The sequence below is a fragment of the Gossypium hirsutum genome, chromosome A07, assembly GCF_007990345.1.
Source record: "Gossypium hirsutum isolate 1008001.06 chromosome A07, Gossypium_hirsutum_v2.1, whole genome shotgun sequence".
NCBI classification, from domain to species: domain Eukaryota; kingdom Viridiplantae; phylum Streptophyta; class Magnoliopsida; order Malvales; family Malvaceae; genus Gossypium; species Gossypium hirsutum.
In genome coordinates, this window is record NC_053430.1 from 41,587,870 (window position 1) to 41,659,958 (window position 72,089).

Consider the following 72,089-nt stretch of genomic DNA (forward strand, 5'->3'; position numbering starts at 1 on the left):
TTACTACTATCATAACATAGTCAAAATGAATCATTCATCACATAATATCCATCAAAACAATTAATTAAACACATAATCTTGACAAATACCATAACATCATAAAATACCGAAATCCCTAATAGTAATGCTTAAAAGAAAAATAAAAGTTTGACCGAGCTTCCGCGGTACTGACCCGATCAAGACATAGGACCACCTGAAATCCAATCAATAATAAAATGAGTTGTGAAATCAATGCGTAAAAGGAAGTTTATTCAATTAATGCTCGCTTATAAAGTAATTCCAAATTCAGAGATCCGATTCAATATAAAAGTAATTTCAGTTCAGATTCAGAGCAGATGAGTTACATATGTATATATGTAATTTCAGTTCATATATATGGTACAGATCAGATTCAGATGTAACATACCTATTTTCGTCTACTACACATCGTATTCGACCATCCCAACGAACTATTATGGACATTCAATGCCCAACTACCCTGCACACCTTTAAAGTGTTCATTAACACTTTCCCAGAGAAACAGCTTAGCTACTAGATTAATATGCGACAAGCGTCAGAATCAGAGTAATACTCATTGTAGCATAGCCACGATTTCAGAACAAACTTCTTCCCTCTTCACAATATCCCAACACATGCCAATGCAGGACACAAATACCCATAATATGTATTCAATCATTCTAATACATTATACAATTAAATGAGATAGTTCAATATCAGAGTAAGTATTATAGTTCACATATTATTATGTTGCTCGCAAGTCAATTTCAGAGTATCAGACAGTTCCCATATTATCAAATTCAATCATTCGTACTTTGAAGAGGCTAGTATCAGAGTTAAGTATCACTTTCAGCCTCGAAAACAGGTTTCGGGCCCTAATAAAATGTCACTCGGCTAGGTCGCATGTCCATGTGCCTTGCCCGTGTAGTTTCGAAGCATAAACAGTGAGTTACACGGCCTAGACACACGCTCATGTTCCTGCCCATGTGACTCACACAGTCGGGGCACACGCCCATGTCCCTAGTCGTGTGGCTTTGCGCCACAGATAGTGAGTTACACAGCTTGGGCACACAGTCGTGTCCCTGGCCGTGTGGTCTTGTACCACAAATAGTGAGTTACACAGCTTGGGCACACGCCCCTGTCCCTGGCCGTGAGAACTCTGCACTAATATGTCTACACATGGTAGTGTGCCTTGCCCGTGTGGCCCCAAATTGGTGAACAGTGAGTTACACACCCAATCACACAGCCTGGCCATACGCCCGTGTACTCGACCGTGTGGCATTGACAACCACCATTTCTGGCAACCCAAACTTGCAAAACTAAAGTTTTCGGTACACACCTGGAGAAATTTCAAAGTAATAACAACGCAAAAGATCCTCGAAGCCTAACACAATCATATAGTAATACAATTTAGCCATTTAATTAGTAGAATTTCCAAACCATGTACTTAATGCTTATGTCGAAAGTTTCAATACGAAACCTTGGATGGAAATAAACTCACCGAAACTTCAGCAACAAATTCAGAAGTTGTTGAGTCGCTATTCCTTAATGCTAATATTCTTGTCTAATAGAAAACAAATAATCATTTATCAAAGATTCTTGAACTCACAGAATACTCAATTCCTCGCAAGTCACAGAAACGAAAATAATCCGCGAAAAGGTTCACATTGGCAGTTACTTACTTGATAACTTTCTGACCAATAACTAACAAAAAAATTTCTGTTGATCTCGTATCTCCCACAATTCCGATTAGCAACAAAATTTAAATCACAACGAAAGAGAATCAAAACGAAAATGGACGCGAAGAAGAAAAGAAAGAAATAAAAAATAAAAAATAAAAGTAAAAGAAACTAGCGTTAATTAAATTCCTAACTTCCAAGCAAATTTCTGGTATTTGGCAAAAAATTTCCTATTTGTCCCATTCAGGACTCGAACATGGAACGTAACCGAATACAGACAGATACTTAACTAGTGAACCAGCAGGCTCATTCTTGACACAGTTTCATACTGAATTGAATTTAACCAGGTAACGTATGACTAAGGGTTGATTTTAAGATAAAAAAAACTTTTAATGACTCGAATCGAACTCTAGACCTTAAACACAAAAGCAGAGCACAGAACCATAGATACAAAAATTAATTACTGCAGATTCTCACAATAAAATTCCTAAAATTTCAGGGCGTTACTGATAAACCGTAATTTATACATATTTTTACCCCATGTTTAACGCATTTTATGGATGATTTGCTATTAGAATTGGTGAATTTGATGCTCCTAATACTTTAATTTCAGGTTTTATACTTAGGAGAGCATAGGAGAGCAAAAGGAACGAGAAACGGGCCAAAACCGGAGAAAATGGGCCAAAGTACGAAATCAACATTGCCTAGACCTCCTCACACGGGCAGACCACACGGCCGTGTCAATTTGGCAGGCTTGAGCACAGCCTGAAGTAATTGCACACGGGCGTGTTACACCGGCGTGTCCCTACCGAGCCCAAGTTGAGTCCAATTCGAAAAAGGCTAATTTTGAGGGCTCTTCCAAAGCCTATAAATACACCCTAGATGAGGAAGAAAAGGGGGACACAGAATAGGGAGTAAGGAATTACTCCAAGGAAGTCGATTGATCTATCTCAGAAGCTAAATTCACCATCAAGACTGAAGATCTCTCCTTAATTTCCCTTCAGGAGTTTTGGGTTTTCTTTATCTTTTGTATTCGTTATTCTTATGAGATGTTTTCCTTTTTAGTTAAGAACTAAATCCCTTAAATACCTAAGAGGAATGAAACCTACGACGAATCTTGTTATTATTTTCTGAATTGTATGATAAATATCTAACTTGTTCTTAATTATGTGTTCTTAATTCTTGTTTTGATATCCCAGGATACTGATTCAAGATAAACTCTTATTCAGAGGAGGAATAGACCCTGTCTAAGAGTACATTTGTCATAATTAAGCAGAGTTGTTTGCGGGCCTAGACATAGGGTGACAAGATTTTACCGGGTTAGAGTGAAACCTAATATAGATCAAGTTAATGCAACCCTAGGGTGTTAATTAGAGAAAAGTCTCAATTATTCAATCTAGGTATTAGACGTTATTAGTCTTGAATAGGGATAATAACATAACTTAGGGATATCTACGGAACAAGTTAAATGAATAAATCGTTCGATTCGGAGCCAGAATAACAAGTATAGTTTAGGTGGATTTTTCCTTAGGTATTGTCTTAATTCAATTGATTTTCCCAAAAGCAATTCCCCAATTCCATTCTCTGTGAATTCTTAGTTTAGATAATTAGTTAGTTAAAATAAAAACCTCTTTATTCTTAGGCTAGATAATAAAAAGACAGTCATTACTAGTACTTTTAGTTCCCTTGGGTTGGACAATCCGGTCTTGCTAAAACTATACTACTGTTCGATAGGTACACTTGCCTACATCCCGATAATAGTTAGTTTCAAGAACGATTAATTATAAATATTTAAAACCTATCACGAAATCAAGCGATCAGTTACAATCGAGCTTCCGATAATTTGAAAAGTAAAGAAAAACAAATATGTAAGCAGTGAATGCTTAGTAAGATCATATAAACTTTAATCATATCAATTCATTTCCAATATAAAATTTATACATATTAAGAATAATCCAATATCGATACTGCAAGATTCGTGAAGCTATATTCAACAACTCACAAAGTGAATAAATCCACAGCGTCACTTATACATATCATTCCTAGTATGGTAGGATTTTAAATAACTTTAAACTTTACCACTCTTTCATGAGCTAAAGCATATTTTCATTTGAATACTTACTATTTCAATACAACTTATAATTAAGCATATTACCATTCAACCAACAGCTTGGCATTTGCCTAAGCATCAAACAACAACACTTGTTAGCATACTTGAACATATTTCATATAAATTCAACATCGATAACCTTATTATCTCAACATGTTACACTTGAGTTTATTACTCGTCTTAACTTACATAATTTCCATGTATCAACATATCAAAGATATTCGTATATGTTCATGTCATGATACATATCATTCTCTTACCGTTTCTTTATATATATATCATCCATTTTAATATATCAATATATCATGTGCCATCATTTCCTTGTATTTTATGTATATACCTATATCAGTTCGTATCAAAATCATATCGTCTCGTAACACAACATTGTCTGTTGAACCATTTAGAATATTGTTGGATAACTTTCAAATTCATTAAATAAATCATTTTACCAAGACTTTCCCAAATCAAAGAACGAATTACGGATAATAATACATCGTTAACAGAAGCTCATAAGAGCTAGGCCTTCCAGATACGTCAAAAGAAGCTCGAAACCTGAACAGAAGCTCATAAAAGCTGAACAAAAACTCATAAGAGTTGAACAGAAGCTCGTAAGAGCTAAACAAAAACTCATAAGAGTTGAACAAAAGCTTGTAAGAGCTAAACAAAAGCTTGTAAGAGCTAAACAAAAGCTTGTAAGAGCTGAACAAAAGCTCGAAAGTGTTAAACAGAAAGTAAAACACGAGAGTTCGCAACAAATGCTAAACCCTAATTTACTTGGGCAATTTACCGATATCTTCCTTCAATAGCGTCATAGGCCAAATAACAAATGTACTCAAATCTCGCATTCCATTTAACTTGAATATTCAATTCAATATTAAAATTCCAACAATTTATTTTCAACAATAAAATAACTACATAATACCATTCATCAAATTAATACAAATATTAATTTTTAACTATACGAACTTACCTGGCTAAATTGCAGAAATACCAAATTTCAATGGCATTTTGGTAATTTTTTATTTTCCTCGATTTTCACCCGATCTTGATCTAAATTAATAATTTTATTCAATTTATTAATTTAGAAAATAAAACAATTCATTTCATGCAATTTCTTTATTTTTGACATTTTTACAAAATTGTCCCTAAAGTTTAACTTTTATTCAGTTTAGTCTCTGAACCCAAAACATGAAAACTAACCATTTTTAATACAAATCCAAGCCAGCAGAATATTCATGGCATTTAATACAGCTCATTTTTGCAATAATTTCAGAACAAATTCTTGTTTTTTTACTAATTTAACAAATTAATCTTTAATCGAAAAATTCATCAAAATCACCTAACAAAATAATTTTAAATAACAACTAATATCTCAAATTCATCATTTAGCATAAAAAATCATATAGATTCATCAATAGAAACATCCAAAATCTTTAACAAAATCAAAAACTGAAGTAAGATTTAATTGGACCTAATTGTAACAATCTCAAAAATATAAAATTACAAAAAACGGGTAAGAATTGAACTCACATGAGGCAAAAATATTAAAAACCAGCTTAAGCTCTCTCCGTTGTCTGTTTTAAACCGAAAATTGGAGAAGAAAAGCCTAGAATGCTTTTAAATATCAATTTGTCTTATTTAATTTCAATATAATTACAATTTTGCCATTGTTTCTTTTTATTTTTTTATTTTTTATTCATATGTAGCCTCATCCATTAATTTAGGCATATTTATCACTTAAGTCCCTCTTTATTTATTAATCAATCCATTTGGTCACTTTATTATAATTAGTAAATTTTGTACATTTTTCAATTTAGTCATTTTTAATTAATTAACTGTCGAAACGTTAAATTTTTTTAACGAAACTTTAATACTACCTTAATGACACTTCGTAAATATTTATAAAAATATTTACGGCTTGGTTTATAGAAACGGGGTCCTAATACTTCATTTTCTAAAACCACTTGAACTAGGGTTTTATCACTCGAACCTAATAGTTTATTATAAGACATAGATTACTAATTCAAATTTTTTTTAAAAATCATATTTGACTTGTAAATATTAAATAATAAAATTTATGAGCTTACTTGCTGGATTTGGTGGCCTCAAACAACTGTTTTCGACACCACTGAAAATCGGGTTGTTACACGTGGAAGAGCTTTAGCCCGTCTTTTTCAAGGGTTTTTGGGTTATTTGCATGTTAGGGCTTAGGGTTTATGGGTAGGGTTTTAATGTTTAGGGTTAGGGTTAGGGTTAGGGTTAGGGTTAGGGTTTTTGAAAAAATAAATTAGGGTTTATGGTTTTTAAAAATTAAATTTGGGTTTAGGGTTTTTAATAGGTAAGTGATGTGTTCAGAAAAAATTATTTTGACGAGATGGATATTATTTTCATTTTTGTATAGTCAACAAAAGTACTGAAAAAGCTCTCAACTAGACACTCTTTTTGTACATTAGTTTCTTAAAAAGTAATTTTGAGAAGATAGTTCTAAAAAAATAGGTTGAAAAACATTTCAAGTAGGATGCACTGTCAACAAAAGTACTGAAAAAAGCTTCTAGCTGGACACTCTTTTTGTATAGTAAATTATGAAAAAATAATTTTGAGAAGATGGTTCTGAAAAAGTAGGTCAAAAAATGCTTCAAGTAAGATACACTGTCAGCAAAAGTATTGAAAAAAGCTCCCAGCTGGACACTCTTTTTGAACAGTAGTTTTTGAAAAAATAATTTTGAGAAGATGGTTCTGAAAAAATAGGTTGAAAAACATTTCAAGTAGGATGCACTATCAGCAAAAGTACTGAAAAAAGCTCCCAGCTAGACACTCTTTTTGTACAGTACATTCTGCTTGACCTTAGGCTATAAAAGAGCCAAATTTCATTATCGTGTTGCATAAGTTACATCAAGAGAAATTGAAGAAGTTTAGAAGGATAGAAATTAAAGAAGTTCAAAAGAATAAAAATTGAAGAATTTGAGAAGGTATAAGTTGATTTATCACATTAATATTTATACGAATCATTATATTTTTGCATAATATTTTTTGTTTTGAATTTCTTTAGATAGATAATTTGGTTGAAAATAAGTGAACGTATTAATGTTTGTTATTTACTATGACGATGAGGTCCATGACATCGAGAGCGGCGTTATTTTTTTATCAAAGAACACAGCGCGACTGGTTTTTAACCAGAACATAGATTTAATAGAACTTCGTAAAAGAATTAGGTGTAAAATCTTTGGAACAATGCCAATGAGAGTTTTGTCTTTTAAGTATCAATTTTGTGCTTCGGTTGATCTCGTGACATATAAGTCATTTGATATCAAATGTGCTTATGGCTTGGAGGTAATGGTGCAGATTCATCTCGTTAGTGGATCACCCTATCTTAAGTTGTATGTGAAATTTTTATTGCCAAATGAAGCACTTGCGACTTTAACATCTACTACTATTCGAGAGGAATACACAACCCTTTCCAGACACTCCATTAGTGGGAGTTAGAACACGAAAGAGTCCGTTTTTTTGGTAGTATAGAATACACGACCCCTGCACGACACTCCATTAGTGGATGAGACATACACCTCGGTGGGTCGATGTTCAATGTTGAAAATACGTATTAGAGAATGGCATCAACTTCTAGTAGTTGGTAATCCGTATCTGATTGGGGATGTTATGAAACGTCCGAGAGAAGAGATGATGTACTCCCTACGACGTCCATCGGTGAAAGGACCTCGTACGTTATAGATGTTGGTGGGTCGGATAATGAGTTTAATGTGGATCCACCTCGAGAGCCTGGTCCCCATGATACAAAAGTTGCATTATTTTTTGAACCTGAATATGTTCTAGTCGAACCTAAAGACAGTGAAAGAGGTTCAGATGAAGAAGAAGAAGATCTACGATTCACGGTGTACTCGTCTCCAGTCCACATGCATAATGTCAATATATCAGCAGATGATGCATTGGAGTTTCCAGATCTACCATACAGGAGGCACGACCACACAAGTTCATTGTTGGATTTAGGAGAATTGAAAGTTGGTAAGGATGGTTTTCTCGGTGCATTGAAGTAATATAACATTATGAACGGGGTTAACTACCACGTGGTTAAATCCAAATCCAAAAAGTTCAAGGCCAAGTGTGTAGCGCGAGACGATAAATGTTCATGAAAATCATGGCTTCGGTTAAGAAGAGGATAGGGTTGTGGGAGATAAAGAAGTTCAAAGGTCCATATACGTGTGTTGTCGGTACAATATCACTGGGTGTTTAGGCTTTTTAAATATTACCATTATTATTTCGTGTTGTATTATTTAACGTACTTATGGGTTGACAGGTGTTTCACAAGATCATCTCAAGATAGATTCAGATATGATGGTGGGCTTAATACTACCGATAGTGAAAGCAGATCTCATGAGTGTTATGTCAGTCTTAATTGTCAATATTCGTAGCTAATTCAAGTACACGCTTTCTTACCGCAAGGTCTGGATTGTTAAGCAGAAGGTGTTAAATAAGATGCATAGTGGGTGGGACGCTTCATACAATGAGGTGCGGCAGTGGTGTTAGGTGCTGGAGAGGTACGTCCCAGGTTACGTAACAGACCTTGAAACGGTTCCTGCGTACTACAACGACCGCTTGCTCTGTGGATGCCAAGTGTTCAAGCGTCTATTCTGAAGCTTTAAGTAATGCTGGAACGCATTTGTGTACTGCAAGCCATTGGTACAAATTGATAGTACCTTTATGTACAGTAGATATACCTATTGGCTACTGCTAGCTATGGCACAAGATATCGATGGGAGGATCCTCCTAATTGCGTTTGGAATAACACTGAGAGAGTCAGGTAATGACTGGGAATTCTTTCTTTCTAGGTTGAGAAGGCATGTCTACCCTCAACCTGATATTTGCATTATATCGGATCGGAGCGCTAGAATACTAGCCGCAATTGAACGATAGGGAAGCCTATAGGATCGTACGCACCATCAATATTGTTTAAGATACGTTGCGTCCAACTACCACGGGAAATATCGGTCTACCATCAAACGACGACAAGTGGGTAACATGAGTATTTAATTGCCACCAATATTATTTCATTTGTAATATTCAATTTGTTCTGAATGGAATAGTGATATGTAACTATCGCTATCCACTTATATTGATAGAGTGTGAGATCAATAAGAACATTTTTTATGAGATGTTGGCGATTTTGCGGTCAATTAATGATCAAGGCGTAAACTACCTTTGTAACATGTCTTTCGATCAGTGGACACAAGCATACGATAGCGGCCTATAATATGGTCATATGATTTCAAACCTGACTGAATGCATAAATTCTATTCTAAAAGGAACACCTCATTTGTTGATAACCTCGGTTGTGTGGTAAACATACTTCTGTTTAGAGACACTATTTCCAAAGCGAGCAACAAGTTATAAAGGTCAAATGCAGGGAGGCCATGTATGGTATCGGAAGGTAGTGTAAGAAATTAATAAGGCGAAGGCACGGACCAACTCCATGCTCACAGTGTGTCACGATCGTGACAACCTATGGTTCCATGTGATTCATTTTGACAGATCGAACTAAGGTATTACCATAAGACAATATTGTGTACACTTGAGAAATAGGACTTGCGACTGTAGGAGGTTTGACGCACTTCGTTATCTATGCGTTCATGTAATTGCAGCTTGTCAGAATCTCAGTTTAGATCTCATGAGCTATGTCGATGAAATGTACAAATTATAATACATGTATAACTGTGGGGACACATATTCCCACCAGTTCCAGATGAACGTAAGCGGTCGTCTGTATTGCTTGCTCTGTTTAAGTTGTTATCGGATAGAGAATTGCGTCGCAGACCAAAAAGTCGACCTTGCTCGACTAGAATACATGATAATATGGATACCCAGGAAAGAACGAACCAATAGAAGTTGTGCAGGTGGTGTAGAAACCTAGGTCATACAATTCGAACATGTTCAAATCAAAATAGTTCCTAATTTGTTAAATAAACTATGAAAAAATTATTTGTATTACCTTATTCAAAAGAACTTCTATTTTATTAAATATGACAAAATATACAAATAATTTATACAAAATATTCAAAACAACTTTTGTTTTATTAAATGATACAATATAAAAATAATTTGTACAAATATATTAAAAAAATAAATGCATGTGTCGTTCTGAATCAGTGCCACATGGGGGTGGTCGACGGTTACGCGCTGGATTCTTTTTTGGTTTAGCTTTTGGAGAGGGTTGTGCTTGTTAGGGATTAGATTCTGGTCATTGTTATAGTTGTTTTGGTTGTGGATGTTGAGAGGATGACCCACATTGATAGAACAAAGATTGCAGAGGTGTTTGCATCACCCACAGTAAAGATGTTTGAATCCTATAAGGCGATGGAGATTGGAAATGAGATGAGCTCCCCGACGATGCCTCGTGTGATCCCTTGTGCGATGATGGCCTATATATCGTAGGTTGAGTCAGAGCTATCGGGAAAGGAGATGCACTGGGCTATGCATTCCAACCTGGCATAAGACTGGAAAAAAGAAACATATAAGGCCTAAGATACGCACCTGGCATAATCTGAAGGGGTTGTGGTGTGGATGATTGTGTGGGCACTGTTGATGGGCCCGTCCCGTTAGCCCTTGTCCTTGATTTAAAGGGCCCTATCGTTTTCTTTTGACACGGAATTGCCGACGCATCTGCTCTTCCGAGAGCAAATATGGCTTGCCATGGATCTTAAACCATGGCATATAATTTGACTCGTATGCTAACATTGGAACGATAATCGGTTCGCGGTAGGTATATTATCATACCGATTTTTCCACATTTCGATGTATTCCGACAAGAAGATTGGCCAATGCATATTCGGTCGCCGTAAGTCAATTTTGTGCTCTTCATTGAGCACCTCAGGTGCCACAGGAATCGGTTGTCGAAATCTAAATTGCCGCAACGCTCTATCCTTTTGATGCATCTCGACGGTAGAGTAGTTGATCAATGAGACCCTAACATGCCAAATGTTCAAATTTTGTAAGAATTCGTCCAGAATTACTGCCCGAATTATTAAATTCTTGTATGGTGTCCATTGAAACTATATGAACGTGACAAAAATATTAGTTATATACATAATACTAAATACTAAATACGAAATGACTATGTTATGTATATATAGTTCAAAATGAAATATATACTTACATGCGCTTCTGACCGTTGGTCTAATAGAAGCTGTATATCTTCAAGAGCGGTAGGTATTCCTTATAACTTGCCGAATGGTTCCACCTAATTAAATAAAATTTTAGCATAAAATTATATTTTAAATCTATATAATAAATGTAAAATCTAATATAAATTTTACCTCGTTAAGAGTGGGAATGTATACGAGTGGTTCACTCGAGGATGTAAAAATGGAAAACGAAGCCGAGCTTATGATTGTAGCAATGAGAGGCAACCTCCAATTTTGATTTTGTTTGGTTGCATTGTCCGACACATCTCTAGGTACAATGTCGACAACACGGAAGAACCCCAACTGAGTTTGCCAACTGCTCTAAAATCGACAAGTTTCAGCAGCCACCTTAGATGTATGAGGTTTCTTGACTTGTCCAGCATCAGATAACCTTCGAGGATCTCAAGAATGTATGCCCGAGCATATCGTATTCTTTCTACTTCAGTTGAATCATCCCCCAGCTCCAGGAATGTGTCTCGTAACTAGCCCATCTTGATTCGACCTCTATAAATATTATTTGGAATCGTACCTAAAAGATCGTAGCATATGGCTCCCAAATTAGCAGATTGAGCAAATCCGGTGAGTACGGACCCATCCATCGGTAACCCCAATTGTAACTACATATCCTCCAAAGTGATGGTACACTCTTCGCATGGAAGATGAAATTTGTGCTTCTCGGGTCTCCACCTCTCTATGAACACGCTGATGAGTTTTGGGTCCAACTTGTACCCCCGACCTATATTTGCCACGTGCCAAAAACCCACTTCCCTTCAGTAATTTTCTATCAACGGTGATGGAAGACCAGACATATTACGAATATAACATTGTAACACCCCATCTACCAACTGTTATAAAAAAATTATTTAAAATTACATAAATGAAAAAAAATAATATTAAAAATTTGAAATTAAGCCTTGTCATTTTCATTTGATCGACCGAGATATGTTTATGGTCAAGATGAATTAGTTCCCGAGCCATTACTAATACGATCAAATTTCTTAGAAATTATAAAAAAATAATACTAATTTAGAAAAAAATTAAAAACTTTGAGAGCTTTGAGAGCTTTTTTGAGGAAGAAATGTAATTTAGAGGAAATTTTGTTTAAAAAAATAGATGGAGGTTTTATAATTTTTTTCATGACTGTTGGAGGTGACCCTTAGGGCAAAAACATGGGCTAAAACGCGCTCTAGTGGGAGAGCTTTTTCCATGTCACCAAATCGTTTGCACGTCAGCGCGCTTTCTATTAACATGGCAAAAACGCTCCCTCGAGGATGCGCTTTTCTGAGAATTTGCCTTAAAACGCTTCCATGTAGGGGCGTTTTGAGTTTTTTAGCTCATTCAGATAAATAATATTTTAATTGGCTCATTTCCGTAAATAATGTTGGAAATGGGTCCTTTTTAATAAAATACCCTTTTTTTCCTTATACTCAAAATAAAAACTTATGAAAATTGGATGAACAACAATACAGTTTACACTTTCTTTTTATGTACTTTATATTATCAAAATAATAATTTAATATTAAATTATGTCACATCAAATGAAAAATAATATGTAAATGTTTAAAAATTATGTTCTTCTAAGATTAAATCTTGTTTAGGTTTTATTGATTTTATATAAAAATATAAAAACATGCCTTTCAAATATTTCTTAATTGAGTTGATGTTTTTTTTTTGAACAATTTCATTATAGATTTTGATCATATCTACTCTTTTTGACATAATGTCTATTATTATCTATAGCTTCTTCCCAACTTATAAATAGGAGGATAATGTGTTTCAGCGCAGTCAAACTCACATCCTCTTACATTGGCAACAATACTCATACCAATCGAGCTAAGACTCAATCGATCAATTGAGTTTATGGTTAATTGACTTGTAATGTCAACTCAATCGAGGGTTTTAAGTATAGTATAGATATTCATAAATTTTGATAAAACTCTACATGTAAAAAAGTAATGTTTTTGGTACCAGACTAGTGGTCAAGCCAATCAAACCATCAATTCTTGATTTGATCGGTTCAAAATAAATAAATTATTAAAAAATAATTTTTTGAAAAATTATAAAATTTGGTTCAATCTCTAGTTCAACTAGTTTTTTAGCAACCAATTCGAACTAAATTGCAATTCAACCGATTTTTTCTTTCTCCAAACCGATAACCCCAACTAGTTTTTTTTATCTAAACTTTAAAATTTAATTCAATCAATCTAAACTCAAATTTGACTTAATTCGATTTACTGTAAAAATTCAACACCAAACTGAATTGATTTGAAACTAACTTGAATCCCACAACGACATAAAACTAGAACAACATAACCTAAAACAAGTCACTTAAATTGACTCAAGTTCAAAATGACCATAGTCCATTATAATTTAAACTTTAATGACACAATTTGAAAATTTTGAGTCTTAAACTCAAAATCAACACAAACTCAAAATTATTTAAATCTTAAGCTAACCCAAATTAGAATGGTTCTATTTTTTTTTTTTAAATTTGAAATTACCACATTCATATGGAATTAGATTCAAAATAACTCTAAAGGTGCAATGTCAACTCCTAGAGGTGCAATGTCATCTGAATCAAATCAATTGGTTGGGTTAATTGAATTGGAATACTGATTCGAAAAGAGATAAAAAATTGGTTGATTTATGAAGCAATATAAACCAATTGGACTAGACTAAAAAAACAGTTAAATCAATGTTTGAATCAGCTGAACAATATTTTATATTTTTAATATATTTTTTTTAATTTTTTTATGAATTTTTAATAATTTATTTTTGATATAAAATAAATAGATAGGGAGCAAAGAACAAAGAAAATGGGATAGCAAAAGAGATAACATATTTTATTAATCAATTGGAATATTTATAAAGCTTCTTCAAAGTCTCTATTTATAGGTATAAGAAGTATAAATAAAGTAGAGATCTACTTCTAATGACTATTAGAATTTAAAGCACATCAAAACTTATATTGATCTTAATGGACATCCACTTAATAAGATATACATAACACTCCCTATTGAACGTCCATTGGTAGATAATGTGTCTCGTTAAAACCTTTACTAAGATAAAAACTGTAATACCCCTAACCTGTATCCGTCATCGGAATGGGTTATGAGACATTATTAAACAAAAACACAGTTCCGGATATTTTCAAATTAATTCAAGATTTAAATCACATCAATGCTATTAATTCAATCTAATATCTAATCATAAATTTATTATCATTCACCACATAGCTTAGGTAGACCATACTTCAAAATATACAAATATTAAAACAATTCACTGAATATACAGAACATGTAGCGTATCAATAATTTCCTTGCGGAATATTTGTCCTATACTTATACAAGTCGTGCATATACGCAAGTTAGTTATCCATTGGACTAAATTTCACTACTAACCCATTTCCTTCACATTTATGCGGCATTAATGGGTTAACTATGGGTAATTCATATGTAAAAAAAAAAATTAACTAATTTTAATAACAAACATTCTATTATAAATAACCCAATTTAATTCTATGTCTACTTGGCTAACTCATTTCATTATTACATATTTAATATTTTATAAATACCTAATGAATTCACTTTGCCATGCACATGTACGTATCAACTACATTACAGGCACATACATTTATACACGAATAACATTTAAAAATCTCAACTAACTTAATAAGACCTATTACCGAATCCTTATATAAATCTAAACTTCAATATGCATTACTTTTCAAATAAGAATTGGAAAGTCATTCACGTCATTAATATAGACCATAAATGAACACTCAATTTAAACCATGCATAATAATCATAATAAACTTAGACCATGACACAACCGAACCGAATTTGAATCTAAGATTAAAGCCATTCTCAATTCATGATATGCATACTCCAACATCAAACATAACATTGGTATACTTCACTAGTGAACATCGAATCTACCTCATGCAATTATATGTATTTCAAATGCTTTATACCATCTCCGAACTTATTAATGATGTACGTATATAATATGTATACTATACATTTAACCGAATTTTTATTCATGTAACACATAATATTTATCAACACCCAAGCACAGTGAACATTTAACCAAAAACATATAAGACCAAATTTAGACATGATAAGCAAACCATTCTCAAGCATATAGTACTTATCACAAACATTATATATTCGTAGCACAAAACTATAAAACTAAGATAAACATAACCAATGCCTAACATAACCGAATTTATATATAAAAGTTTAGTCATTTTCGCATGGCTTATATATATACACTCATTTCCAAAATATTTAACCTCAAAACCAACCTATACAAGCCATAATTCAAGTTTCGTTTAAGGGTACCGAAGCAGTAGATAGCGTGGTGAACTTGGCTGACAATCCCCGAGCTTATAGCTTGACTTCAAAATCAATAAAATAGAGCAACGTAATACACAAAGTAAGCTACCACAGCTTAGTAAGTCATAAGCAATAAACAACTCAATAACATATTTGATTCATATTAACTAAATGAAATGCATTAACATTTTTAACCACCTAAGTCGAATACATATACAATCATTTAATACAATATAAATCAACTTCCAAACTAGTAGCCATAATAACCACACATTCATTTACTCTTTTATGCAACTTAAGAATCATCAAGTGTCATCCCATGTATAAATAATACCTAGGCAGCTGAATACACAAATTATATATATACACATGTTAAGTAACATTTCAATACTACACAAATTATTCATCCAAATGCCAAATTCACATATCCAAATACACATGGAATCCTCATTTGCATTGTACATGATTTACAGCACATAACTATAGTACTTTCTTACCTTATCTTAAGTAGACATCAAGTTAACTCATACCTGACTATTTAGCTCGTAATATACAATTCGTTCTCAGTTTACCTTTGCCCGATGAACCATTCGAAATTGGATAGGACACACAGATAATCACATAATCATACAATGTCAACGTCCCAGACGTGGTCTTACATGTATCCACATTTTGATGCCACTATCCCAGAAAAGGTCTTACTCGTAAACACATATCAGAATCACAAATCGATGCCATGGACTTACTCGCACGCATATATCAGAATCCTATGTCATGACATATGTATCCTAACTATTCCTAAGGTTCATACGGGGCTTTCAGACGTTGTAACTCGGTCGAATCAAACTTGGAAGTGTAGTAGCCACATTTAATCATATTCGACCATAATATATTTAGTTTCTAACATTTCTTAACAACAAGTAAATAAAACATTAAGTTATCAATAGACACGTCTATTTGCTTATATACTTACCTCGGATGTCGTAAAAACGGGACGGGGTTGCTAGTCGGCAACTTTCTTTTTCCCCCGATCCAAATCCGATTTCTTTGGTTCTTGATCTAAACATATTCAAATTAAACTCATTCAAACATATTTTCACTCAATTTAGTCCAAAAGCGCATAAATAGACAAATTACCATTTTACCCCTAACATTTACAATTTTTACAACTTAGTCCCTATTGCACAAAACACAAAAATTTGCAAAATTTCCCTATACCTATGTTGGGCTGAATTTTACCCACTCTCAAACAAGTCCATATATTCAATTTATTTCATATTTTAGTCCTTCAAATTATTATTTTTGCAATTAAGGCCTAATTACTCAAAATCATAAAAAAACTCCAATACAAAACAGATTAATCTAAAACATATCTTTCATTTTTCATTATCAAACAACAAAAATAACAAGCTATCAACAATGGAACAACTCAAAATATTCATCAAAATCAAAAATTAAAGCATGGGTCTTGAAGATTACTAAGCAACGATCTCAAAAAACGTAGAAATTATCAAAAACCGAACAAAAAACGAACCTTGATTGAGCTAAATAGATGGCCGAACCTAGCTTGTTGTCTTCTCTTTAGTTTTAGCAATTAGGAAATGAAAATGATGAATATGGTTTTATTATTATGTTGTAATATGTTATATTATGACATTTTATTTCATTTCCCATTTTACCCTTAATGAAATAATAAGGAAATTTTATAATCTATGTCTAATACCGTACATACAACATGCTAATGGCTTAATTACAACATAAAGACTTCCTATTAAAGTTTATAATCTATGTCTAATACCGTCTAAACTTTCTTATTCAGTACAAGTAGGTATGGTGTGAAGAAAAGACTGGCATCTATACAGTCTGGAATCGATACAAAAAGCTTTTATAAGGATTTGATACAAGAGAAGACAATAATTCTACAGATACAATGATTTTTTACAAAAGACTTTGGCAGACACATTTTCCAACAAAAGTAAATATCATGAACTGGAGAAATTACAATGATTTTTTTCCTACAGCTAGCAATCTCCATTTCAGATGTACTCTCAACTCTGCAACTTATCCCCGATGTTAGAATGTGAATGAAACTATGAAGCATGCGTTTTAAGTTGTGTGGTTGTCAAAGACTTATGGAACCGATTAGGTTTCTTATGGTACCAAACAGTAAATTTTGGGAATTTTTCAGAATGGCTACTGTATTTAAATGATACTATATCAAACGCAAATAAGAGATTGGTGTTTTGTGCATTGTGGGCTATGTGGACAGGTCGAAATAAAGAAATACATGAAGGTATGAAACAAAATATTTAGAGTACTGTTCAATAAATTTTGAAGTACATACATGAGTTTGATGAAACTATGAAAAGTTTACCAGAGAAGAGGGATGTTGTAGGAGTATCGTGTCCACCGAAATCAGACACTTTCAAGATCAATTTCGATGGGCTTTCAAAAACAACATAAAAACTTCATGCTTAGGGCTGATGACTAGATATTATAACGGTGAGGTTATTGCTTCAAAAATTATTTTGAACCAACACATACCTTTATATTTCGCGGCGGAAGCCCTAGCATGCAAACAAGCAGTACTTTTGGGTGTGGCTCTGGGTCTTAAGAATATTTTGATCGAAGGGGACGTCCTATCAGTTATCAAGAAACTTCAAATTGATTTGGAAGATAGATCAGCCATCAGTTCTTATATCAGAGATATTTTAGAGTTAAAGAACGATTTTGAAATCTGTCGATTTGTTCATGCATCAAGAAAAAGAAATGAAGTAGCACATACTCTAGCAACAGAAGGGTTACAAAAGGGAGAAAATACTTATCTAGTTAATAATATTCCTAATTTTGCTATAGCAGTTGTAACACCTTGAATAATTTATTTCTGTTTCTGAAAATATTTAACATAAATGAGTATCTACTTCAGTGGTTAAGTGTTTTGGGTATGTGTATGAGGTCTTGGGTTCAAGTTCCACATTTGAAAATTTTATTATTTTCTAATCCTAGCCGTATACTTGGTGGGTTGGGTTATAGTCTAGCTTTAGTAAACTCATATCAAAATGAGCCTGCTGGTTTAAGTGGTAATGGGTGGTTGTGCTGGAGGTCTTGTGTTTGAATCCTTACGGGAGTGAGTGTATTAATTTTTTCTTGGTTGGCTGAGAGAGAGTTTGGATGGGATTGGGAGTCTGAGTGAATGGGTAGTTATGGATGAGATGATAGGGGGAGTTGGGATATTGGGGTTATCTAATTTTATTTTTTTTCAAAAATTTCGGTTCTCTTTTTCTCTCTAAAAAAAATTGACATTGGTTTTCCCTTTTTCTCTACATTTTTCTATCAATTTAATTATTCAATCTTGGTATTTCGGCTATTCGGTGTTTTTGTGTGTTGGTAAGTGGTGATAGAATGCTTTGTTTGGGTTAGAGAGATTTTCTTTTAAATCCATTTTGAACGTTGTTGTTTTTCCATTGGTATTGAAATTGTGTTTTTGGCAGCAGCGAATCGTGAAGAACGGGACTCTTCTCTCCCAGAACCGTAGTCGGATTCGTTCGTGAATTTGGGTAAGCGTTGTACACTCGAGTTTCACTATTGTCGGTTCCGTTAGTTCAATTTAACTGTTAGTTTAAACTGATTTTGGAAGTTATGTTGTATCGATTTTAGGTGCTGGTTGGCTCGGGAGTGATTTCGCATAAAAATTGTGTCAGGTGTGTTCATAAAATGCACAAAATCGGGTTTCGGCGAAAGCTGAAAAAATATTCTATTGACGCCACATGGACGTGTGCCTGGCCGTGTGGTTGGCTGTGTGCGAGACACGAATGTGTGTTTGACGAAGGTGCGGCCGTACGCAAGACACGGTCATGTAATGTATGAGTGTGGCCGTGTGGGCCACACGGGTGTATGGGTTATGGGCCAAGCCTGTGGGTCACATGGGTAAGGCCAATCTGGGCGTATGGGCCGCAATGGCATATGGGCCCATAATTTTAAAATTTTCCCTAGGGTTGCACGAGTCGTTCCAATCTACTGTTGGCCTACCGTAGGGTCGATAAAGGCTAACCAAACCCTAAATTATATGATATGATCTTCTGATAATCTGCTCTGAGTAGGACACCATTATGCACGTTTGACTATTTTGTTAAATATATATGTTATCTGTATACGAGCATGTTAAGCACGATATTTCTGTATCTGTATTCTTTATATATGTTTGGGGTGGGAATCGCGTATGTGGAGGAAGTGATCTGTACGACAACCTTTCACCTATATTTTGGCAGCTCGATTGCATATTATCTGTGATGTGTCGGTTCGACACTGTATGGTGTGTAGGGATGGGTGGATGTTTTTAACCCCACATGGTGTAATGGGATGGTCGGAGTTGGTGTGTAGAGGATAGGGGTAGGATTTTGTATATTTGTTTTGCTTCTCTGATTCTGTTATCTGTATCTGAAATAGACTTCAGCCCGAATCTGTATTTGACTGCGGATGAGATTTCTGTATGTAATGCATGTCTATTTCTGTTGGGTTACACACTGAGTTTATGAAAACTCACATATGTTTGTCTGTTCTGTTCAGATAATCCACAGACTTAGACGGATCGGTGCGACGGAGTCTCACGGTGACCACGAGTTCGTAAACTGTTTTAAATATTGGATTTTATTTAAATTAAGGATTATTGTTGGGAGTTTTGTAATTATTGGACTCTCCAGACTGATGATTTTGATTTTGATTTTGGATGCGTTTTAACTTTTATTGCAGTGTTTGACTAGAGTCACGGTTTTTCGAAAACAAAGGTTTTTTTTTCCGAATACACAAACTAAATTTCCAAAATATAACGGTTTCTAAGACTACCACTGTAAATTATGTTTTGGAAAATGAATTAATTAAATAACGCTTTCAGTAATAGTTATAAACGAATATGAGCTATAAAATTTGGATGATTTCTCAAACAACTATACAAAATTTTATCAAAATAACACTATTTTCAAAACCTTTCATCGTAACATTATCATATTTGGCCATAACGTCATTGTAACATTATCATATTCGGCCATAACATCTGGGCTGGGTTTGGGGTGTTGCAGCAGTGGTCGAAAGAGATTGTAAGGGTAAGGATGAACAGATCTGAAAGAAGAGAGAAGAAAGGTCTATTTCTGAAGCTTCTAGAATCAATTTTTGCTCAGGCATCGCTTCATTTCCAAAACAACTTTACCAAATAATTTTTGTTGGTTTCTTGTTTTATTTGGTTCAATTTTTAATTGGGTTGGTTTATGTTTTTTCAATTTGTACAAGCTCGAGGGAGTTTTTGTTTTCAATTTGTACAAACTTGAGGGAGTTTTTGTTCCCTATGGCTCTTTTATTGCACCTTTTTAGTGTTTTATAATATTCGAGCTAATTATTTCAAAAGTATAACACTTAGTTATTATAAGTAATGGTTTACATGTTAATAAAAAACATTCAATCAATAAATTCTCTAAACCATTATGCGCATAAATAATGAGCTTTTACAAAAGTTTTTCAAACTCAATAAATAAAAGACTAAGATATAAACTCATAAGCTTTAGTAATATGAATTGTCTTAATTACATAATCTAAAATTAATTATTTAAACAAGCAATCTTGCAAACAACATGTTGCAAGTTGATAACACATATATGATTATTTTGTAGATGTGTTTACCAAAATCATATAATATCAAAATCATCCACATGATGGATGAATGAGCTCATATTCATTTCAGAAATGTAAGACATTAAATATCAATTTTAGCTAGTGAGTTCCTAACAATCAATTTTCATTGAGAACAAGCAACAAATGAGAATTCTTTAAATTAAAGAATCTTTTAGTTCTTTAATGAATGTTCATATAAATTCTCAATTAATTTTCGCATCATATATGATCTAAGATGGTCTAACTAGTTACGTTAATTAGTAAATGTATTTGTATCAGTAAACTTTTGGTTTACTTTAACATGCATTTCAATTGTAATAATAATGTCAATATAAATTGTGACAAATTGATAATTTTACTGTCATTTATTTTACTTTGTATCCATATATAAGTACTATTGTGACATTTACTACTAGAAATGTTTAAATCAATGTGAAGTTTATAATGTTACTAAGTCAACAAAATAAATATAATTTCCAAATAATTTTGCAATATTTGCTTTAGGGAATATGCCAAAATCTTTTTTTTTTCTATGTTGAGTCTTGACAATTTTATCAAGAAGTAAGCAAATTAAATTCCAATAGTAGACTTTGAATCCAATAAAATCTATTAATAACAAACTTTGAGAGTGAATCTTATTTTCCAGGTATGCAAAATGTACATAACTAATAACTTTTCATACATAAGTTTTCTCTCTTGCAAGTTCTCATCAGTAATATTTTTCTATATAATTTTAATTGAGAACTTATTTTGAATACTGTAAAGTTATACTCAATTTTTTTTTTAAAAAAAAACTTATAACTTCAAGAGCATCCAACCATAACGTGCTTTAAATAAAATTACCATATTCTATTACTCATAAGTAGATCTTTCACAGTCAAATATTCTACTTTCAATCCCTTAATGAGGATGATGACAAAAGAAGATTACAAAAAAAGTCACAGTCAATTTAATTTAATAATAAGAATAATCAATAATTCAATCCTCCTTTTTTTTTCATCTTTTCAAAATAGATATTTATAGCAATAGTGATTCATGTGAAATATAATTTTTTCTCCATTCACAATCAATCTCAATATGAGATCCATTATAAATATATTTTAAAACCAATGGATTAACCATTACAAGATATTAATATATTAGCTCTTCTGAAGCTTTCGACTAATTTTGTACTATCAAATATTGGACTAATATTGGTTTATACTTTCTTTTGCGTTCACTTCGGGGAATGCAATAAATTTACTAGGACGAACTTATAAATATCCCAATAGATTCTTTATTTTATAATCACCATCGCAAACATGTGTGGATCTCAAATGAAAATCTATCTATTCATGTTGTCATGATTAGTCTCCAATTATAATAAACATGATATAATAAATAAATCATAGTAAAATATACCTGAAGATCTTTAACATCGTTGTCATCACCTACATAACACTACAGGAAAATAGGGCTTTAGCAGCGTTTTTAGCGGCGTTTTATCAAAAAACGCCACAAAAAATATAAAACATAGAGCAATAGTGGCGTTTTTGGTAAAACATCGCTAAAAACAGAGCAATAGCGACGTTTTTGGTAAAACGCCGCTAAAAACAGAGCAATAGCGGCGTTTTTGGTAAAACGCCGCTAAAAACCAGAGCAATAGAGGTGCTTTTGGTAAAATGCCGCTAAAAAACCAGAGCAATAGCGGCGCTTTTGGTAAAACGCCGCTAGAAACCAGAGCATTAGCAGCGCTTTTGGTAAAACGCTAGAAACCGGTGTATTAGCGGCGCTTTTGGTAAAACGCCGTTAAAAACCAGAGCATTAGCGGCGCTTTTGGTAAAACGCCGCTAAAAACCGGAGTATTAGCGGCACTTTTGATAAAACGCCGCTAAAAGTCATATAACCCCTAAAAATCTAAACCCACAAAAAAATCATAAACACTAATCTATAATCCTTAAAACACTAAACTCCTAAACCTTAAAAAATCTTAAACCGTAAACTATAACCTGTAAAATACTAAACCCCAAAAAACATCACATGGATGTTGATGTACATCATATGTTAAATATTTTCTTATATAATTGTAAAAGAGATAGTATTAATTTTAAAATACTGAATTAATTATCATTATAGTTTAAGGTTTATGATTTAGGGCATATGGTTATACAATAATCATAAACACTAATCTATAACCCCTAAAACAATAATTATTAAAATTTATGGTTATACAATATATTAAATATTTTCTTATATATATAATCGTAAAATAGATAGTATTGAATTTAAAATATTAAATTAATTATCATTATAGTTTAAGGTTTATGGTTTAAGCTATATGGGTTTAAGGTTTATGAGTTAACTATAGTTTAAAGGTGGTTTAAGGGTTGGGGTTTAAGGTTAGGTGTTAGGGGTTAAGGGTTAAGGGTGAGGGGTTTATGGTTTAGGATTTATGTTTTAGGGTTTAATGTTTAGGGATTAAGAGTTTAGGGTTTAGATTAGTTAGTGTTTTTTAACTATATGATAAATATTTTCTTATATAATTATAAAAGAGATAGTATTAATTTTAAAATATTGAATTAATTATCATTATAGTTTAAGGTTTAGGGTTTAGAGTTTAGAGTTTAAAGTGCATGAGTTATTATTTTAAGGCTTATGGATTATGGGTTTAGGGTTTATGATTTATGGTTATGTAAGAGGTAATTTCCCAATTTTCCCTAATCCGAATCTTTAAAATAATCACCCCTTTTTCCCCAATTCAAAATCTAAAATCCCCGGTAAATGTTTCTTTTTTTAACAATGGTTTAGTGTGCAATTGTATACATGAACTTTAATTTGATCCAGTTCTTGTAAATTATTAACAAAATTATTGATATAACATCATTTTATATTCATATATTGCATACATAAATATTTATATTTATTCAATATATATATTGATATATTTATACTTAAAAGAATAATACTTATATTGCTTTGTCATTTTGTATTTTTTTAATTCATCGATTCCATTTTATTTCTATTAAAGTTTCCTTTTGTATTTTATATGTTAATTCTTCAAAAAAATTAAAAAATTAAAAATTAAAAACTTAAAAACTTAAAATTTTAATATTTAATATTTTAGTCCATATTTCAGTTAAAAAATCAATATTCAAAATTTAAAAAAATAAAAATTCCAAAAAATAATAATCTCAACACAAAAATTTTAAAAGAAAAAAATAGAAAAAAATATATGTTAAAATGAAAAAAAAAATTAACAATAGTGGCGTTTTTGGGAAAGAAACGCCGCAAAAAATTGAGATACACTTTCCATATAAACGTTCGTTTTATTTTCACCCCTCTCCTAAATCCCTAATTTTGCGCTGCTAAAAACCCTGATTCTATTCCCTTTGTTTTCACCGATCAAAATCCCCTTCTCATAAATTTTCTCTCTTGAAGATTTGATGCCTACCCACCTTTAGTCTCAACCAATGGAAGAGATGCGATGTGCAATTTGACTGTTCCAATTTCCTTTTCAACGTTCAATTAAAACCCTAGCGTCTTCCTTTTGCTTCTATCGGGGGGGGGGGGAAGGAATCATGTCTTTCGATCTCATATGCTGAAGCCGTCCTGCAGCTGCTTTGGATCCTCCCAAGATCTGTACGGCTAAGGACCAAAAGAAGAAAGATGATGAGGATCTGGTGAGTGGCTGTTCGGGATTTCGCCCTCGCTGGTTCTCTACACCGCAAATCCGTAAGATCTGAGTTCAGAGGGTGATGACTTTGTTCCATATTCTGGGAGAAGAACACTGCTTGCCTGGCTGATTGATTCTGGGGCTGTGCAGTTGAGCGAAAAGGTGCAGTATATGAATCGTAGGAGAACAAAAGTGATGCTAGAGGGCTGGATCACAAGGGATGGAATCCACTGTGGTTGTTGTAGTAAAATCCTCACAGTTTCAAAATTTGAGATTCATGCTGGAAGCAAATTACGACAACCATTTCAGAATATATATTTGGATTCTGGTGTTTCTCTCCTTCAGTGCCAAATAGATGCATGGAACAGACAAGTGGAGTCTGAGCAGATTGGTTTTCATTCTGTAGACGTAAATGGTGATGACCCCAATGATGATACTTGTGGCATTTGTGGAGATGGTGGGGATCTGATATGTTGTGACAGTTGTCCCTCAACATTTCATCAGAGCTGCCTCAATATAGAGGTACTTCTGCATAATTTTTGCACCAGCTATCTAGTGTTTTATATTTATAATGGTGTTGAGTCTCTTGTTTGCTTTCTTTTTCTATAAGTGTTCCTTGTAGACTTCTGGATCAGTTATAGAGATTAATGCAGGTTTGTAGTTGAAGAGATTGCTCTTAGTGGTAGAGAATTTAGGGGATACTTGAAGTGTGACTACTCCAATTCATGGATCTTGGGTTCTTTAGTTTACATAGATCATTTATTTATTTCTCTCCCCCGTCCCCTTTCCTGGCCTGATTCCAACTATCTTCTTGCTTCCTCTTGAGAAATAGTGGTTGTGTTAATTTAATGGAGCTAATGACCAATTTGATCTACAAATGTTGTTTGGTAATACAATTTCTTTCTTTAAGTCGATAGTTATGTTCTTTTGAAGGTCTTAACTATTGAGCTTATGGTTAGGGATCCCTAAATATGTTTAGAGCCAAACAGAATTTAAGGGAATTCTGAATAGTCCTTAGATTAGCAGTTGGACATGTAATTTATGCGGCATATATCTCTTTGCTTTCTATGACTTCTGGAAGACGTACCTTTTCCTGAATGTTTTCTCCTAGCTGACTGTTCTTAGTACCTGCTCCCTCAGTTGGTATGAGCAATGTTTTTTATTTTAATGTAAGAAATATTTTTCAGTCGCTTAATGATGCTCCCATATAAAAATTTTCAACTATGACCAATAAATATATTAATTGCTTTCTGTCTTACATTTTGATGACCTGAAAACTATTGGCTTTTAATTGCCTTCCAAAAGATGAAGTGAAAAAAGTTTATCCTTCTTACAGTATCTGCTGTTTTAAAAATTGAAAAATTATTTTGAATTTGTTCTCCTGGTTGAAAGTTTGCTTTTTTTGACCTTTGGTGCTTGTTGACTTATACTGATTAGTAGTTCTACATAACTTGGCTCTTGCTCGTTAACAATGCTGCGTAGCTTCGCTTAGCTTTTACATATGCACTTTCACAGTTCCTACCAGCGGGTGATTGGCACTGTCCAAATTGTATATGCAAATTTTGTAGTAATGGCAGCTGCATTGCTCAAGAGGATGAGATAACTGATTGCGCCCTTCTCACTTGCAGCCTGTTTGAGAAAAGATGTACTGATTCTCTTCCTTTTAGTGTTCTCAATTCTTTGCAGTTTGAAGTTGCTGTGTAGTTTCCTTGATTTCTGTTTCAATAATATTCTGATCCTTTCCACTTTTGCAGACCACAAATTACGCATCAAAGTGAAAGATGAGATTCATATTGATTCGAACAGTTTAGTCCTTCCTTTTTGTGGGCAGACATGTAGAGAGGTAATATGTTTTTCTTCTGTTGGAATGCTGAATATTTTGATTAGATGTAAACCAAGAAAATGGGGAAAAAACTATCCTAGAAGCAATCATACCCTCTATATGTCATCTTTAATTGATGTTAAACCTATCTTACATCACATCGCCAATAAGAGTTATGTATGTCATAAAGAAACTCAGGTTTATTCATGACATGAAGGTATTGGCTTTTTTTACTATAGTTACTATAGTTATGGGTAACTAAAATTGCTATTTGACCTTGATCCTCTGTTAAATGTAATTAAATGTTAAATGTAATTAAATGTAATTAATATGTATTACAATTAATATGATTAACTTAATCTCGTTTTAGACTTACTCAGATTTATAAAGAAATATATTTTTAGTTTAATATTTAATATTTTAGATTTTTATTAAAATTTTAAATATAGCCAATATATTTTTCATATATGTTACTTTATTTGCAGGTTAATAGCTTTCCAATATTGGGTTTAAAAAGCTTTATAAATGCTTGATGAATATTTTCCTGCAGGTATTTCTTTTTACTCATTTTTAATCCCATGCTGTATTTGATTTATGTATGTCTATAACATAAAACATAGTGATTTGGAAAAAGAAATGTTACAGTTACTGCTTCCTGGTCCTATTAAATTTTATGTTTGGAGTTTTATGTTTCTCGGCAAGCAATTGACTATGTTAATTTTCTCTTCCTTTTTTGGAACTATGGAATGTTTATTCCTTTGTAGTAGTTATGCTGAATTATATATATAACAATTGTCTATATGTTCAAAAATTTGTGCATTCATTACAGAATAACAGTCAATGACTCAATTATACCTAAGGGTTCTTTTTTTTTTTTTGTGGGGGGGGGGGAATGCTTTTAGCTTGAACAAAATAAATATGGTTGCAGGATGCTATTGAAGAATGCCGGAAATTATGTGGTGGTCATGGTTATCTCTCTAACAATGGGCTCCCTGAGTTATTTGCAGTTTATATACCTACCTGTACCTATGAAGGAGACAATGTTGTGCTGCTCTTACAGGTATGTCAAATGTGAAATAGAATCAATCTTTATTTTGACACCTTTCATCATCTTCATTTTTTATGGTAGGGGATGAATTCCAATATTCTAACAGAGACTTGATCTGAGTATAGAATAGTATATCTTGCAATCTGTTTTTAGAATCTTTGACTTCAGTTGCATGTTAGCTAGTACTTCTTGTGTTTCATGGTATTTTATAAAGATTTGGATGAATCTATAGTAAAGAACACGAAAGGGATATCACAACTGAAAATAGGGAATGAATTCTAAAATTCTTTGATTTTGTGTCGATAATGATTCTGGATGCCCTTTAATGAAAATGTAACTGGAATGTTTCTATAGGTTGCAAGATTTCTAATGAAAACCGTTTCCCAGCTGGGGTCAGGGAAGAAGCCTGTTGGAACAACAGCTTACATGGGACGAGCAGAACACCTCATGCAGTGTCGCTGTGAAGTTGAAAGAGGTATTTTTTTTATGTTTTTGTTCTCTTAAACTTGTCTGCAACTTATAATTTCATGTCTCAAAAGATTGAAAACATTTGTTTTTAGTAACATTAATTAGGATTGGTCTTATCTCTATCAGTAAATTGGCCACTCATTGTTGCTTTCTTAACAGTTTTAAGCCTTTTTTTCCATTCTATTTACAAACTATTGCCAAGTACTGGGTATACACAGTGCCAGTCTTATATTAGTTTGTACTTACTGACAATTACTATCTGTTTAGGTAAATAAAAACACTTCATTCCTTGTATTGACTCACAGCTGAAGATTGGCTAAAGCCAAGTGTAATATTGGAGGCATTTGAAGTGAGGGCTTTTAGGATGTCTATTGCCTGCGCAAAGAACCTTAGCAAATTTTCAAACCCAGAAGACGGTACATCCTTTGGACCTTGATTAAAGAAAAAGCATTCTCTTTTATCAGTATCTTTCATTGACATGTTACTCAACCAAGTTCTCTCTTGCATGGTTTGCTATTGTATGGTTACACTTTCAATTCTTATCAGAAAATTTTGGCATACTGTGAGTCATATAATTTAATACTTTGGATGAATTTTTCAATGAACATCATCTTGTTATGATTGTAAACAAATAGTTAAATGCTGTCAGTCTAAGGCTGTGCAGTAGCCCCTCCTTTGAAATCGTTGATGTCCATATGTTTGACTTGCTTTCACTTTTTCTTTGTTTGTCTTCAGGTTTTTCTGAACTTTCGCCTGATTTGCTTGAGGCTGCAATTGCTCATTGTCAATTAATTGTTGTTTCCAAGTAAGCCCCTCCAGTCTTTTCCTCTCTTTTTTCCCTTTCAGAGTGTGGGGGGCCGAAAATTAATACCAAGGCACAATTTTAATTTTCTATGTTTTAAAAATTGAAAAATACCTTTGGTAAATAGAAATAAAAATTTGTACCAGAGCCAAATCATCTAAAATTAAAAACCCTTGTTTTCATTATTTTCACTTTTATAAATCTATCACAGAGAGTCAGATACGATTGGCTTTGATTGATTTCTTGAGGGGACTAGTTGAGTTTGATCCGGCAAAACGGTGGTCACCTTTCCAGGTAGTTGAGATTTCCCATGAGCTCTTCTTATCATGCTATTCCAACTAAGTATGAAGAAACATAAGAGCTTTAACATCATTGTGTAGGCTTCCAAACACCCTTTTGTTACTGGGGAACCTTTGACACGCCCATATAGGCCTCCCCCTGAGACCCCTCACTTGGTAAGGGACTTACGCATGCAGCTCTGCAATTGAAGAAGATTGAACCTTATGTCATAAATCATAGATTTCTATTTGTATTTTGTTAGATTTCTAGTGTAGTATGATAAGTGCGGTATTTTGTTTGGCAGGATGTATTTATATCATAGATTATTCTTCTTCTCAATATTTTGATAATGAATTTTAATTTTTTTTATATTTTTCAAGACTTTTACAATAATTTATAATAATTTATTTTTTTTAATTTTTATGACCTTTAGCGGCGTTTGTGGAAAAAGCGCCGCTAAAGGTCCTGAACTTTAGCGGCGTTTGTGGGATAAGTGCCGCTAAAGGTCCTAACCTTTAGCGGCGCATCTATAGAGGGGTTTTTTGCGGTGCTTGTAAAAACGTCGCGAATAGTTTTAGTGGCGCTTAAAAGCGCCGCTAAAGGCCTAAAAAACCGCCGCTAAAAGTCTGTTTTGCTGTAAGGATTATATAAATTTCTTTGGATAATGATTATCCATAATGTGGAGGCCTCAAATGAAGACGGAAATTGCAATAGCTCTTGAAGGCAATCGATAACAACTTGAGCAACAGATTTGGAGTGATCGTATTATAAAATAAAATAAAATTGTATTGATAACGTGTTATAAAATAAATAGGCAGAGAGTAAAGAACAAAAAAAAATGGGAGAGCAAAAGAGAGAGTGTATTTTATTGATCAATTGAAATATTTATAAAGCTTCTTAAAAGTCTCTATTTATAAACATAAGAAATATAAATGAAGTTGAGAATTACTTCTAATAATTATTAGAATTTAAAGTACATCAAAACTTATCTTAATTTTGATGAACATATACTAAATAAGATATTCATAATAATTTTATTTGAATTGGATAAATTACACAAAAAATCAATGATTTAATTGATTTAACTACTGATCCAATTTCAAAATCATTGGAAATTTTAAAAAAATTCAACAAAAATATTTTACAAGGTTAATTGTTTTAAATTAAAAGCAATAATGATACCCACCATTGATGGCCGACCAAAGTGTGTGTGTGGTTTTTTTTTTTAATTATATAACGAACTCCTAAATACATGGGATTACGATTTTAGTATCTACATTATAGAAGTCGATTTCGTATATTTGGCTTCATGAAAGTTTAAGCGAAATTTATCACAATTTATAATAGATGAACTGATTTTGTTTAAATATTTCGATTCCATAAAATTGATTTCAAATACTAATCCTAGCAAGCAAACAATTAAATAAATAAATAAAAGAAGTAAACCACTAAATTCTGATTCAAAAATTGAAAAGATTTAAATAAAAATATTAAATTATTTTTTAAATTTAGGTAAAAAAATAAACTCATTTAAAATATTAAATAATTTTTAAGATTCTATGGAGAAGGATGATACATAAATTATTTTTATATGAAATAATTTTTTTAAAAATTTTCTATGGGTCAATTGATCCTATAGCTTTGCCGTTGATAATATTTAAATGTAAAATGTTGCTTCGTGGAGAGTAATATTAGTGATTTGTTAAAATTAAATTAAAATATAATTTTATATGTATAATTATAAAATAATTAAAGTTTATGAACCACATTATAAATTAAATCAAAATTTATGTGATTTTAATATTTATTTCAAGTCAAAAAAAAAAAGGTGATTGTTATTTAAATTATATTTTTTTGTGAATATTTATATTATACTTTAAATCCCATAATTGAGTTAGTGTCACAAGTCTACGAGACATCTACTAAATAAAATGCATTCTTTTTGCCTTATTATATTTGAAGAACTAAAACCTCATTTATAAATATATATATATTCACGAATACATGCTATAAATTAATTATTATTTAATTTATTAATTTATTTAAAAATACTAAATATGTGTCCAATCAACTACAATGATATATAAAATCAACTAATATAATACCCGAATAACTAAACAAAACCCACGTAGTAATAAGTTGTAACATAGCCTACCCAAATGATTCATTAAAATGATAGAAGAACAAAATTATTTGGTGCAAAAGAGTGGAGCTCATTAATATTGTTTCTTAGCTGTACTTTACCAGAATACCATATGCAATTATCATGGAGAAACCCTAAGACATGAATTAAAATAGTTGTTTGAAAATCTGCGCCCAATAAACCCATCAAGAGTTTGACTTTCACCTTTTAAGATGGATCAAATCATTTTATATCTTTCGGATCTATATTCCATCTCACGTTATCAAATATTGAATTTGAAACATCAACAATCAATAAACAATAACATTACCTTATTAATTCAATGCATCTTGATGACTTAGTATCACAATTGAAACATCAACTCTCTCTCTCTATTCCCATAATAAACAAATATATATATATATATATATATATATGCTACACCAATAACTTTGGGATTTTTTTTTTTTTTTGCAATTTAGAAGTTATAAGAAATTGATTTGTAAACTCAAATAACTTCAAATAGTTAAAAGCCCAGCCAGCATCTGGATAAAATGGGTAATCTGTTGTTACAATGCAGCAATATCAGTGGATAGTGGCATTTTAATTCCAAAATGGTTAATCAGATCCTGAATACCACAATAAGGACGACCTTGCTATTCTATGGCAGCCATGTTTTCTTCTGAAAAATGGTCATCGGATTTGGCATACCACAAGAAGGAAGAATAACTTAAACCTTACTCTTGCTATTCTACTCTGGCCGTGTTTTCTACAGAGAAGTAATTTGATGTGTTGTGATTGGTGTCTCGAGCACCATCGTACTGAAGCACTCTCAGTCTCCCTTCCTGCGTTTAGTAGCAATCTTTGTTAATGGACTAATGATCTTACTAGGTTTGTGGTTCAAGAATATTGTAGGCAAATAAAACACCAGTTATTTATTTAGATACACCAACCTTGGTTCCATACACAAGACCTCCTCCAGGGAAAGGATGAAAGCATGCAACATTTACCTCATCCTCTGCGCTAGGAAGTACCCTCACAAGTTCCATATCCGAAACTCTATATACCTGATGGACGAAACAACACACTGTTATGCCAGATTCCCAACATTGTAAACTCAGAAAAGAAAGATGATGTTTCGAAAAGCATTATATCAACTAGTTGGCAGTACAATGCATGTAAGATTAAACGCATTACAAGCAACAAGTAAAATCCTTCTGCTCCCCTCTTCACCCAAACAAATTATCGGTTATAAGATCAAAACAACATTAACTCCAGTAAAACAGTTTTATATGGATAAATACATTCACATTGATTTATACCAAGTGAAATTTGATCTAATTATAAAATTCAATCAACAGTAGATTGATCAAAAATAGGTTCAAACTAAGATCAAGCCAAACATTGGAAAGAATAGGCAAAGTTGAAAGCAAATCTTAATATAAAAAGGGTCATATAAGATGTATAATGAAAGTTGGTGTCCATAAGGACCATACTTCCTAAAAGTAATTGAATAAAGAAATGGAAGTTGAACAACCATAACGTAGGCCCACACAGGACCCACATCCATGAATAGTTGATGTGATACAGTTCATTTCTAAACAGTTGGAAGTTAATATAATATCAGACATTCAGACTATAAGATTTACTGTGTCAACCCTTTTTTGTAACTTGAAATTCAGTTTTGAGATTTCAGTATATAAACATCTTCAACTAACAATTAGGGTCTTAAAAAAACAGTACCAAAAAATGATTATATCTTGAAGAGCAAATGAATCGTACAGCTTTAGTCAACTAACTTCTCAATAATCCAAATATTGTGAATTTGGACAAAGCCCATGTCAGATATCATAACATTGCTTGAAATATAATAAATCATTTACAACTGAATTTTCCACGTTACCTTACTTAGAGCAATCCAACAGATTCTATCAATAAATATATTCCAGATTGAAATAGAGAAGCAGAGAAGAGAAAACTGTTGGCAGAGGGACAAAAGACATTCATAATATGCAGAAAATATAGAATAACTTAAGAGGAACTTCTACCTCTAGTACTGTGTATATAGGAGACGTTGTTTTCCCGTCAATTATGATGCTTTTAAGAAGAGAACCATGACGCCGACCATAGGCAAGTAATATGTGCTCAGAAGTCGGTGAGAACTGCATGCGTGACATTAAATACAGAAATCAGAAACATTTATGCCCCTATTCTAGGCCAATACAGTAACTCCTTTTTTTTCGGCCAGAAGGCCAATACAATACCTCTAATTCCATTCATTTATACAAATGGCATGTAAGAAATTTAAGCATTAGTAACAACAGAAATTAAAATAAGGAAAAATAATATTTAAACAAATTAATCACATACTAACTGGAGCAACAGCCAGTACTGATATTCTAACAGATATATTATACCATCAATACAAAAGAAAAGGTAGGAACAAACAGATTCCAATGGCCAAATCATGTTGCCCATGACATTTTTGGTTTGGTCATAGCTGACTACGCAATATGAACCATGATTGGAACAACTTTAAGCATCCAAGGAACGAAGCAATTCTCTTGGTAAAATATAAAGTAAATTATGTCTTCCAATAATGAATTGAAAAACTGTTGGGAGTTCGATGTGAAGGCATCAGGCAAAAAAAGAGGAATTCCAGAACTTAGCATAAACTGGGGAATGAGCATCAATACCAAAATTACGATGACTAAAACAGTTTCACATCCTTGAGGAGTTCTCTTTGTTGATTAATATGTTGGAATTGGGTTGTTGAGGGGAGGAGGAGATATTTCATTGTGGTTATTTTTTGTGGCTAACATTCAGTACTGGTACCTTCTGTAGCAAGCTTTAAGATTATCAATTACAAGCAACTGACCTGAATTGATGTCAAAGAATGTGCAGCTCTAATTGCTCGCGAAACAAGCACTGAACCAAAGCTGCATTGTTTCAAAGAACATTGCATGGATAAGATAACCATCCACCAAATATCACTAAAACAATATGTACTAGAGCACAAAAGGAATGAACTTTACGTTGCCTTCTCAAGAGAATATATCCGAAGCTCATATACGACTTGGTGTGCTGAGATTGGATGTCGAGTTGGGGATGTTCCAGCCCCACCATCTTGATGGACCAATGCCTGTAATCGAGGATCAGCTTCCGAATGAGGAAGCACACAAGCAACACAAGCAGCTAAAAATTTCCCACAAGGTGAAAAATGTGCACCCATTTCACTGCGAACACATAATGCAGCCACGAATTGCCATAACATAAACAGGATGACATGCTAATGAAATACAATATTAGAGGACAACCACAAATTTAAGAAAGCCAAGTCTTTTTGTGATGAAACAATATTGAACAAATAAAAAGGAAATTTGCAATGTCTTGTGCATAGAGAGATGTATAAGAGATGAATGCATACCAAGTAAAATAAATTAGCTCTTAGAGACAAAGCAGTGTTTAATGACAAAGGCAAATTTAAGAGCATCAAACTGTAGGAACAAATAAAAGATGATTACCTACAAAGGACAGCATGTGGTATGGTTAAGCGGCATTTGCCAACATTTAGTAGTGCACAAGGATTTTCTATATCATACGACCACACTTTAAGCTTCACCGTGCAAGGCAACTCGGCAGCCGCAGCTACAGCCATTGATGTGGCAAGTTCAGATTGGAGTCGACTTATAATTCGTTCAGCATCAGTGCCATCATGCAGAGAATTGCTAGGCACAGGAACTTCACCAGTTTCAGAAACTAAGCGAGACCGTGTAATATTTTGCAATCCAATTCTTCCAAAAACCCCGGATTGGCTAATACTGTTGGATATTCCCAAAGAAGATGCGGCAGCCTCCACATTACCGACCAAAGGCTGCAATATCGAGGAAGACCCTGTGTATTGAGTTAAATTTTCGTGACCAGTGTCACTATGAGGACGCATAGAGGGAAAAGTTGTTTGTTGACCCATTACCCACCCTTGCAGAAATGGAAGCTCCCAACATATAGCTCGCAAGGGTAAAAATTGCAGAAGTGGCCGAAATTCCCTGGCATCTTGTCGATCAGAAACATGTCTAGGCACTCCCCTCTGTGCACTACTATAACTACTGCGGTTAGTAGAGTTAGGTTCCTCAGTTTCCCTTATAGGCTGAATTTCATCAGTAACCATAGCATTGAAAGAGGGTTCGGCTGCACCAGTTTCCATCCTAAAAGCAACTGAGGTATTTACAAGATTCTCTGAACCAGAATACAAGTGAGAAGGAATTGGAGGAACTGCCTCCATGGGAGATGCTGTGCTATTATACTGTTCTCCCATTGTTGTATCTGTTTGAAATTGCATTGGAGGAGAATGCCCAGCCTGCGTACCAGATGACCCAACAAGCCTACTAACATACTGCAAATCCATTCTCGAACCATCTATGGAAAATGAAGGCACAATCATGCAAGGCAATGACATCAGGGAGGGATCAGCAGCCAAACCGACCTGATCACTAGATTGACCACATGTCACAAAAACTGCAGGAGGATGATGATGGAAGTAGCCCTGCGATGTTGCTTTTGTCATTGAAGAATCTGAAGAGTCAAGATCATTCACCTGCATATCAGTCCAATAATGTAATCCATACGATAGATGAAATAAAAAAATCAAAAAAAGGGAAAAAAACATTGGAGAATTTACCTCAGCAGTCAAGAGAAATGGAGCAGCATGTGGGTGAAAGTGTACAGCTCGTAGAGATCGTCGTGTCTTCAATATAATGGCTGGTGACGAACCCTCTCCATTCTTATTGTAGTCCCATATGTACAACTGAAACATGATACAAAACGTAAATGCTGTGAGACCCACATAATCATGCTTCACAAGCTTAAGGATATAATGCAGGCGGAGATAAGAATTTCAAGCATAAAGGCATTATATGACAAGATCACAGGCAATATTCAACATCAACACCTTGTGACCACATGCAACTGCAAGAAGTTCTCCTTCTGCATGAAAAGCAAGGGAAGCAATTGGACGATCTGCAAGTGTAAAAGTGGGCAAGAACACATGTACATAATAAGTTTAAGAACAACACTTCTAAAATCACAAAAAAATTGTTGGAGTGGGAAGTACAGAAATCACGAGATCCTAAACACTCTGCAGTCTTTGCATCCCACAAACGAACTTCATGATCCAAGCTCCCACTTGCAAGAATTTCTGGATGCACTGGGTGAAATCTAACCTGTAAAAGCTCCATTAGGATTTATACAACAACGCTATATAACTCTTTTGTTTTATCAAAGCATAATAATTCATAAACTGCATACTAAACTATAACTGCTTTAAATTTACCTAACCTAAGCTCATCTAGACCCTGCTCTAAGTCAAGCTACGTGGTTTTCAAGTAAAAGCTTAAACATTTAAACCTTAGGCCTCATAGCAAACCAGATGCCATCAGGAATCAAAGCCACCTGAGGCCTTCAACTAGTAGCCACCACTTATCCCATGAAGAAAGCTCCCAGACAATTTAAGGAGGCAGGGTAAAAGAAGGTTGGTAACATAGCAACCAAATTAATAGAAGACGTTGCACTTATGTTATTCTCTTTGCCTTAAAGAAACAACAGGCATTGTGCCTTTTAACAAATTGCCTTCTAGAATTATCATTTTCAGTAAGGATTACCATAAGATACCACAAAAATTATCTAACAAGAAAGTTACATTTTAGAACAGCAAAGTCAATCAGGGATTACCAAATCCTAACTTGCACAATAAGTAAAAATGTACTCACCACCCAAGGTGTTCTCCGATGACCACTCAAGACCTTTAAGCACTTTCCCTTTTGATAATCAATAATCTTCACAGTGTGATCACCACTACAAGTAAAAAGACGAAGAAAATACTACAAGCCAAGCCATGAAATCTGGTGAAGAAAAGGAGAACATTCACACAAGTACAACTTACTGGGTAGAAGCAAGTGTTCTTCCATCAGGACTAAAAGCTGCTGCAATTGTTGACCTTGGAGGAGGTACCAGAGGACAATATTTGCCTGATAAATGCAGCAAAGACTCTTCCTCAGCCCTATAAAAGAAAAGAATAGTAACAACAATGATTATGAATGGCTTGTCAGGATAAAATAAAACAGAAAATTGATTTTCAAAAAAGACATGCTACCCTTGCACAAGAAATGAAAAATAGAAAAAAAAAAACAAATACAGTTGAAGAGTCAAGTACCATGACAGAATACCACGTCTGGCATCTCTAATGGGTTCAGTCCAAGGTGAAGAATAGACAATTCGTTTAGGTGCTTCTCCCCACTGCTTCTTTGGTACATATTTTGTTCTAGGAGAGACTTCTCTCTTCCCTAACAGATGTAATATATTTTTACTGCTGAAAAGGAAAATAAAACAGAACTGCATTTAAGCAAGATATTCATATAAACAAAAACTAAAAACTTAATAAGCTTCATGATCCTTTACAAGTTTAAAATAATTATTTCTCAATAAACCCTAGTTACATGAACACAACACTAAGAAATAAGATTTGCATGCTAACAAATCCACTTGAAATTAAAATAGATGAAATGTGGCAAGTGAAAGTGTAGAAAACTTAAGGTGGTGTTTGAGAACATTCATTTTGAAAGATGGACTTAGGTTTTAAAAATAGTGAGAGTAAAATTATTTCAATTCACTGACTTGCTAGATGCCTATTTAGTAGTGAATTTGAAATACCTATAGATATTTTTGAAATTAAATTCAAGCTTTATTCCTTTGAAATATATAATCATATTGAATTCGACTAATTTACATACAATGCATGCATATCTTTCTAAGAATTTATATAGCAAATAAATCCAAATCCAAGTCTTCAAATTCATATTCATAAACATAGCATAAATAATTTGAGAAAATGACAATAACTTAAAATCCGTATAAAGTAAAAGTTGACTTTATTGTTGCCTTCAATCAAAGGCAACGCCAATCAGTTGAGCAATATATTTTAAAATACATGAATAAAGCAATTGAGCACCAAGAAAACGTAAAATCACAAACAACATAACATCTCCAAGCAACCAGATCAATCTAATTAGATTTCCTAAGAATTGAACATATTAACAAAGGCATAACCTCTATACAGAAGCATTTAGTAAGGTGTAAGCAAGAAATATACCAAAAAAATAAAATTATGCAAAATTAGATCAAACCAAGCTACGGAATAGGATTTAGCTAAAACCAAAAATCTAGAATTCTAAGCTTTCTTGGTGACCCAAGACAACACAAGCAAAATTTGAAAAAAAAAATGAAAATATAAAATTCAACAATCTAAATTCAGTTTCAATTCCGACCTGCGTCGACGATTAATAGAAGCAAAAAGTAACGTACAAACACGAAATCTATGAAATAAGTGATCCATAATTAGGTCAATTCAAGCTACGTAATAGGATTTAGCTAAAACCGAATTCTAGAATTCTAGACTTTCTTAGTGATCCAAAACAACACAAACGCGAAAAAGAAGATGAAAAAAAGAGAGGATACTATTAAATAATAAAATCAGTTTCTACTCCGACCTGCGACGACGATTGCTGGAGGGTTGATATCGGAAGGAAGCTCGATCGTGCGGCCAGGTATGTCCGGTCATTTTCCAACAAAACGAAAGTCATAACAATCTAGGCATATTTTTCCCCTTAATTATTCTTTCTTCAAACAAAATCGTAGCAATTAAGGTGTTTGAAGTTGGGATTTGGTGGAGAATTCTCGTTTTCTCCTTTATCTCTTACGAGATCTCAATGGAAAGTACGAACTAAATCACTTTTCCGCTATGTGAATTGGAGAAGATTGAAATGGTGATAAAACCTAAAGAGGGAAAGGAAGAGGGAGCTCAGGACAGACAGAGAGAGGGGTTAAAAATGAGTCCATGTGAGGTAAAATGGGTTAAGTTTCACTTTCACCTCAACGTTTTCCTTGTCTATTTTTATTAATTTGTTTGTTTTTACCGTTTTACCGACAATATCATTTTCACGTGCGCTGGTTTCTAAAGTTGACGAGAGGTCCGGGGTATGCATCTCATCTGAGATGCCCTCCCACCTCAACGTTAAAATAATAATCAGGCGAAGTCGGGAAATATTTTTGAAGGGACCAAATTAAAATATTCTTTTATGAGTAAAAATGTGATTTTTTTTATTGTACACTTATAATTTTATAATTTTTAAATAACAATTTTATCATTTTAGGATTAAAATGTGAATTTATTATTATTAATTTATAGGTTTTCAAATTTTAATGGGTTAGAATAAAAAATTTTCCTTTTAGGTAACACCCTGCATTCAAATTTAATGGTGAAACGAAATATAAGATGTCACGTTGATTCTCAAAATAATTCCAAACAAGTTCAAAATGAAACATTTGTCATGTATAATTAAAATATAAATTTAACTAGATTAAAACATTAATTCGAAGATGATTGATGATAATCAAATAATAACTCAACAAAAACGAGCTTAAGAATAGCATTCGGGCCCAAAAAAACAAAATAGAGCTGTAAAACTCGAGACTTGGTAGCCCCTGAATCATGAAATTTGAAACCATTTGCCCACTCTCGAGACTTGATGTGCAAGTCTAGATACTTTGAGTCAAGTCCCTAGAGGTGTTCAAACGGTCGATTTAGTTAATACCTTAATCGAATTACCATTAATCGAATTAACTGAAATTTTAAAATCTTTAACCTTTAACAAAATTAAATTTTTTTTAAAAGCTTATTAACCGAACGAAATAATTTTAGTTAACTCGACCGATTAACCAAAATTTTTACATGTTTTTTCCTACGTTCAAACATGAAAATAAAAGCAATTGTAATGTCCTTTTTCTTTGTTTTTAATTCAAATATGAATAAAATCAAAAAACAACAAATAACACGATAAAATACTAAATTAAAATCATAATAACAAACGGTAGATTAAAAACATAGCTAGTGACCTCTTCAATGCTTACACAAACACTAGATTAAAAATTGTCGAGTGATGAAATGAAAGGGAAAAAAAAGGATAAATTGAAGGGTGAAGAAGATGGTCGAGCGGTGCCCCCCAGCATTTAGACTTTGCTTTGAAAACAAAAACAAACAAACAAATGCTTAAGTTGCCTAGCACGAATTATTTGCTTAAGTTAGGTTTCTTTCATTCTCTCTCCCTCTTTAATTTTTTTATTCTTTTAGTTTAAATATATATAAATCCATTAATTTTTATATTTTGGGCTTACATAATGTATTAGACATATTTAATATATCATATCTATAATATATTATTAATAATTTCAGTTAATCGAATTATGTGATTCATTATTCAATTTCAAACCGAATTCACTGATAAGCAAAAAAAAAAAAAAACTTTAACTAATCCTTGACCGAATTAGATTCGATCAATGTTGTTTGTACCAAACTACACGAGCCGATTAGATTGATTGGACCATGAATCAATTGCGGTACCAATCTAGAGAGGGGTTTTGAACTGATTGACCCAGAATCGAAATGGATCAATTGAATCGAGAAAAAAATAGATTGAATTAGATTTTTTTTTATTTTTAAAATTTTTAATATATTTTTTCAATCGAACTAGTTGAACCAATCGAACAGGCGAATTGGTGGCCTGATTGATTCAAACATTAGCTCGATTTAAAAAAAAATTGGATTCAATGACCAACTAATTAACCAAACACTTCGATTCAATTAGTTAAATTAGTTGAAAGCGAAAAATGCATACCCCTACAAGTCTCGATACCTAATGACCAAGTACCAATACTTGTTCATTTGATTTGTAGAAAAAGACCAAATTTTGAATAAGTCTTGAAACTTATTCATCATGGTTTCAAGATTTGAGCTAGAAATGTAGAAAATACCATTTCAAATCATTCTAACATGCTTCAAAATAAACCTAAACATATCCAAACATGCCTCAAGAGTATATGCACGAAACAAACATATCAATCTAAGTTTGAAACACAATTTTTTATCCAAAAACATGTTTAATTAAAATATAGTTAACGAAGTTTTGTACTAAAAAAAACTAGTTATATAATGTCATCCATAAAATCATATTAGTCAATATCAAATTTGATTCTAAAGTTCAAATAAAACTAAACATGCCAAATATGTATTGACATGTTGGTGTCACGGGCAGCGGATCAAAGCTCATGATGAATGTGTTGGAAAAACGAGTTTGGAAAACGTAACGGAAAATAAATTTAGAGAAAAACCAGGATTTTAAATTTTTTTCCAAAACAAGATATTGGTTGTGATATCTAAATTAATAAATACTTAATCATTGTACCTTTTCAATTTGTCTAGGATTAGCACCTCGACCGAGTAGTCTTCTCCGCTATCCTCAAGCTCATGTTTGGCGAGTGTGGGCTCTTTTCGAATCAAAAAATTTTTCACAAAAATTACCAGTGGAATAATTTTGCAATTTCTAAACTTTTGGGTCAAGCTGTAAATCAGAAAAATATCTATAGAAATTTTCTAGAATAATCTTTTTAGAGAATTTTCTCTCTACAACTTTCTCTTGAATTCAAGTGTATGAAAAATAGTGACCCAATACTCTCTTTATACAGGGAGATTTTAGAGAGTTCAACAATGATTAAACTTAATCACTTTAATATTAAATTTAATCTAATATTTATCTTGTAAAAATAATATTAGATTAAATATTAGATTAAATTTAATACTAAATCTTATAAAAATAATAGAATGTTTATCTACAAGATAAACATTAAATAAATTTAATATTAAGATAATCACTTTAATATTAAATTAATAAAATACTATTAAGATAAGTCTTAAATTAAATTTAATATTAAACTATTAAAATAATACTATTTTTGGAATAATTAATCTGAAATCAAATTCTCTGATAGAGTCTCAGTAGGAGTGTAACTCTTCAACTCAACCACCGAAGACCAACAGCCACCGGCCACCAAGATGTTGCCGTCGCAGCCACCGGCATCGCCTTGTCCGATGATGTTATTGTGAAACCCTTATGGCACCCCGAGCCAGTTTGATTCGAGTCAATGATGACCCGACCAGTCTGATCTAGCCATCGGTCGGACTATCGGCCTAGTTTCACATACCGTGTAATACCCCCTACCCGTATTCATTGCAGGAATAGGGTACGAGGTATTACCGGAGTTTACGAGTTAATTGTTTTTTCCAATATAGCCCTTTTTATAAATATCTAACCTTTCCTGAAATTTTAAACCAAAAATAATCCACATCAACCAACCCAATTCAACATATTTTCAAGATAGGTTATCGCATATATATTCACGCATATTTATAAGATAACATCATCGCATACCAAAACCAAGATTTGTTAGTCATACCATTGGCTGACCTTACATTCATTTCACAGAATCATTTACTTTATTAGCTTATACATGCCATTGATTTCCAAAATAAAGCTTCTTTATATACCGAAATCCTGAGGTTGATAGTGTGATGTGTCTCCGACCAAATCCGACCTCCGAGCTCTTAACACTACAAAACAGGGGAAAAGGAAACAGGGTAAGCACTTTGTGCTTAGTAAGCTCATGTAACAAGAATTATACTTACCTAATATTTTCAATACAATACAATAAACATTCATATATCCATTCAATGCATTATTACCCTAACATGCTCAAACTCAACATTCAAGTTATTACAATAATTTCCATGTACCAATAATATGTACTATGATTGATGAGCTCATCAACACCATGATTTCCATTTCCTTGTTATTTTTCCATATTTATCCCGTTGAATTTATCGGAATTTCGATGGATTTTTTTCAGAGGTACACTTTTAATGTACAATTCCGGGTCGTCAAATCATATTCATGTGTGCACATTTCCATTTCAGAGAGCACACTCCCGCGAACCTTATCCTTACAGCGGGATTACCAGTCCAGGTTAAATCCCTTGTAATATAAACTCATAGAGTATTGTCGGGATTACCAGTCCAGGCTAAATCCCCTGCAACGACAATTACTCTAATAAGCTTGGATCTGAATTACCAGTCCAGGCTAAATTCAGACCCTAATTCGAATTACTCTTCCGGGCTAAATCCATTTTCCACATATTCTTTGGGAGGGCTATGTCAGGATAGGATCACCCGTTCGGGCTAGATCCTTTTTACCGTCAATTCCTTTTCAGAGATCCATCGAAATTTCCTTTCATTCAACCGAGATTTCTTCCCCTTTTTATCAAATATATCAATGTTCCATAAATTTTCATACAATGAACTTTCAAATCATATTCACATCAATAACATACATTTCAAGCATTTAAGAATATAATTCAAGTTACATGAACTTACCTTGATACTTGTTCGTGTACAAAAATCTACTAATCCTGAACTTTTTCCTTTCCTCGATCTAGCTTCGTATTTGAATCTTCTGGATCTAAATAAATAAATTTAATTATCAATTTAATACATTTCATGTTCATATGCAACAATTTTTATAATTTCATTATTATTTATAGTTTATTCAAAGTTGTCTATTTGAGTCATAGTCACTAAATTATTTATAACTCGAGGTACAGAACTCTAAATTAAGATATGTTAATTTTACCTGAAACTAGACTCATATATCTTCTTACCATAAAATTTTCAGAATTTTTGGTTTAGCCAATAAGTACAGTTTATTCTTTAAAGTCACCCTTGTTCTGCTGTCTGACAGTTCTAACCCTTCTTCACTAAAAATTAATTATCTCTTCATACAGAATTCGAATGATGTTCTTGTTTGTTTCTTTTGAAAATAGACTCATTCAGAATTCTATAAATATAAATTTAATCCCCTAATTATGTTTATTCAATTTTTTATGATTTTTCAAAGTCAGAACAGGGGAACTTTTATTCATTCTGACCTTGACTCACAAAATTCATTATATCTCATGATTTACAGATCCATTGCTTACACCGTTTCTTCTATGAGAAACTAGATTCAATAAGCTTTAATTTCATATTTTTTTCATCTTCTAATTCGATTCCTAAAATTTATGGTGATTTTTCAAAGTTAGTCTACTGCTGCTGTCCAATATTGTTTAAGTGCAAGCTGTTTATTACCATTTTTCCCTTAAGCTTTTAATAAATAACAATTTCATCCTTACTCAATTAGCCTCTCAATTGAGCTGATTTTTCTCAATTAACACTTTATTATATCACCTTAAACTAGTTTACAACCTTTAGGAATCAAAATTTCAGCAATAGACTTTAATTCCAAACATTTTCACAATTAGGTCCTAAAAATCAATTTCTATTGAAATTACCTAATAAAATCATCTCATAAACAAATTAAAGCTTTAATTTTGTTCTATTTCATCATAAACTTATAGAACTCAACCATGGTGACTTTCAATTTCATCTGTGAAATAAAAAACTAATGAATTTAATAGTAGGACCTAGTTGTAAAAGTCTTAGAAACACAAAAATTACAAGAAAAAGGCAAGGATTAACTCACTTGGTGCAAAAATTATGGAATACCAGCTTATAGAACCCTCCTATGGCGTTTTTGGCTGCTGGAATTGAAGAGAAATGAAGAGAAATCTAGATATTTCCTATTTAGTCCTAGCTTTATTTAGTTAATTTTGCAATATTCTAATTTTACCCTTAATTTATCAATTTTCCTGCTGATTTCATGCCCTTGCCGTCTAGCCCAAATAAATTTTGGGTCTAATATCCTTTTAAATCATCTCTCATTAGACACTTAAGCTATTTAATCATCCCATCCACTTTTACACCTTTTACAATTTAGTCCTTTTCATTTAATTAACTATCCAAACATTAAAATTTCCTAACGAAATTTTAATACCACATTACTAACATTTCATAAATATTTATAAAATTATTTTTGAGTCGGTCTTACGAGATAGAGGTCCCGATACCTTATTTTACCCAATTTCTTCAATAATTTAATTTTCTAATTAACCACTAAATCGGTAAAAATTTTTTATCAATATTTTCATACGATTTTCCTATCATATCAATTTTCATGCAAAAAAATTGAAATAAATTTATCTTTAAATTGGATTTGTGGTTACGAAACCACTATTCCGATAACATTGAGTTTAGGCCATTACATATCGGGCTCAGTTTGACCAATTTTTGGGTCTTGGTCTCAATTTTGGGCCCCCGAGTCCAATTTTCGATCTTAGGTTCAATTTTCAAGTTCAATTATCCATTGAGCCAATTGTCTAACTTGAAAATTAATTTCCAAAATATTATATTAATTTTAATTGATTTGATTAAATTAATTTTGAGCAAAATTAATTTTTCTAAAAATCACTTAGATTTTCCAAATTAGTTTTTCAATAAAATTCTTTAATCAAATTCTCTAGTTGAATAATTCTTACAACCACTTAACTTAATTCCATATCAAATAAATCGACTCATTTAAATTATTCCCAAAGTCGTAGAATTTTCTTGTGATTCAAATGCAGTCCGATCGAGCTTATGTTGAGCTAGCGGAGGGGCCAATCAGACTTATACAATTAGGCTCTAGTAATTGCAGTTATGTACAGAAGTATCTTCCAATAATTCGTAATTACTTAATCATAGAGTCAGTCTACAAGAAGTACCATGATTGAATACTCCTTATTAGATACTCTTTACGAAAACAATTCATCCAACTACTTTGTCCAATGACTTCGTCATATGTGTGTTACCCTCATATGATATCCTTGATTCATTTAAGTAAAATCTGTTCACTCAATAGAATCCTATTTTATCTCATTTGTCATCATTGTGTCTTTTTAATGATTAATATGATCAATGTCAACAAATGACTGTGTTAAATTGCTCGTTCGAGAACAAGCAACCCGTGGCCACGTTCCATATTTATAAATCCACACAATGCCAATTAGAGGATATCATTAACTCTTTAATTGATCTATGAATTCCACTATTGCTAGTAAAGCCATGACATACACAAGTCATGTACCCAACATACCGGTTATGTGCTCGATCATTTTTAGAGCATAAGCCTCCACTTATATCAAAAGCACATGAGTTGCATACGCATGGTCAGTGATTAGCTTAGGATTTAGGTAAATCACACCATGAATGTCACAAATGAATTAATTCACAAACGAATTCAAAATTAATTCATCTTGGGTCCAGTCCAATGTATCATTTTACCAATGAAAACATATGTCTTTACTTGTGGAGTTAACTGCTCCAATAGTCAAGGCTAGCCATCTCTCCAATTGGAATTGTAGACAACACAATAATCCTTCTCAGTATTTGAATCAAATGCTCACTTTGATTCTTTTACGGGATTACGTGCTCATTTAGATTATCTGCTGAAGTAAGTTGTCTTTCTCACAATGTAAACGTTCTTTACAATACCATTTATCTTTTGTTTGAACTTTCGACAATCAATGAGCTAATATTTGCTTGTCACAATTTTGCTATGCATGCAAAATATAAAAGACAAAAATAAAAAAGACTTAATAGTGAAATATGAAATTAAATTTATTTATTTATTCGCCATTCAAATAAATAGAAAACAGTTACATGTTTACTACAATATGAGCGCATTTCCCAACAGAATGCGTATAGAACTTCCCATAGAGGACAAATGATTAAATGGGGCTCATTTGCTCCACTTGAACTGGCCCGATTCATGAAACATATAGAGAAGCCCATCTACTTGAAGCCTTAGTAGCCCAGTGAAATACTCTAGTAAAACTAAAGTTTCTTAGGTAATTATTGTAAATCCTAAGGGATAAAAATGTATGAAGTTTAAATCTCTTAGGACTCTCATCTTGTAGATAGACACTAATCTCAGTCGTTGATGTAATTCAATCTATACCATTGGATTTGGGGGGAGGTTAACTATAAATAGAGGCGTCCCCCTCATTTGTAATCACTTAGTTGTAAACTGATCTGTCGTAATTTGATACGTCAAATTAGGCTTTCCAAAACACTCGTGGAGCTTATTCTCAAGTAATATACAAGTATTATCCGTATTCTTGTTGATCTTTAGTTTTTACTATGAATATTCATTTTTGCTTCATTTTACTTATTTTGAGACCCAAATTGGCAAAATGGTGCCATGGAGAACAACGATGAGTTTGAGTTGGTGTAGGGAGACGAAAATATATTAACTTTGAGGAGAACTTCATTTGAAAATGGTGTCGCGACATTGATGCTAGGATGTCGCGACGCCGAGCTCCTTCTCCTCGAAGGTGCAAGGCTTTAACGAGAAATCAACATAGAGCTAACTGTTAAGAGAGTCACGATACTAAGGGTGTTATGTCGCGATATTGATCCCAATGTTGAGGCATCGAGCTTCTAAGATCACGATATCATTAAAGGTTGTGAAGTGAAGAAATCATGGTCACCACTAAGGATGTCGTGACATCGAGGACCCCTAGAGCCACAAGTGTGCCACTGTTGAGGGTGTCGCGTCACTGAAGCTTAGATGTCACGACATCACTGCCTAACAGGGTGAAAAATGTTGAAGAGAAGTAATCTTGTGTCCAACACCAACCCAAGTCAATACACGCCTTTTAAAGGCAATTTTGTCATTGTTAGGATTGAATTCTCATCTATTTAAAAGACCTTTGTTGAAAAAACGAGTTTGAAAAATGGAGCAGAAAATAAATTTAAGGAAAAACGAGAGTTTTAATTTTTTTTTCAAAATAAGATCTTGGTTGTGATATCTAAAGTAATAAACACTTAATCAAAATTGTACCTTTCCGATTCATTTAGGATAAGCACTTCTGAACACCCCCACCTGTATTCAACACCGAAATAGGGTTACAGAGAATTACCGGACTTACAACACATTTAAACATAATTCTCATATATATTCACATTTCATGCGAACATTAATCAAACTCAAGCATAATGTCTCTATAATGAGCCTTCGAGGCCTTAAACATAATTTAGGAATGGTTCGGGACTAAACTGATAACTCAAGAAATTTTTACGAAACATAGAAAATTTTCCTCAAAACAGGGGACACACGCCCATGTGGCTAGGCCGTGTGTCAGACACGCCCGTATGGCCAGGCCGTGTGTCTCACACAGCCACTAGACACACCCGTGTCATAGGTCGTGTGGACATTCGAAATGGGAGTACATGGCCGTGTCCCAGCCCGTGTTCAATCCTATGTAACTCTCTGAATCAGGCCATACGACCAATACACACGCCCGTATGGCTAGCCCATGTGGCCTAAAAATGGCTATATACACCCGTGTGCCAGGCTGTGCCAAACTTGTAGGGTATACTAACTTATGCCAAATGACCGAGTCATACGCCCATGTATGAGGTGGAGCATAGACTTGATTTCTAAAACCACACCAGGGGACACACGGCCGTGTAACATAACCATGTGTCACACACAGCTGAGACACACGCTCGTGTTTCTGCTCGTGTAGACAAAAATAAGCCATTTACCAAGCCAATTTGCCACCCAAATTTGCATGTACCTACACAACCTAAATGGCACCAATTCAAAGCATAAATGAACACCTAATTTAGCCAAAATTAAGGCTAAATCATACCATTTCCAATACTAACAACCAACATGCTTATAACTTATGTTTTACTCAATCAAAACATACCAAAACATATATACAAATCAACTAACCAAGCCTTTACCAAACATTCATCATTTTGCACCAATTTACAAGCACAATTCAAATCTAATATCAACCATTTAACATTTACTATATCAATATCCACAAGTCTCATAATATAAGCCATTCACATATCCATTCATGAGCTCACCATAACAACCATATATACACATATATGCATAAAACCAAAATCCACCAAATTAAGCCAAATCTCATGGCTATATTTACAGACCAAACATAAACATTTACAATATCAATTCAAATGACCAAATTCATTAACAAGTTATAACCAAAATCATTATCAACCCATATTCAAAATGACTCAAAATACCTATTCATGCCATATACTTAAAATACCAAGTTTATAGATACCGAAAGATAGGTGGATAGTGTGAAGCGATCTCCGACAATCCCCGAATCCGAGCTATCTTTGTAATCACTATAAAACATAGAAAATTAAACGATGTAAGCTATAAAGCTTAGTAAGCTCGTAAGAAATAAACTTAATGCAATCACATAAACATAATTCAATAATTTGAATACTCCAATATGTAGCTTACATTAGCTAACAAACCTTTTAAATACTCATTTGCAAAATTATATACTTTTATCATCATTTCTTCAATTCAATGCTAAAATAGTTTATGCACATACCTGTACTATCTCGTATCAATCTTATACGCATTCTCATCTTTCATTTACCCGTTGAACCATTCGGAATTGAAGTCAAATACTCAATGATTTCACACGATAAGTACCTATACCATGGCCCGTAGCCAAATCGAGGTACTTATCTTCGAAATACTGATATCATGGCGAAGCCAAATCAGTCGATATGTATGGCCCGAAGCCAAATCAATATATCTCGCACCCGAAGTGCTATATCATGTCCCGAAGCTAACTCAATCTATTCCCTAATGACATGTCACTAGCATCCTAAACTATTCCTAAGGTTCAATCGGGATTTCGAATGTCGAATCGTCGTCAAATCACTATTGGTCATATCCATAGTCTTGTATTCGCAATTTATGCAATATCAAAGCATATGAAATACATTTGTATTGAAATTTATCATATACGAACTTACCTCAAATGTGGAAACAACGAAACGAGTCGATTAGTCGAGTACTTTATCTTTTCCCCGATCTAATTCCAAATTTCATTTTTCTTGATCTATATAATATCAAATTCAATTCATTTAATCATCTATTTATTCAATTCAATCCAAAATACACATTTGAGCTATTTTACACATTAGCCTCTAAACTTTCACATTTTTACAATTTAGTCCTTATTACACAAAATCACAAATTCATGCAAATTTCAAAACAATCATACTTAGCCGAATTACCATTATACCCCTAGCAGCCCATATTTTTTTATTTATTTCACATTTCAACCACAAAGTTTCAACATTTCTCAATTTAATCCCTATTTTGCATTTTCACTAAAAATCACTTAACAAAACTTGTATATCTATCAACAAGCATTTATAATCTATCAAGGAACTTCAAAATACACATGTATTTATCAATGGAATCATTCAAAATCTTTAACAGTTTTGCAAAATAGTCCCTGGGCTAGCTAGACTAAGCTGCAACGATCTCAAAAACACAAAAATCATTAAAAATGGGACAAAAATCGTACCTAATTGAGCATACAAACCTTGGCCAAATATCAAGCCCTAAAAATGACTATTCTTCATATTAAAAATGACTAAGGAAGAAGATGAATGAAATTAATGGCTTTTGTTTTATTTAATTAACCTTTAATTACTAAATGACAAAATTAGCTTATTTATTATTTCAAAATTTCAATTATGCCAAGTCATTATCATCCACTATCTAATTAATGGTCTATTTACCATATAAGGACTTTAAATTTAAGGTTCTATAGCTGTTAGACACCTTTAACTAATAGAACACTTTTACGCTTTACGCGATTTAGTCATTTTTTATCAAATTGACCAATCAAACAATAAAATTGTTAAACGAAAATTTCACACAATCATTCAATCATGTTGAAGATATTAAAATAATAATAAAATAAATATTTAGACTTTGGATTTGTGGTCCCGAAACCACTGTTCCGATTTGTCTAAAAAGGGCTATTATAGCTTTGATCGAGTAGTCTCCTTCGCTACCCTCAAGCTCACGTCAGTCAAGCCTGGACTTGCTTCGAATCAGAAAATTTGTCACAAAAATTACTAGTAGGGCAATTTCACAATTTCTCTAAACTTTTGGGTTAAGTTTTAAATAAGAAAAATATCTCTAGAAATTTTATGAAAAAATCTCTTTAGAGAATTTTCTCTCTACAACTTTCACTTAAATTCAAGTGTGTGAAAAATAATGACCCAAGACTCTCTTCATATATGGAGAGTTTAGAGAGTTCAACTATGATTAAATTTAATCACTTTAATATTAAATTAATATAATAATTTATCTTCATTTAATATTAAATCTTATTAAAATAATAGAATGTTTATCTTGTGGATAAATATTAAATTAAACTTAATATTAAGATAATCACTTTAATATTAAATTAATAAAATACTACTAAGATAAGTATTAAATTTAATTTAATATTAAACTAATAAAATAATATTATTTTTGAAATAGTTAATCTGAAATCAAATTCTTTGGTATAGTCCCAATAGGAGTGTAACTTTTCCATTGCTCAACCACTAAACACCAATTGTCGCCGGCAACTGAGACGCCACCGTCTCAGCCGTTGGTACCACTGTGTCCGGTGATGCAGGTGCGACACCCTTATGGCACCCCAAGCCGGTTTGGTCCGAGTCAGTGATGACCCGATTGATGCTATCTAGCCATGATTGGACCATCGGCCCGATTCAACCAATTTTTGGGTCTTGGTCTTGGTTTTGGGCTTTCGGGCCCAATTTACGATCTTAGGTTTAATTTTCAAGTTCAATTACCCATTGTGTCAATTGTCTAACTTGAAAATTAATTTCTAAAAATATCATATTAATTTTATTTAATTTGATTAATTTAATTGTACTTGATCAAAATTAATTTTTCCAAAAATCACTTAGATTTTCCAAATTAATTTTTCAAGAAAATTCTTTAATCAAATTCTCTAGTTGAACAATTCTCATGACCACCTAATTTAATTCCACATCGAATAAATCGACTCAATTAAATTATTCCCAAAGTCATAGAATTTTATTTTGATTCAAATGCAATTCGACCGAGCTTTTGTTGAGCTAGCGGATAGACCAATCAAACATATACAATTAGGCTTTAGTAACTGCAATTATGTCTAGAAGCATCGTTCCGATAATTAGCAATTACTTAATCATGGAGTCAGTCTACAAGAAGTACCATGGTTGAAAAATCCTGATTGTATACTCTTTACGAAAGCAATTCATCTAACTGCTTTGTCCAATTACCTTATCATGTGTGTTATCCTCATATGATATCCTTGATTCCTTAGAGTTAAATCCGTTCACTCAATACAATCCTATTTTATCTCATTTGTCATCATTGTGTCTTCTTAATGATTAATACCATTATTGTCAACAAATGATTGTGATAAATTGCTCATTTGAGAACAAGCAACCCGTGGCCACGTTCCATATTTAACAACCCACACAATGCCAATTAGAGGATATCATTAACTCTTTAATTGAGCTATAAATTCCACTGTTGCTAGTAAAGCCATGCTATACACAAGTCATGTACCCAACATACCGGCTATAGGCTTGATCATATTTAGAGCATAGGCCTCCACTTATATCAAAGCACATGCGTTGCATACGCATGGTCAATGACTAACTCAATATTTAGGTAGATCACACCATGAACATCATAAGTGAATTAATTCAAAAATGGATTCAGAATTAATTCATCTTGGGTCCATTCTAATGTATCATTCTACTAATAAATACATTTATGTCTCTACCTTTGGAGTCAACTGCTCCAATAGCCAAGACTAGCCATCTCTCCAATTGGAATTGTAGACATAATAATCCTTCTCAGTATTTGAATCAAATGCTCACTTTGATTCTTTTATGGGATTACAGATTTATTTAGATTATCTACTGAAGTAAGTTGTCTTTCTCGCAATGTAAACGTTCTTACAATGCCACTTATCTTCAGTTTGAACATAGACAATCAATAAGCTAATATTTGCTTGTCACAAGTTCGCTATGCATGCAAAATATAAAATGCAAAAATACAAAAGGCATAATAGTGAAATATGAAATTAACTTTATTTATTTATTTATTCATCTTTCAAATAAATAGACAGTTACATGTTTACTATAATGTGAGTACATTTCCCAACAACCTTTTGGCTGCTAACTTAAATGAGCCAACTTTATTTTGTTGGGAAATGTGCCCATATTGTAATAAACATGTAACTGTTTTCTATTTATTTGAACGATGAATAAATAAATACAATAATTTCACATTTAACTATTATATCTTTTGTATTTATGTCTTTTATATTTTGCATGCATAGTGAAATTGTGACAGGCAAATATTAGCTCATGGATTGTCTAAAGTTCAAGTTAAAGATAACTGGCATTACAAAGAATGTTTACATTGCGAGAAAGACAACTTACTTCAGTAGATAATCTAAATGAGTCCGTAATCTCGTAATAGAATCAAAGTAAGCATTTGATTCAAATACTGAGAAGGATTATTATGTCGTCCACAATTCTAATTGGAGAAATGGCTAGTCTTGGCTACCGTAGTAGTTGGCTCCACGAGTAGAGACATAGATGTATTCATTGGTAGAATGATATATTGGACTGGACCCTAGATGAATTAATTCTGAATCCGTTTGTGAATTAATTCACTTGTGACGTTCATGATGTGTTTACCTAAATCATGAGTTAGTTACAAACCATGTATATGCAATTCATGTGCTTTGATATAAGTGGAGGCTTATGCTCTAAAGATGATCGACCCATAGCCAGTACGTTGGGTACATGACTTGTGTATGGCATGGCTTTACTAGCAGATAACTCTTGAAAAGAGTTATATGTCAAGCCTCTAAACTTGATGAATTGCCTGTAATTAAGTGGATATATTTGCATTTCTAGGTTATTATTAGAATATTGCATAATAAAACTTGGATTGTGCCTTGAATGTCATTATATGTTACTTTTATTGTTGGGAAGAAAAGAATTGGTTGTTGTATGCAGCAGGTGTAGGAAAGACGAAGAGAATGAGAAAAAGGAGAAAGAGAATAAAAGAAGTGAAATATTGCCATAGCAAAAGGTTGGACAGATTGCCAACAAAAATGTGTGGCAATTCTAAGAAGATGCTGACGCAGCACTCAATCCTCGTCATTCTCAGCCAGCTATACGTGTACGAGATAAATTCACTTAAAAAAGGGAGAAAATATGTGTGCTGAGAGAGGAGGACCTACCCTCTAAAAGAAGAAAGAGAAAGAGAAGAATAAGAGTTTTTTCTCTCCAGAAAAAATCTAGTAGAAATTTCAAAAAAAAAGAAGAGGTTCGCAGCTTAAGAAGAGAGTAGAGAAACAAGGAAGAGATATCAGATTCAACCTTAGGTCCTACACGATTTAGTAGCATCAAAGTTAAAGCTGGAGTGGCGAAAACTTCCTACAGTTCTACCTTTATTCTATTAATTGATTTATTTTATTTTTAAACTGTGGATGACGATGTTGAATGATGTTGATATTTTGGATTTTAATTCCCAACCCATGAACTAATCTTATCGGGTTGGAATTATGGGATGAATTTTTATTACTTTTAATGGCCATGATATTATCTTGATTTGATCTACTGTTTCATTCGATTTGGGTTATCTTAGTACATGTATGCAAGCTCTAGACATAGATGAATGCATGGCATGTTCTTAGACTTGATTTAATTATGAAAAAGGTTAAGTGAGTTGGATCGTAATCGAATGATACAAGCGAGTACTCGAACGGATACTCGTAGCACTCTAGACATAGAGCTATGTTCTGTACAGAGAAAGGAACGATAGTGTTAGGTATCATTCTTGAGACTTGTAGACTTACAAAGTCTTGGAATTGTAGCTTAAAGTCTAGTTCTAAAAAGAAGTAGATTGCAGTAGTTATACTCCGAATAGTAATTTGGTTAAGGTTTTACCATGGCATTATTATGTTATAAAGATATAATCTGAGTAATTCCAACCTTACATTTCAACAGCATAAATCCTCCCAACTTTGTCTCGTAGATTTTCCACAGCAATTTATTTAGAATTTGATCTTAATATTTCATACATTAACACTTCTCATCAAATTGTTATTCTGTTCATTTTGCTATAGCTTAATTAGTATAGTTCATAGTGATAACTCAACCATTTTTATCTATTCTGATCTCTGTGGGGACGATCTCACTTATCGTTTTATTACTTGATTCAATATGTATACTTGCACATTCGCATTATATATTCACACGCGACAAGTTTTTGGCGTCGTTACCGGGGATCGATAATTTGGTGAAATTTAGTTGTTATTGTCTATTTAATTTTGTTAGTTTTAATTTACTTAGTTTTTTTTCATTCTTTTTCAGGTTTTCTGCTAGTTTATGAGTAGAGGTATTCCCGAGAATGAAGAGTATTCTTTTGAACCAGAAATTGAGAGAACTTTGAGGAGAAGGAGAAAAGAATTGCGAGAAATAGCAAGGATTGGAAATGATCCAAGCAAAGAAGATCCATTACATTCAAATGGTAGGGACACTGATATTCCTCATGTGATAGATGATAGAGATAAACCTAGTAGAGAACATGTAGTGCCAATCTTGGATGATTTGAATCCAAGGATTGTTAGGCCACATATTCAAGCTTAGCATTTTGAGTTGAAACCAGTGATGTTTCAAATGCTACAAATAGTAGGAAAGTTTAGTAGATTACCTACTAAAGACTCACAGTTGCATTTAAGACTCTTTTTGGAGGTTTATGATTCCTTCATGAAATATGGTGTTCCTGAAGATGCACAGAGACTCAAGTTATTTCCTTATTCATTGCGGGATCGTGCTAGAGCATGGTTGAATGATTTGCCATCAAGAACAGTGGCATCTTAGAATAAACTTTTTCAGAGGTTTTTGTTATGGTACAATCCTTCAAATATGAAAGCCAAATTAAGGAATGATATTATCTCTTTTCAGCAATCTGAGGATGAGACATTATATGAAGCTTAGGAACGATTCAAGGAATTAATTAGAAAGTGCCCGATGCATGGTTTCCAACACTGGACGCAGATGAAATTTTTTTACAATGGATTAAATACACATATAAAAATGGTAGTTGATGCATCTACCAATGGCAGTTTGCTGGATAAATTGTATAATGAGGCATATGAGATTCTGGAGAATATAACTAACAATGATTATTAATATCTGATTACAAGAGTAGAGACTGGTAGAAGAGTTGCTGGAGCTGTGAAGCTTGATACGATTACTTCATTAATAGCTCAGGTATCATTCCTAACTAATATGACTAAAGTAATGAAGAGACCAACTGCAGTGCAGGAAATGAAAACAACTGAGCTAACATGTGTTTATTGTGGAGAAGATCATGTTTTTGATGAATGCCCATTGAACCCAACCTAAGTATATTACATGGGAAATACTAATCGAAATAATAAACCTTATTCTAATACATATAATCTAGGATGGAAACAAAATCCTAATTTCAGTTGGAGTAATCAAGAGGTGGGAAATTCGAATAATGTTGTTCGATAGAATGTCACATGTACACCACCTGGATATAATCAACCCATGCTACAACAAAATGTTCAGCAAAGTTTAGCATCATCTTCATCATCTATGGAAGCATTGTTGAAGGAATACATGGCCAAGAATGTTATTGTAATTCAAAGTCAAGCTGCATCTCTAAGAGCTTTAGAAAATTAAGTAGGGAAAATTGCTAATGCATTAAGCTCAAGACCACAAGGATCATTGTCGAGTGATACTGAAAATTAAAGATATCAAGGGAAGGAGCATTGTAAAGCAATTACACTCAAAAGTGGCACTCACTTACCTGGAGTTGTTAATGATGCCACTGTTGAAGAAGATAGCTTAGATTTCACATATAAGAAGATTTTAGAACTAGTAGAGGAGCAATCTACTACTGAGAAGATCAAACAGAAAAATGTTGAAGCAGAACCAACTCATTTTGCCAATAAGAATGCCATGACAAAAAAACTGCAACAATTCGAAGGAAGGCCATGCCACATTTTCTTCATTGATTTTAGAAGTTGATGGGCATCGAAACAACCAAAAATAATTCCTGCAAAAATAACTCTAAATAGTAGTAAAGAGTGGTAGTAGGGTCGAGTCCTTAGGGATTAGATGTTATAATCAACTTTTGCGTTTATCTTGTAAACAAAACATTTGTCGTGTCAATGGTCGTGGCAAAGGTTGTACCCACGAATCTAAACGAACCTACAAAAATTAACAAATAAATCTGAGGGTTTTGAAAATGTTTAGAAAGTAAATAATCTAATCAGCGTAATAAACAATTAATTAATATTGACAATAAATTTAAATCAGGAAATAAATTCGGATTTTTGTAAATAAAGATAATAAGTCTTAGCCCTAGACTCTGTAGATTCCGGATTAAGAATCTATCCTTGAAAGTTAATCTTCTCCTCCAAACGATAAACTGGTTATAGCTGTTAAGAATGTCCTAACCACCAATTCTTCCTCTCGTAGCTGGTTCTGATACGACCTGCAAACCAACCCTTACCGATCATTTAACCAAGATAGACGTGTTCCCGATACAAGATTCCGGCAGCCTTGCACTCTGAAGAACCCAACTCGAATCAATGGCCTCAACCGCATGGGTCATTTAAACCTGATCACTTCTTCCTTGATTTGTTCTCAGAGATCTGAATACAGAACGACCGACTCGTTTCTCCAACTGTCAGCAAACACGACTCCAACCCAACGTGCACTTTGACTTGAGATCGAGTTTAACTTTAAGGGATGATTTGTCTATCCCAATACTTAGGAAAAAATGAATACCAATTGGAAGGATATTTAACATGAATACGTATCTCACGACCGGAAAGAACATTGGCCTAAAGCTAAGATGGAATTTAGTGAAGCATGAAATTATTCATGCTTTGTAGATTTTAAAAGGTGATTTGATGATGGTGGTGAAGAATAGGAAAGAAAAGTACTTGGAAAGTAATTAGACTAATTTTTAAAGAACAAAAAAGAATTGAAAGCAAGCAGCAGAATGCTTATGCCAAAATTAACAGAAAAAAAGAAATTAATTCTATTCAATTCCAAATTGAAATCAGAATGTAGAATTAGATGTGTCTTTTCCTAAGAACATTAAGGCCCTAATTATATACATAGAATTTACTAATTTTAGCCTAAACTAATTTAAAATAAAATAAATAAATAAAAAATAAAATAATATATTTTTTTTTCTATTTTTAGCTTTTACAAAGTCAAAAAATCTAATGACTCCTTAGTTTTCTCCATATTTTTTATTCGGCATCATTTCATTGATTGTGTTTCAATTTGGTCCTTTTCTGCTTGTTTTTGTCTTTTAGTGTCTCAATTGCATCCCTGACAAGATTAAAACATAAAAGTACTAATTTAGCAGGGATCAATTCAGAAATAATCCAAATTAAACACAAAATGTCATGCAAATTAACATGCTATCAAATCTCCCTACTTAGCTCATGCTTGTCCTCAAGCATATTGTTCCTTCAAACATTAGAAATTATTCTACAATTTATTAAAAATTGAGCCTCTTTTCCGCATCCATAATCAATGCAAATAACATAGGCAAAAATAAATAAATGCTCAGAATATATAGTTTGATCAACAAGTGTCATAAAACTGAAATATGTGAGCTAAATTATTTCACTAAATTGAGTTTGAATCCAAAATTTGCAAGGTATTATTAATTAACGATGCATTAATAAAAAAATTTTAGACATGGTCAAACCTTTTTATGCGAACTAGGATGACAACCCAAGCACCCTATCCGGTTACTCAGTTCAAACAATCTCTTTTTTTATTTTTATTTATTTTCATTTTTTTGAAGGCTCGGTTAGCGGAATGTTTGTAAGTTATCAATTTGTCACTCGAAACTTTTTACGCGAGATAAGATGACAACCTAAGCACTTTACCCCGGCTACTAAATTCGGTTAAGTTTTCGAAACTTTTACTCATAACTGGAGCCTTTATTTATTTATTTTTCCATTTTGTTTATTTATTTATGTACAAGCAAATATTTTTTTCCAAACAATCAATTTAGATGAAAAATCTAGTTACATAAGATTGACTAATCTTAAAGCACAAATGTTGACTAATCTAGTTACTTGAACACTTTAATTTAAAATTTGCCCAATTTTCCAAATTGACTAAGTAATGAGATTAGAGGCTCAATGTTGGAATAAACTATCGAATAATTCTAACATAAGATTGAACATATGCAAAAGAGAGACATGCAACAAAAATCATGCATATTTACCATTTACTTACCATTTCAACCCCCAACTTAATCTATGATTGTCCTTAAGCATGTTTCATATGAAATAAAAGATAGCAGCCCAAATAACAAGTAAAAAGAAAAGTTAAGAATACTCTCCATATGTCTTTTAACGATGTTGTCGGTGTTGGGGGTAACGACTTTGCAGGATGTCGAGGATTGTGGAGACTTGGGTTTTCATTGTTCGAAGTTTAGCTGTGATTCAGCTTAAATGTGCCTTCACAGATAGAGGTTGCTCCTCTTGCACCCTAGTATTGAAGTGTGGGCATTGGCCAAAAACCATATTTCTGCGAGTAGTCCGTGTACCTGGAGGAACAAAATAACACGCAGTGGGGGTATCGGTAAGCAAACCCATAGAATCCAAATAATATTTATCTAGGCTATCTATACTATATGCACATGTTAAGGATGAGAAATCGATTTCAGAGGGAAAAAGTCCAGAGGTTAAATTCGTAATATATATATGACCCAAGTATTAGTGAATGATTACATCGCAAAACAACATGAAAGTTTCGTGCAAACCAATATCCTAAATTAACTTTAAATCCAGAATGCATACACCATAAAAAAAACAATTCAATTCTTGTTAGGACAGAGGACGAATCATTTCATCCTGAAAAACTAAAGGCTAAAAATCGATGAATATATCTTAAAGCAGGTTCACGCACCAATAAGTCTTTTGTGGTCTTTGGATTATAAAGTTGATTAGAATGAGTTAAAGCACAATAAACATCTTGAGCATTAAAATTACTTGGTATATCTAACAGAGCATTATGATAGGAATCAGATTGAATATTGTCAGGGTCGACGAAACCCATGGCAATGTTAAATTCAGAAATCGGCATCCGAAAGTCCTTACCAAGTAAACGAAAACAAATAATGCTTTGTGTTTCAACAGTTTGCAATGCATTAATATTGAAGCTAAATGTGGTGTAGAATTCATAAATCAACTCATAATATGCATTACATGAAATATTTGCAAATTAATTCCAACCAATAGCATCAAAATAGCCAATCACAACATCGCGTATATTTAACATATCAAGAGTGGAAAGATTGCTTACAGACCGGGAGCAGAAGTTGTTGGATGTTGTCGTATTTTGCGCGATGCTCTGAAGTCGAAAAGTCTAAAAACCTTCGTAATCGTCCTTCAGTAGGAATAGTGTTTGCACGACCTTGTCTATTACGTTGACCATCTCGTGATAGTCGAACATATTTGTTAGGTGAGTCGGGTGGACTTGAATTTCCAACAGTGTCAGTACTACTGTGTGGGGGTGTCACTGACTCATGTGTCGATCGTCAATGAGCTCGAGTGGTAGACGATCGTGGTCAGTGTTGATAGACACACTCGGTCGTAGTTGAATGACCTTCAACATTGCCATTAGTAGTCCCAACCTCCTCCGAATGACCTACATAATATGTTAGTAAAGGTAAAATAGGTTGAGGGTTGGGGATCAACCTTTTGGGAGTAGTAGGGCTGCTGTCCGAATGTTCTGTTTCGACCAGATTCGGACATTTTTGGTGACTAGTTCTCATTGGTGCGACTGTTCGTGTTGGAGGAGGTGGAGAAGGTTCTGAGTCGTCGTCGGCTATATCGACGACTGGAGGCACTGAAAATCGATGTCTACTTCGATTGAGCCAAGCTGAAATATTGTCGGCCGTTTGGTTCTAAGTTCGAACCATGGTTTCCGCGCAAATGTCACGAGTAATCGATTCTGCTTGTTATGATGGCAAGGACGATGACAATGACGATGGCAGACGATGGACAGTATGGTTTGGGCTAATTTTTGAAGGGTGATGGTGGGGATTTTGGTTATGGCATGAGTTAAGGTGGTGGGAGGGGTGTTTTGGGTGTTTGATGATGGATAAAAAAAATAAAAAAGAAATAGATGAGATGGTGTTTGGGGGAGGGAGGAGCGTCACTATTAGAATGATGGCTCCGATCGGTAAGAGGCGCGGCGTGTGTGTAACACCCCGAACCCGAAACCGACACCGGAGTCGAACACGAGGTGTTAACTGACTTTAACCCCTTATAAAATTTATTTTCCAGACACTGTCCAATCTGTGTACTAGTCGTTTTAAAAATCATATCTTGAGTTTCGTAACTCGAAAATAAGTTTCGTAATTTTTCCCAGAAACTAGACTCATGTTCCCATCTATGTATTGTTTTCTAGAATTTTTGGTCAGGCCAATTAGTACAGTTTATTAGTCAAAGTCTCCCAAGTTGCAGGGGTCGACTACACTGACCTTTGCCCATTACGACTTGGATATCTCCCTGCACGGGGCTTCAATACTGATTCCGTTTGTTTCTATGAAAACTAGACTCAGAGAGGAATCTGTACATATATGGTACGACCCCTAATTATCTATGGTTAATTTATAATGAATTTCCAAAGTCGGAGCAGGGAATCCAGAAACCGTTCTGGCCCTGTCCCACAAAAATCTGATTATCTCTTAATATACTGCCCATATGATCTTTTCGTTACTTCCTCATGAAAACAGACTCATCGAGCTTCGATTACATAATTTATTCATCAATTAATTCCACTCCTACTATTTTTAGTGATTTTTCAATCTCATGACACTGCTGCTGCCAGCATCTGTTACGAAAGTAACTAGGTCCATTTCATGCCTACCCTTGATCCAACTCAATCGAACATTCGTGCCATTTTCGCATGGCTTAAAGTTTACATGCCAAAGTTCAAACACAACGTAATAGCTTATACATGCCAAAATGTTCTTCTAAGCCAACTAAGAAGAAAGTACCAAAACTTGCTATCCGGTGTGATGACTTCGATGACGGCCTGACCCCGCAAAAATAGATGAGTCCAAGCAACCTATAATGGGTGACAAGGAAACACCGAGTGAGTTTATAACTCAGTAAGTCATAAGCAATGCACTACCATCCATCAATAACATTATCACAAGAGGAAACAAAATGGAACGAGACAATTTACTCCATCCATACCGAACCATACCATAGTTCCTCCAGCCTATCGATTCAATTTCATATCAATTCATGCATTCACATTCCATATACTCATCAATAGGACATTGAAGCATTTTCATAAATCAATTTATTTTCGTTACAATCAAATGACTAAACGGCCTTTCACCCATCCTACGATAAATTTTATGTACGTGACTTCAAGTATATTTGTCACATAGGTTCAAACTTACCGAGCTCAACACCAAGTATAAGCATAGCACCTATTAGCCATGTACTCAAGACACTTACCCGATCCGCTGTCCGCGATCGACTCAATAGTGTCGCACACATAGTGTCCATAATGGTTCACGAATGTATATTGAGTCCGCACACTCAGTGCTATATAATCAACTCGCACACTTAGTGCTACGTAATCAAATCGCACACTTAGTGCTACATAGTCAAACTCGCACACTTAGTGCCGCATGGTCAATTCGCACACTTAGTGCATCATATTCATTTCGCACACTTAGTGCAACATAGTCAAATCGCACACTTAGTGCTGTATAATTTAATCCCGCGCACTTAGCGCCAATCTCATGGTCATAAATGGTTATACCCGCACGTTTAGTGCCGAGATCAACAACTCAGTACATCTTACCTCTTTTCTTTTCATTCAACAATTTCATCATCACATACGTACATGCATATATATATTTATTCATTCCATTCAGCATCAATACATAAACATTATGACCATTTGAAATAATACCAACTACATGCTTAATGACTTACCTCGTGTTGGGTAAGACGGTTCCAACTCGGCTACTCGATGACCTTTTCTTTGCCTTTGCTCGATTCACCTCCTTTAACTCCTTGAGCTAAATCAAACAAATTTAACTCATTAAAGTCTCATTTTGCTAGCTTATGGCCGAATATGACAAGGAGTTTGATGGGTCATATGGCCACCCTTTTAGCTCAAATACACAATGGTCATATGCATTTTTAATCACATCAAATGATTCAATACAATTCACTCGAACATCAAAAGAGAACCTCAAGGTACTTAGTTCATATACACATTAGACATTAGAGTCACATATGTACGAATTCACGAATCGAATTCGACATATTAGCTAATTTTCCCTTTAGCCGAACCTTCTAAGTCAAGATAAAGCCATCAACACGCTTACCTTTGGCCGAACATACACATCAACTTAGGTGCTCATTTATGTGGCCGAACACACACATGTCTATGTTAAGGCCGATTGCAACACTCAATACATTCTACAAGTATGGACACTTGCATTGACTAAACACCATTTCTATTATTTTTACTCCAAAGCCGAATGCCTCTCAAGCCCTAAGCTCATGATCCTTTCATCATTAAGCAAGTGTTATAGCACAACTAACATCCATTTTCAATTTGAACACCAACATAAAAATATTAAACATGAAAATCCATAGCCGAAACCTATACATGACATTACTCATTCCACCCATCGAAACAATATTTGTTCAAGACATCAAGCATTTTTATTTGGGTATTACCTATATGAGCATTTAGAATTTATATTTTTAGCAAGATCAATTTCTTTCCTCAACACATTCTTCATCAAAACTTAAAGGAAGTAATCAAATTTCCTTCTTTAATAGCCATAGCCGAATGCTCCATCCATCCATCAAAGTTAAAAATTTAGCATGGTCTAAGTAAGAACCATGATAATTAACCTAAAACAAGCTAAAATTTCACAACTTTAACACAATATAATAACCTTATTAAGCATTCAAATGGCCGAAAGTTCTTTGCCCCTATTCCTTCCTTCAATTCGGCCAAGAAGACAAGGATGAAGCCTTTTTTCTTTTTTTTTCCTTTGCTTTCTTTTTATTCTTTTCTTTTATTCATTAAATCCCACAACCCAATATCAATTTCACAAATATATTGCCCATCATCAACCCACCTTGGCCGGCCACTATAAGGAAATTGGGCAATTTGACATGCAAGTCCACCTTTGTGTTGACATGCACTAATAAGCCCTTTAAAATTAGCCTATCATATTTTACCATGTCTCATGTTGATCCCTATTTAATAATTCCTCATGAAATTGGCAAAATTAGGGAATGAAACTTCCACATATGCATGTACACACATAATAAACGTAGAATATAACAATTAATTATTTTCATAACTCGGTTTTGTGGTCCCTAAACCACTTCCCGACTAGGGTCAATTTTGGGCTGTCACAGTGTGGGTGAGGGCTCCGATTGGTAGTGGTGTGACGGTGAAGAAGGCCGGTGAATAGTGGTTTCGAGTAGAGGGGAGAAAAGGAAAAAAAGAAGTGTTAGTGATGCTTTTGACTAGTTGACGATGATTGGTAGGGGCGGCGATGGCGCGGCAATGTGGCGGCAACGAGTCCACGATGGGGGGCGGGGATGGCGATGTGGGATGGGCGTGGGGCTTAGGGCTTTTTTTTTCTTTTTGGAGAAGATGAAGAAAATGGGTTTGGAAATTTTAGGGATTTTGGGTGTTTGATTTTTCTTTTCTTTTTCCTCTTTTTTTTTGTGGCCGGTTGGGCCTTCTTGTCCATTTCTTCTCTCTTTTTTTCTCTTTTGGCTGGTAGGCCATTCGACCCAATTTCTTTATTTTCTCGTTTTTTTTGCTTCTTTTAGGCTTGTTTGGGTATTGGGCTATGACATTGGGTGTTGGATTTATTATGTGGTTAATTTGGTATTTGGGTAAGTGGATTTGGGGTAGGTATTAGGTTGGTGGATGGGTATTGTATTTGAGTTTGGGGTTTTATTAAGGTTAGAGTTGTTGGGGTTTTTTTTTTATTTGTAAATAATTGTCACCATTTAGCATGTCATGCCCACGCTACCACAATTATCTGACTTTTGGAAAAAAATTCACAACCTCCATTACATTCTTGAAAACATGAAATTAACTGGATTAAATAAAAAATTATTTATTTACAACCTAAATCTTACTAAAACTCAATTAAATAAATGAAAATAAATGTGGGTTGGCTCCCAAAAAGCGCTTTGTTTAACGTCGTTAGCTCGACGACCTAGAAATTTATTTAACTAGCTCTTCGAGGACTAATTCCTCAACCATGTGGACTTGAAAATTTTTGTAGAAAGGCTTTGATCATTGTCCGTTGACCTTAAAAACTTTTTCGGATTCTTAGCTTTTAACCTAGACTGCACCAGGTGGAAACACGTGAGTAACAACAAAAGGCCCCTGAAGCTCACCTGCAAAACTTCTTAATGTAGGGTCATAAAGTAATACTTTCTACCCTACCATAAATTATTTATGGGTTATCTTTTGGTCATGATATGCTTTGACCTTATCCATATAAATTTGGGCACTTTCATATACTTCTCGTCAAATTTCCTCAAGTTCCTGAATATGTAACTTATGATGCTTGCCTGTAGCTTCCAACACCATGTTGCATTGCTTGACCGCCCAAAATGCTTTATGTTCTAGCTCAACAGGAAGATGACATGATTTATGAAAAATTAGTCGATAAAGAGACATACTTATGGGTCCTTTATAAGTTGTACGGAACGCCCACAGTGCATCGTTTAGTCACAAACTCCAATCTTTTCTATCCGGCTTAACGGTATTATCCAAAATCAACTTGATTTCTGGATTCAATACTTCTGCTTGACTGTTTGGTTGAGGGTGATAAGCCGTAGCAACTCGTTGCACTACCCCGTATTTTTTTCAAAAGTGTGTCAATTACGTTATTATAAAAATGCGTTCCATGATTGCTAATCAATGCTCACAGTGTGCCAAATCTGGAAAAAAATATAACTCTTTAGAAAATCGACTACCGTTTTGGCATCAGCATGACGAGTGGCTTTTGCTTCCACCCACTTTGACACATAGTCAACTGCAAGTAAAATATAGACGTTATCGTATGGCGAGACAAAAGGTCCCATAAAATTTGTGCCCCATATATCAAATATTTCACAAACATGTACAGGTGTTAGAGGTATTTCATTTTTTCGGCTCAAGTTTCCTACCCTTTGACACTTTTTGCATGTTTTACAGAACAAATATGCATCTTGAAAAATATGTGGCCAATATAGTCCACATTCATGTACTTTATGCGCAGTTTGTTTAGGGACAAAATGTCCATCTCATGTATAAGAATGACAAAAAGATAGAATCGATTTTACCTCAGTTTTTGCAACGCATCAGCAAATTACCTGATCAGAACATTTCCAAAGGTAGAGGTCATCCCAAATATAATACCGCAATTCACATTTGATCTTATGTTTTTCAGATCGCGATAAGTTATAAGAGACTATACCTGTAGCAAGGTAATTCACCATGTCTGCGTACCAAGGAAAAATTGTCTGAGTAGCAAGTAGACTTTCATCTGAAAAATCGTCTTTAAGTGGTGTGACATCCTTCAATGGAGGTATTCGGCTAAGATGGTCAACTACCAAATTTTCGCGTCCTTTTTTGTCCTTTATTTCGAGATTAAACTCTTGCAAAAGTAGTATCCACCTTATAAGCCTCGGTTTTACTTTCTTTTTCCTGATTAGATAATTAAGAGATGCATGATCAAAGAAAATAACAATCTTAGTCCCTAATAAATACGAACAAAATTTTTCCAAAGCAAAAAGTATAGCTAGAAACTCTTTTTTGTAGTCGAGTAATTGCTTTGGGCAGCATCTAAAGTTTTAGACGCATAGGAAATAGCGTGTGGTTCTTTCTCGATTCTTTGCCCAAGAACTGCTCTTATGCTATGGTCACTTGCATCACACATTATTTCAAAAAGGTAATCTCAATTTGGTGGTTGAATGATAGGTGCCGAAATGAGCTTATGTTTGAATATGTCAAACGCATCTTTGCATGATTAGTCAAACTCGAACTCCTTATCCTTCTGTAAGAGATTGCAAAGTGGTTGCGCAATTTTTGAAAAATCTTTAATGAACTGCCTATAGAACCCTACATGACCAAGGAAAGAGCCAATCTCCCTTACAGTTGTGGGGTATGGCAGCGAGTTAATGATGTCAATCTTTGCTTTATCGACATAAATTCCCTCAGCAGAAATGATATGACCTAGAACTAATCCTTTGTCCACCATAAAATGACATTTCTCATAATTTAGAACAAGATGAAATTCTAAGCATCTTTCCAAAATCTTTGCAAGATTTGACAAACATACCTCAAAAGACTCACCATACATAATAAAGTTGTCCATGAACACTCAATTATTTTCTCGACGTTGTCGAAAAATATACTTGCCATGTACCTTTGAAACGTGGCTGGTGTGTTCCAAAGTATGAATGGCATCCGTTTGTAAGCGAACGTACAAAATGGACACATAAACGTGGTCTTCTCTTGATCCTCCGGTGCCACTGGAATCCGAAAAAACCCTGAGTAACCATCAAGACAACAATAATAAGACATCCCAGCTAAACGTTCTAACATTTGGTCAATAAAAGGAAGTGGAAAATGATCTTTTCATGTTAAGGAATTGTAACACCTCTAACCCGTATCCGTCGCTGGACTGGGGTTATGAGACATTACCGGAAAAGATAAAACTCTCTCACATTCACACAGTCTATCAAACCTTGTTCAGAAATATACATTTATAACTTCAGTTTATCAATTCTTGAATCAATAATATGCAAAACACAATTCAATATTATTAAACTCACATATAACCATTTTATTATCTTATAACAAAATTACTATTCATATGGTAAATTTTCAATACAGAAACTGAATATTTAAAACATACTAATTATATATGCTACTTTTCATGTCAACTTTATATTTTTTTTCTCTAATACTATACACGCATAAAACATTTCATAGCATCCAATCCATACCATATACCTAGTTATAAAATTCATTATAAAGCTATGCACACAAAACCATAGTAATTTAAACTCTCTTGTGCACAATTAATTACTTTACGAACATCCATTTTGCATGCCAAATTACCAAGCTTAAAACACATACACATAACCAATAAGTTAAATAATTATTCGGTCATCTATAATATCTTCAATACATTATAAATGTAATTATACCATATACCATACCACATATTCAACAAGTCGAAAATACTTATACTCATAATTCATTATTTCTAATCAAATCACCAACATATATGTTATATGCATACGTATTTAACATATATATATCATTAGCCGAATATGCATACATGTCATTTATCAATTCCAAGCAAATTTTACAAGTCAAATTATATATCAAAGTTTGTGTCAATACTAAAACACGCCAAATAACCAATTTCACTATATAGCAACGTCATCACATAGCTTATCAAAACATGTACTGAATATCACATATTAATCCATTTTCAATCTTAGTTGCCGAATACATCCATCCATGATATCATACATTTCATACACATATCTTATGTCAATAAAATACACATTACCATTGGACATAATCAACTAAAGTCATTCATCAAACATATTACTTAACCGTTAACGAATATATCAAACACCTCACACATACTTATATATATGCCTAAATACATATATATGTAATTGTCGAATCATCAATTAAACATATTCATTATCCAAATCCAACATTTAGCCGAATTCACTCATCAACCCAAAATAACTATTAATATCTAATGCAAAACATACGCACATCATTTTTACCATGAGTAACCTAACAAACATATTTCATATTCATATATATACCAATACCGATTCAACCAAAACACATCCAAAATCGTCAACCATATTCCATACATATAACATATATAAACATGACTAAGTTCATATAATCACTTATCATATTAGCCATTTTCGTATGGCTTAATATATACGCCACTTCATACTTATCCAAATATAACCTAGCTTATACATGCCATAGATCCAAGTTTAAACTTATAATGTACCGAAAATAGTCGATAGTGTGATGGACTTTCCTGATAATCCCCGAGCTCGTAACTAATCTCCAAAATCTAATAAACAGAGACAAACATAAACACACATATAGTAAGATATTATAGCTTAGTAAGTCATATGCAAATAAATCATTAAATGAACATTAGTATTGAGTCAACTAAACCGAATCAAATAATCTATAATCAAATACACATTTTTCATGCTTGAAACTTATATACCATCACATGAACGATATGTAATTATATTAACCTGGACGAATACACATAAGTTTATAAGCATATATAATTCTCAATTCCATAATGCATATTTCATTTGTTCATTTCAAAAATACACTCACCTTATCTTTTAAAACATTTAACTTAGCACATACCTGACATTTTAGCTCGATTTCACATTCGATCTAAACTTGATATTGGCCGTTGAACGATTTGGAATTGAATAGGATACTCGGATAATCATATTTATCGAACAATGCCAACGTCCCAGACGTGGCCTTACATGCTATCTCATATCGATGCCACTGTCCAAATAGGGTCTTACACGAATCAAATACGATGCCGATGTCCCAGATATGGTCTTACACGTAACCACATATATTGATGCCAACGTCCCAGACATGGTCTTACACGTAAACACATTTATTGATGCCAACGTCCCAGACGTGGTCTTACACGAGAACACATATTAGATCCTATGTCATGACATATGTATCCTAGCTATTCCTAGGGTTCGTATGGGGCTTTCGGACGTTGTAACTCGATCGAATCGAACTCGTAGACTTGGTTTTCATGCATATGTACATTCGACTTTCATTTATGTAATTTCACATAATTTAATTTCAGCATATAAACTCGTACATAATTAAAATTAACAATATCTATTTGCTTAAAAACTTACCTCGGACGATGAAAAACGGAACGGGACGGGACGGCTAATCGATAACTTTAGTTTTCCCCTGATCTAAGTCCGATTTCTTTGGTTATTGATCTAAACATATTCAAATTAAACTCATTCAAACATATTCTCACTCAATTTAATCCAAAAACACATATATGGGCAAATTACCATTTTACCCCTAATATTTCACACTTTTTACAATTTAGTCCAAATTATGCAAAACACAAAACATGCAAAATTTGCAGATATCATGCTTAGGAAAAATGTTCCTTGTGTTCATACAAGTCTATACATTTCATTTATTTCACATTTTAGTCCCTCAATTTATTATTTTTGTAATTTAATCCTATTTACTCAAAATCATCAAAAATTCCAATACAAAACATATCCATCCACAACATATCTTTCATATTTCATCAACTAACATCACAAAACTCAAATATTCATCAATGGCATAACTCAAAATATTCATCAAAATAAAAAATTCAAGGATGGGCTTTGTAGATAACATAGCAACGATCTCAAAAACGTAAAAATTATCAAAAATTGAGCTAGAACTCGCCTTGAATCAAGCTTGACAAAGGCTGAATAACCTAGGCTTTTTTTCGTTCTTTTCTTTTATTGTTTTAGTCATGAACAAAGAAAATTTGCATGCTTATTTAATTTTTATGTTTTATTATAACATATATTATTACTTGTTTTACTAAATTAACCTTTATAATAATATATAAAACCATTATAATTCATGGTCATTACCGTCCACTCAAATTGTCAATGGCTTAATTGCATTATAAGTGCTTCACATTACAAAGACAACATCAATCAAGCACTTTCATATTTAACCTTCAAATTTTTATTTTACGCGATAAAGCCCTTTTTATTAAATCGGCACTCAAACGACAAAATTAAATCACAAAAATTTCACAAATATAAATTCACACATAATAAACGCAGAAAATAATTTTAAAATATTTTTCTGACTCGGATTCATGGTCCGAAACCACCATTCCAAATAGAGTCTAAATCGGACTGTTACAGGAATTCCCTGTAATTGATGCAGACTCTTCACCTGTTTTGGACCTGAGTGGGAACCATCTCACCTGCTGAATTCTCAATTATGGTTATGCCAGTTTTTTTCGACACTACGTGGACTGGGTTGACCCAACTACTATTAGAAATGGGATAGATCATCCCAACATCAAGTAACTTTTGGACTTCTTTCCTTACCACTTCCATCATGGGCGGGTTCAGGCACCTTTAAGCCTCTTTTTTGGGAATAGCATTATCCACAACTTGAATTTTGTGCATGCAAGTCGAGGGGTTCAACCCTTTAATATCGACTATTGTCCATCCAATTACCTCTTTATAGTCTCGAGGAACTCGTACTAAGTTTCCTCTTCTACTTTCGAGAGTTTACTTGAGATTATTGCCGATAAGGTATTTCTTTTCTCAAGGAAGGCGTACTTCAAATGATTCGAAAGAGGTTTGAGTTCCAACTTTGGAGCTTGTAAAACAGATGGTAAAAGCTTAGTTTGTGAACAAGATAATTCAAGAAATTTACCTGGATTTCTCCATAATTGTGGCGCCTCCATATAAGTCATTGTTTTGTGAATAGGCTCTTCAAAGGTTATCCACTCCTCTAGTTCCTTTATGGCATCAAAGTCTAGACTTCTACAAAGAGTTCATAATTCATTATCGTCATGATATTCTAAATATGATTCAATTAAATGATCAATTATATCAATATTAGAAACATTAGAAATAATGCTAGGGTGGTTCATGGCCTCATAGACATTGAATTTTGCCACTTCCCCATCGAATTCCATAGTAAGTATCCCACTTCCTATGTCAATCTTTTTTTGTACGGTACACAAGAATGACCTTTTGAGAAGTATGTCTAACGAATTGGCCAAATTATCAACCTCCATGTCGATAATGTAGAAGTCTGCAGGAAATATTATCTCGTTTACCTTGATAAGAACGTCCTTTAATACTCCCTCTGGAAGCACCACAGATCTATCTGCAAGCTGAATAATTACACCTGTTTTCTTCAAAGGACCCGCGTTAAGTAGTTTATAAATTGACAAAGGCATAACATTAATTGATGCGCCTAAGTCACACATTGTTTTTTTTAA

General features: G+C 33.4%; 2 protein-coding genes and 1 non-coding gene across 7 annotated transcripts; 1 reads left to right on the top strand and 2 right to left on the bottom strand.

Moving 5' to 3' along the window:
* Positions 1-24,289: 24,289 nt before the first annotated feature.
* On the top strand, positions 24,290-29,414 carry LOC107952742 (increased DNA methylation 1). 3 transcript variants are annotated; one of them, XM_041118095.1, is made up of 9 exons: positions 24,290-25,148; positions 26,142-26,271; positions 26,381-26,469; positions 27,377-27,508; positions 27,884-27,971; positions 28,270-28,380; positions 28,700-28,769; positions 28,978-29,060; positions 29,147-29,414. In XM_041118095.1, the coding sequence occupies exons 1-8, from the start codon at positions 24,798-24,800 to the stop codon at positions 29,003-29,005; spliced, it is 999 nt and encodes a 332-aa protein (XP_040974029.1). In that variant the 5' UTR covers positions 24,290-24,797; the 3' UTR covers positions 29,006-29,060; positions 29,147-29,414. The 3 variants fall into 3 exon arrangements, with proteins under 3 accessions (XP_040974029.1, XP_040974030.1, XP_016743394.2); XM_016887905.2 differs by having other exon boundaries at positions 24,291-25,148; positions 27,851-27,971; XM_041118096.1 differs by lacking the exons at positions 28,700-28,769; positions 28,978-29,060; positions 29,147-29,414 and having other exon boundaries at positions 27,851-27,971; positions 28,232-28,348.
* A 2,276-nt stretch (positions 29,415-31,690) lies between these two features.
* Positions 31,691-39,066, bottom strand: LOC107952744 (uncharacterized). Of its 3 annotated transcripts, none has more exons than XM_016887907.2 (13): positions 38,709-39,053; positions 37,376-37,528; positions 37,106-37,222; positions 36,933-37,017; positions 36,278-36,386; positions 36,116-36,183; positions 35,846-35,971; positions 34,692-35,761; positions 34,203-34,403; positions 34,046-34,106; positions 33,216-33,329; positions 32,121-32,234; positions 31,691-32,012 (listed from the first exon to the last, which is right to left on the bottom strand). In XM_016887907.2, the coding sequence occupies exons 1-13, from the start codon at positions 38,777-38,779 to the stop codon at positions 31,914-31,916; spliced, it is 2,388 nt and encodes a 795-aa protein (XP_016743396.2). In that variant the 5' UTR covers positions 38,780-39,053; the 3' UTR covers positions 31,691-31,913. The 3 variants fall into 3 exon arrangements, with proteins under 3 accessions (XP_016743396.2, XP_016743395.2, XP_040974028.1); XM_016887906.2 differs by having other exon boundaries at positions 37,376-37,531; positions 38,709-39,052; XM_041118094.1 differs by lacking the exons at positions 31,691-32,012; positions 32,121-32,234 and having other exon boundaries at positions 33,271-33,329; positions 34,203-34,309; positions 37,376-37,531; positions 38,709-39,066.
* A 16,780-nt stretch (positions 39,067-55,846) lies between these two features.
* LOC121204322 (small nucleolar RNA R71) lies at positions 55,847-55,953 on the bottom strand. The gene has a single exon (XR_005899249.1). It is a non-coding gene; the product is annotated as a small nucleolar RNA R71 (small nucleolar RNA).
* Between the last annotated feature and the right edge of the window lie 16,136 nt (positions 55,954-72,089).

Bases quoted from the DNA above. Each gene is read 5' to 3' on its own strand.
- LOC107952742 (XM_016887905.2), top strand. From the start codon at position 24,798: ATGAATCGTAGGAGAACAAAAGTGATGCTAGAGGGCTGGATCACAAGG. The intron at 26,470-27,376 runs GTAATATGTTTT...ATATGGTTGCAG, and splicing joins GTGGGCAGACATGTAGAGAG to GATGCTATTGAAGAATGCCG. The intron at 27,972-28,269 runs GTATTTTTTTTA...ATTGACTCACAG, and splicing joins TCGCTGTGAAGTTGAAAGAG to CTGAAGATTGGCTAAAGCCA.
- LOC107952744 (XM_016887906.2), bottom strand. From the start codon at position 38,779: ATGACCGGACATACCTGGCCGCACGATCGAGCTTCCTTCCGATATCAA. The intron at 37,223-37,375 runs GTACTTGACTCT...TTTCTTTTATAG, and splicing joins AGACGTGGTATTCTGTCATG to GGCTGAGGAAGAGTCTTTGC. The intron at 37,018-37,105 runs GTAAGTTGTACT...TTTTACTTGTAG, and splicing joins AGAACACTTGCTTCTACCCA to TGGTGATCACACTGTGAAGA.